Source organism: Plecotus auritus (genome assembly GCF_963455305.1).
Source record: "Plecotus auritus genome assembly, chromosome: 8".
Classification (NCBI taxonomy): Eukaryota; Metazoa; Chordata; class Mammalia; order Chiroptera; family Vespertilionidae; genus Plecotus; species Plecotus auritus.
The window spans coordinates 173622372-173690867 of NC_137782.1; the positions used below are offsets into that span (position 1 = coordinate 173622372).

General features: G+C 57.7%; 2 protein-coding genes across 2 annotated transcripts; both read right to left on the reverse strand.

Moving 5' to 3' along the window:
* Positions 1-3353: 3353 nt before the first annotated feature.
* Positions 3354-10662, reverse strand: KLF11 (KLF transcription factor 11). Its single transcript, XM_080684758.1, has 5 exons — positions 10434-10662; positions 8763-9026; positions 6663-7590; positions 3713-3969; positions 3354-3525 (listed from the first exon to the last, which is right to left on the reverse strand). Exons 1-5 carry the CDS (start codon positions 10473-10475, stop codon positions 3451-3453), a joined length of 1566 nt encoding a protein of 521 aa, XP_080540884.1. The 5' UTR covers positions 10476-10662; the 3' UTR covers positions 3354-3450.
* A 10297-nt stretch (positions 10663-20959) lies between these two features.
* On the reverse strand, positions 20960-59935 carry GRHL1 (grainyhead like transcription factor 1; the record flags this gene model as incomplete). The annotated part of the gene is made up of 16 exons (XM_080683506.1): positions 20960-21074; positions 22113-22177; positions 22864-22949; positions 23242-23333; positions 24935-24972; positions 26251-26390; positions 27514-27565; positions 30510-30668; positions 46697-46791; positions 47774-47885; positions 48054-48210; positions 49679-49755; positions 50795-51185; positions 53541-53611; positions 56614-56800; positions 59916-59935. The coding sequence occupies 16 exons, from the start codon at positions 59933-59935 to the stop codon at positions 20960-20962; spliced, it is 1857 nt and encodes a 618-aa protein (XP_080539632.1).
* Positions 59936-68496: the final 8561 nt, after the last annotated feature.

A 68496-nucleotide genomic window follows, 5' to 3' on the forward strand; every position in this document is an offset into this window, starting at 1 on the left:
CGAACGGAGAGGCAGGTTGAAAGCAGAGGCACGGTGACGTCACGGCTGGGAAACAGGACCTGGGAGACGCAGAGGGGAGGCAGCAGTGCAGCCACAGGGCTGAGCAGCCAACTTGTGGCCGCCACCCAGAGCAGGCATGGAGCTGGAGGCCTCCGGGTGGACTGCTCAGTGCAAAGCCCATTAGGATCTCGCCTCCCCAGCACGCCTGCACACACATGCACACACATGACCAGGACCAGCGTGGCCCACGAATCACTCAATGTGAGGTGAGGGTGACTCCAGCTGCACCCGGCATCCTAATGGGCAGTTGCTTGTTTTGAGTCTATTTTTACTGATCTCAGAGAGGAAGGGAGCAGGAGAGAGAGACACATCCATGATGAGAGAACGATGATCGGCTGCCTCCTGCACCCCACACGGGGATCGAGCCCACAACCTGAGCATGTGCCCTGACCAGGGACCCAACCCTGACCTTCTGGTTCAGAGGTGGACGCTCAACCACTGAGCCACTCCAGCCGGGCTTGCTGTTCTTTTTATTTTTTTTATTTTTATATATTTTTATTGATTTCAGAGAGGAAGAGGGAGAGATAGAAACATCAATGATGAGAGATAATCATTGATTAGCTGTCTCCTGCACAGCCCCCTAATGGGGATCGAGCCCGCAACCCAGGCATGTGCCCTTGACCGGAATCGAACCTGGGACCCTTCAGTCTGCAGGCTGACGCTCTATCCACCGAGCCAAACTGGCTAGGGCTTATTTTTTATTTTAAATATATTGATTTCAGAGAGGAAGAGGGAGAGATTGAAACATCAATGATGAGACTCATTGATCAGCTGCCTTCTGCACACCCCCCACTGGAGATCAAGCCGGCAACCCAGGCATGTGCCCTTGACCGGAATCGAACCCGGGACCCATCAGTCCCTAGGCCGACGCTCTACCCACTGAGCCAAACCAGCCAGGGCTTGCTGTTCTTTTCGAAGACAAGGGAGTCAACTGTGAGGAAATCTAGTGCTGGGGAGATGAGGAGCTTGGTCGTTTTAGACAAACATGAGGAGGACTGAGACCTGAACCCACACGTCCCTGGCAACAGCCACAGCAGCTCCCTCAAGGGGACATGGATGCAAATCCCAGCCTGAATGGGTGCGAGAGAACGAACCCCAGGAGCAGGAGTGAAGACTGGCGCCGTGGCACCTCCAAGCCTGGGCTGAGGGTGGCGGGGACAAGGCTCCCTCCCTCCCACCTCTTGGCACGGGGAGAGCTCAAGGAGGAGGGCCACGGGGCCACCCCCACCCACGGTCCTGCCAGGGCCAGACCCAGCCCCAGAGCGGCCCACACAGCGGCCGTCTCTTCACATAGTTCTTTCAGGAAGAACCCGCCACGGAACCTGGGGGGCCCGGGAGCAGACGGAACCCAGGGAACAGAGAGAGGGCGTAGGCTGGGCCTACATACACGGGGTTTGGTAAACTGTAACGGGGCAGTTAAATGACACGGGACACAAGTCCGGTTTGCAAATCAAAGACGCTTTATCCGATTCAAAGAAAAAGGTTACATCACACATATTCATTTAAATAACAAGTCCAAGTCTGGTGGTACAGGAAACGTAATTCCAAGACATTTCAAATTTTATTACTGAAACCACGTAAAAGGCTCAAAGTCAACAAAGATCAAGCAGAACTGCTCAGGAAGTAAAGTGCACTGCGGGGGGAGGGGGGAGGGGGTCGGCCACACGGGGGAGGGGGGAGGCTTCACGGGGCTCCACGCGGAACCAACCAAGGGTGGCTCTCGGGACAGAATTCTTCAGACGAAACTGTTTCCCAACTTACCGTCCTTCGGGGACAGACAGAAGGCAAAGGAAGCATTTCCAGGAGGCATTTCCACATCAGGAACGGAAGTGCCAATCAAAACCACAGCCGTGCGTCTCCTTAGAAACGACACTCCCCCTGCTGGGATCCACCACCACACGGGCAGGACTAACGTTGTGTATAATGAAGGAGAAGACCCAAGTGTAATGCCGCCTCGGACGTGCACATGGAGGTGTTCAAGCTGATTTAAAGGTCTGAGAGGGAGAAAGGACCCGCGCTGTGTGCATCTAATGGCTGTCCTCTGGCACGAACCTCATTGTATGTATTCAACATCTCACCTTACCATCACTTTAGTAAAGGTAAATGCCAGGCCCCAAGAGGCAAAGACAAACTCCGCACACCGGACCATGGACACCATCCCTCCGTCCCTCCGCGCGTTCTGCTGCCTGGATTCCCGGCGCCGCCAGGGGCAGGCGCTGTGGGGCGAGGGCCTGTGCCCACAGCCTCCACGTCGGTGCCCGCGGTCTACTTCCGATCGGACTGCCAACGGCCCCCCTGCACGGAGTTTTCCGTGTGATCCGCTCCCTTCAAACACCACGAGTGAAAGGGCAGCTGGGTGGCACCACCGCCGTTCAGCGTAAGGTGCATTTCCTCCAGTTCTCCATCGCAGAGGAGCCAGACCCGGGGCTGGGCCGCCCGCACTGCACGCACCCTGCGCCTGGGTGTGCAAAGCACAGAGCTGTACTTGGGGGTGTGCAAAGCACAGAGCTGGACTTGGGGGTGTGCAAAGCACAGAGCTGGACTTGGGGGTGTGCAAAGCACAGAGCTGTACTTGGGGGTGTGCAAAGCACAGAGCTGGACTTGGGGGTGTGCAAAGCACAGAGCTGGACTTGGGGGTGTGCAAAGCACAGAGCTGTACTGGGGGGGAAGCTCCTCCCACCAGTGAGGCCACGCCCCGCTGCTCTAAGGAGGCGCTCTGCCCACAAAGTACTAGGCGGGGCCTCAGGAAGTCCCTGCCGGCTGGCGGGGCAGCTGGGTTGCATTATCTTCTTTTCTTCTTTTTCCCCCGGTGTCTGAGGTACGAACAGGGAACTGCGAATGCTGTGCTCTCCACAGAGCAGAAGGATCCTACCGAGGCCCCCTGGCCACAGGGTGTCTGTCTGTCCGTCCGTCTGTGGAGTGTGTTTAAGTCCTCCTGTGGGTACATCCGGCACAAGTCACACCGCGGACACAGGCGACTAGTTCTATGCAACCACCGCTTGGATCCTGGGGCCACAGCTGCGGAGGAATGGCTGCCTGGGGCGTCCGCGGAGAACGGCATGGGGGAGCTGCCTGCCCCGCGTTCCCCCCCTCTCTCTGAGACCCTGTCAGCCGGTTCCGATGCTAATCAACTCTTTGCTCTAAAAGGCTGATTACAGACTTGTGATTTTTTTTTTTTTCCTGGCTGCATAACGTTTCAAGGTTACTGAAAGAAGGGTTCTTAGAAAGACGTGAACCGTTGAAAGGACTGCAAAAGCATCGATCTAGAAACTGGTGATCGGAGTACCAACAATATAAACCTTTTCATAAAAAACAGTATAAAGTCATACCCTGCCTCATCTCTACAAAAGGGGAATAGAAAGGCTGTAAAAAATCCAGATTTTGTAAAATTTATTGCCGAAATGTTTGGATGCTGGTGACTGAGATGGTCGGATTTTCTTCCGTTTCCTTAAAACACTTCTGGAACTACGAAAGACACGGAACAGGGTCTCAACCAAAAAGAGAACAGGTAACATACGCTCATCAGAACCAGCCTCTGCTCTGCCCAGCCCCCAGGACAGTGGTGCTGGGAGAGACCCCACCAGTCCGTCCCTTGGAAAGTTCCCACGGGCAGCTCCCGGCCGGCCCTTCAGGCCGAGGCCGGCCTGCTCACCAGCGGGCTCCTGGGTTTCTCCGCCGAGGCGATCCTGTTCCGCTTGCCAACCTCTGCCTGCCAGCCAGGTGGCTTCTTGGTGGTCATGTGACGCCGGGCGTGCTTGGTCAGGTGGTCGCTGCGCATGAAGCGCCGGTCACACGCGGGGCACGCGAACTTCTTCTCCCCGGTGTGAGTGCGGCGGTGGCGGGACAGCTCGTCGGAGCGCGCGAACTTCTTACCGCAGCTGGCCCAGCTGCAGCTGAACGGCTTCTCCCCTGTCGGCGAGAAAGCACACATCACAGAAAACTGAGTGTTCAGCACCTACCGCGCCTGTGCTGTTTTTAATTTAATTTAATTTTATTTTTTTTAAATATATTTTTATTGATTTCAGAGAGGAAGGGAGAGGGAGAGAGAGAGAGAGAGAGAGAGAAACATCAATGATGAGAATCACTGATCGGCTGCCTCCTGCACGCCCCCTACTGGGGATCGAGCCTGCAACCCGGACATGTGCCCTTGATCAGAATCGAACCCGGGACCCTTCAGTCCACAGGCCGACGCTCTGTCCACTGAGCCACACCAGCTAGGGCTAACCCGTGTTGTATTTAAATTTGTTCCTCAGAATCTAGGACAACAGTAATACCCAGTTAAACTGGTATCGGGCTACCTAGAAGTCAAGAAATCCTCCAAGATGCATTTCTTCCTGCCGCACCTGAGATGCAACTGGCAGGGCCCAAGGATGTCAAATCTTTCAAAAGCTATCTTTAAGTTAAAATAAATCTTCACCCTGGCCGGTTTGGACGAGTGGATAGAGCATCTGCCTGCGGACTGAAGGGTCCTAGGTTCAACTCTGGTCAAGGGCACATGCCCAGGTTGCGGGCTCGATCCCCAGTAGGGAGCGTGCAGGAGGCAGCCAATCAATGATTCTCTCATCATTGATGTTTCCATCTCTCCCTCTCCCTTCCTCTGTGAAATCAATAAAAATATATTTTAAATAAATAAACAAATAAATCTTCAACTGTTAGCTTGTGGTAAGGGGAAGACTTTTTTCCTTAATGAGTATTCTTTTTTTAAAACACTGATTTTTAGAGCTAGAAACGGTTGCTGTATCTCTAAACCGATTTGTTGTTCCACTCACAGATACATTCACTGGTTGACTGTACGTGCCCTGACCGGGGATCGAACCATGACCTCCTGGCTCATAGGTCGACGTTCAACCACTGAGCCACTCCAGACAGGCAACACCAAGAGTTTATATCCAGTCCTAACCGGTGTGGCTCAGTGGATAGAGCGTCAGCCTGTGGACTCAAGGGTCCCAGGTTCGATTCCCGTCAAGGGCATGTACCTTGGTTGTGGTCACATCCCCAGTGGGGGGTGTGCAGGAGGCAGCTGATTGATCTTTCTCTCCCATCGATGTTTCTAACTCTCTCCCTCTCCCTTCCTCTCTGTAAAAAATCAATAAAATATATTTTTTAAAAAATCGTCATTCTCCCCTTAAAAAAAAAAAAAAGAGTTTATATCCAGTCGGACAGTCAAGTACCTAAGAAACTAAAACACGAAGAAGGAAGCGTGGTGGGAAATACAGTACGCCGCTCGGGTCAAGAAGGAAAGAGATCAGGAAACGCTTGTAAGAACGGCTTTGGGAAGGCCCTTCCAGCGTTTCCAGAGAGGAGAGATGGGCAGAGGGTGGCAGGTGAAGGGCAGGATGTGGAGCTGGGGAGGGAAGGTCAAGGTGGAGCGGCAGGTGCGTGGCGGGCCAGGCTCGGAGCCTGCACCTGAGCCATCAGCCGCCCGCCCCGCGGAGTGGAGGCCTAGAGCTCCCTTTGTAAGGCCCGCCCGCCCACTCCAGGCTGCTCCATGCTCAAGCGGTGTGACGGGGCGGGCCCCCTCCCGCCGCTCCCTCCCGGCCCTGCCCCCTCTGCGCTGCTGTCCCACAGGCCACCAGCAGACACCAGCTGATGGGAGGGATTTCAGGATCAGAGTCTATGGAACAATCTTCGCTGCAGAACCTGAGCCTGTTACTGTGTCTGTGCGTGTGTGTGTGTGTGTGTGCGTGCGTGTGTGTGTGTGTGTGTACCCTGAAAGGCGAGTTTAACATCTGACTGCTCAACCACAGCACCCTTCAGAACAAGACGAGAGAACCCTGGCTCAGAGAGCAGTGTGTCCCGGACCCCCGAGAGCCCGCCCTCGTCGGCCCAGGCAGAAACCCTACCGGGGCCCTCACACCTGGTACACAGCAGGCAGCACCGGCCCCAAGCTACGTAAACACGAACTTAACGGAAACGTCAAGTTCCGTTTCTTAGCCGCTGTCCACATTTCAAGGGCGTGTGGCTCGCGGCTACCCTGATAGACAGAGAAAATTTCCATCTTGCACAAGCTTCTACTGAATGCAGCTAAGACAATTAAGAGACCACTAAGTCGTTATACTTTGTGTGACTTCTGAATGAAAAACTACATATTCCCCAAAGAAAACTCTACTCCTTCACGTTTTAAATATTCCAGGAGTTCCGGCTTTTCCACACACTGGAGAGACCTGCCCCGTCGTAACCCTAAGGCCCACTGATGTTAACTGAATGGGAGTGCAGTTTCCAAAACGCAGAGAGAGAACGGGATGTCCCGGCCACGTGAAGAGAAAGGGGCAACGTCACCCTAAACCAGGGGTGGGCAAACTTTTTGACTCGAGGGCCACCATGGGTTCTTAAACTGGACCGGAGGGCCGGAACAAAAGCATGGATGGAGTGTTTGTGTGAACTAATATAAATTCAAAGTAAAGGAGCGGAGGGGAGAGCAAGAGAACCGGATAGAACAGCCGGATCCGGCCCGCGGGCCGTCGTTTGCCCAAGGCTGCCCTAAACGCTACCCAAGGATCGCAGTCACAGGACGCCTACATGCTGTGTCCGGGGCGCGCCGATGCCGTGTTCTAGGAGAGCCACAGCTTCCCTGACCAGGGATCGGCGCTCCCCACGCCTACCTGTGTGGGTGCGGAGATGGGCCTTGAGGTGGGAACTTTTGAAGTAGGTTTTCCCGCAGCCTGGGAAGTGGCAAACGTAGTTCCTCCTCCGGGAGAAGTCCACGTGAGGGGCTCCGTTGTGACTGGTGGCGATGAACACGGGGGCCGGGGCAAGAGGCAACAGCCTGGTATTGCCCGCAGCCAGGACACCTGCCGGGGAGCCGGAGGCGGGCTGGGGGAGCGCCCCCTGGGGCAGGACCAGCATCACAGCTCCCTGAGGCACAGGTGGGCCCCTGAGCACGGGCGGGGGCCCTGGAGCAGCGTGGGGTAGAATGGGTGTGACGGTCCCGGCCGATACTGGGGGAGGTGCCTTCAAAAACGCCGGCAACATGCCACTTTGTCCAGTCACGGGGATCATTTGGCAAAGGACGGGAGGGCTGGGGGCGGGGACAGAGATCGGAGGCGGGGTGCCCCCTGGCAAGTCATTCTCATCGTTCTGTGGTGAGGAGGGTGCGACTGCAACTGGCCGACCTGCCTGCTGGCCTTGGTCGGGGGGCACCCAGTCGCCAGACTTCTCGGGGCGAGGCGGGCAGGGCCCCGAGTTCAAGGTGAGGGAAGGGTCTCCGAGGTGCGCGTCCCGCCAAGCTCCCGCGTGTCCCCGAAGCGGTGCTGCTCCTTCCCTGTGGTCCGGAGGCTGGCGTTCTGGAGGCCGGGTGGCAGGAATGCGGCCAGGAGCGGGACTCCCCAGGGCGTGGGGGGTGGCACGGGCCACCACGGCCCTGCAGGGGGCGCCAGGGGCCGGCTCCAGCAGCTCTGGCTTCGAACCCGGCAGGCTGCTCTCCTCCCTCCGGCTCAGGGCGCCGGCTGCTCTGGAACCGGGTGCTTGGGAAGGAACCAGGGTTCTCGTCAGCGGCTCCGGGAGGTCAGGGCTCTGAGGAGGAGTCATGCACTTGGGGGGAAGGAAAAGACGGTGTGGGAACGGCTGCTGTGGTCACATTTGAAAAGGCATTTACTTTGATGGGATGCTCGCAACGCCTTTACAGACACCGGCCCACGCCTTTACAGACACCGGCCCACGCCTTTACTTCCTGGTCTCCCCCCTTTGCTGACCTCCCAGACGGATCCCTTTGCTCGGCTCTCATCCGTGCCGCTCCTGGGCCCGCACAGTGACTGAAATGAGCCACGTAAGCATTCGGACTGTGATGAGAAAACAAATTTACGCTCAAGGGAGAGCTTTTCACAGTACTTTCGGGTTCTCAGAAATGTCTTTGAAACCCCAGCGGTACTCACTGGATACACCCTCAGCCAGGGCCCACTAGATGAGGCCAGGTACACCCATCAGAGCGACGATGCCCAGAGGCCACGCTCTAACCAGCGTCTGCCCAAACCAAGCCTCTCTGTACCGCCCCAACAATTCCGCTTTTCAGCCTCCCGGGGAAGAGCCCTTGCCAAGAGCTCCGAGGGGCTCGGCAGCCAGGCCAGCCCTCCGCAGTCCGCTCCACCGCACGCACGCACGGCCCTTCTCATCCCTCTCCAAGCGGTTTCCCACCGTCTCCGTCCAGCGCCAGCTCCCAGCCCAGGACCAGGAGGTTACCACGTTCACTTCTGCTGGCCACAGGCAGCTCTCCCCTCTCCAGGCGGAGGAGCCGCTGCTCCCGCAATGGCACAGCCGCAGTGAGTTAAGGAAACAAAAAACAATGCCTGGTTGCAGCCAACTCACCCAAGGAAGAAGCTGGCGGCCACAGGGAGGCAGGGGCCAGTATTCCCACCGGCCAACGCGGCACAGGCTTTCCCCAGCCGCCACCCACTTACCCTGTTCCTGGACTCGGTCATCGGGGGGACCTGGTCCCCACCCTGCAACTGCCCAGGGAAACGAGGACATTGTACTTTCTCAAATCCATCTGCAGGCTTTGTCCTATGCACATTTTAGCCCTGCACCTGCCTGCAAGCTACGGTCGGTCCATGGAAAGACGAAACAAAGCTTCATCTTAGCTCCTTCGCAGGGAGGCTGTGCGCTTGCTTGCCAGCCTCCCAGGGAACCTGCCCACGCGTTCCTCAGCTCGTGTACGCATTCCAGGTACGCTAGCCACTGCGCAAAACTCCCCTCTCCCCGCCTCTTACCAGCAAGGAGTGGAAGTCCTTCGGCAGCTCGGGTGTGGCTTCGTCCACCAGCAGGGGGGTGGTGACATCCCCAGAGTCAGACACGGGGGTGAGGGGTCTGATCTTCCATAGGTCGCCGGTCTGGGACCTTTGACCCCAGGAGCTCATGCAAACAAGAGCCTCCACAGCTTCGATGTCGTTCAGCTCCAAGAGGCTGCACGCGGACCGTTCGCTGTCACGCCGCTTCCTCTCCAGGATGGACTCACATATGTCCACGATGTCGACCTAAAGGCGGGGGACACAACAGCTTCTCAGTCCCGGGAAACGCAGAGGAAGGCACGTGGACACGCGCACCGGGGGCCTGCACTCACACGTCACACACGCACCGCACGCCCAGCGAGCTCCGCTCCAGGGAGAGATGCCACCAGAACATCCCGACCGCTTTGCCTTCAGGCCCATGTTCTGAGGACTGGGCGTGGCGGGCCAGCCGTTCCCACAGAAAACCCTGGTTCTTAAAAAGGCTCTTGCTATCAAGTTCCTGTTCTTCTTTGGAAACTGATAAGACATTAACTCCAGAGGTGGGAGCCCAAGTGGCCCATCACACCGGGAGGAAGGGACACGGCCTCCATCCATGCTTTCTGGTGGGTTGAGACGAAGGCATGGCTCTTCCCAGTTGGCAAAGCCACTGGCAGAGCGTCCCCTGTGGATGCATTTTGGGCAACGTTCTGGAGCCTTCCCCACGGCCGCCAAGCAGAACTTCGGGGCCGGAGGCTGAACTCCATGGGCCCCAGGAGTGTTAAGCCTGTTCCTGGTCTCGGGGACCTAAGTCCCACCTTCATGCTTCCAGGCTAGTGGCTGGGGGGGGGGGGGGGGACGGCCGGGCAGGGGTGAGAGGAAGCGTCTGATTTCCGCCACAACCCAGGAGGCTGTCTTCCCAGGCGCCACACCCGCTCTTTTTCAGGCGGGAAGTAACTTTAAGGCCACGAAGGTGCACGTTTCTACTTAGCGAGCCCGCATCAAACCCTCTGCTCCCGCTCGGGTTCCCCGCAGGGCACACCGGCAAGCAGGCAGCCTGACAATCGCTCTGGCCCAGCTCTCCCGGGGCCTCGGACAAACTGGGAGGTCACAGGCGTGACTTCATGCGGGGGGCGCGGGGGAGGAGGACGCGCAGAGTTTCCAGACCGTCTCTCCGACCCTCGCGCTCCACGCGTCGCGACGACGCGGTGCCAGGACTAGCCAGCGACCTCCCCGCAGCCCTCGGGGCGCGACTGCAGGAGCCCCAGGATGAGGCGAAAGGCAACCTGCGAGCCCCGCTCCCTGGGCACCGCCCGCCCGCAGCGCGGGTTCCCACAGCCCCGGCCCCGCCCCGCCCCGCCGCCCGCATGCCGCGTTCCCGCCAGCCGCTCCCCGCCCGATGGTCACCACCTCCCAGCCTGGTGACGTCACTGCCTGGAAATAGCCCCGCGCCCACAGCCTGGGCGGCGCCGCTGCGGGGCGCGAGACAAAGCTGCGGTGGGTGCCGCGGGGCACACGCCCCCGCCCAGCCCCAGCGGCCACCGCCCCTCCCGGCGCCGCGACACGTCCGGGCTCCTAAAGGTGCGGCCACAGCGAGGCCCCGCACGCCCCGCCCTCCCTCGCGTCTCGGCCCCGCATCCTCCGCCTCGCCTCTCGCTCCTACCCACGGCCACTCACCGCGCGCGCCTCGCCGGGACCCGTGGAGGTCGGCGTGTGCATGGTGCCGGCAGCCCCGAGGCAACAAAGCGCCGGCAGGGCGGATGCTCCGAGCGCGGCGGCGGCTGCACGTGCGTGGCGAAGGCACCTCCGCGACCCGAGCTCCAGGGGCCGGCACGCGCCTCCGCCCGCCCGCGCCGCTCTGCCCGGCGCGGCCCTGGCGGTGCGGGAGGGGCGGGGCGCCCGCCGAGGGCGCGGCCGCGGGGGCGGGGCGGGAGGCAAACCAAAATACACCGGGGCGGGGCCGGGTGCTCACCAGCCAATGGGCGCGGGCCCCTGCTCCGCCGGCCAATGGGCGCGGCGGGGCGCCGCGTGATCAAAGCCTGGCCGCGGCGTGATGCGAGGGGCGGGGCGCGGCACGTGTCGTGTCGGCGCGAGGGGGCGGGGCCCGGGGCCTGGAAAGTAGGGGAAAGGTCCCGGCGGCGGCGCGGGCGGCGCGGCTGTGGCCGGGGAAGTCCCCGCTCCTGGACAGGGTGACTCGGGAGGGGACCGCGTTTAAAGGGGCCGCCGCCCGCCGCCCCATGAACTGAATCAGTGCCCCTGGAGGCCTCAGCCCGGCCCCGCTGGCTTGTTTTTTCGTGTGGATGAACCTGCTATGGGCCCCGAGGAGGGCATCGCGGACCAGGGAGAGCTTTGGAAGCGGGCTGGCTGGCTCCAGCTGACCTGCCGGCATCTGCTTCTCCCTGCAGCGCCCAGAGCCGGGTCCCAGGCCAGTGTCCGTCCCTGACACCCTCCCCAGGCAACTTTCAGTTTCCACTCTAAGATATTTTCTTAGTGATGTCAGAGAGGAAGGGGGAGGGAGAGAGAGATGGAGACATCAGCGATGAGAGAGGATCATGGATCGGCTGCCTCCTGCACAACCCACACTGGGGATGGAGCCCGCAACCCAGGCCTGTGCCCTGGCTGGGGATTGAACTGTGACCTCCTGGTGTATAGGTCCACGCTCAACCACTGAGCCACACCGGCCGGGCTCAGTTTCCACTCTTAAATGAGGTCCGGAGAAGCCAAGACAGGTAATCCAGGTAATCCGCTGAAAGATGCCTGGTGAAACCCGCCCATTCTTCCCAGACCCAGCGTCAGTATCACCCCCTCTGGGAGGTGTCAGGCCTGCGTGAGAAAGAGACCCCAGCACCTTTCCCCCCTCAAGCGGAGAAGGAAACAAACAGGTGGGGCTCAGGACTCTCACGGGCCTGCTCTGGTTGAGTAGGGTGACGCCATTCCTCAGGTCCTCACCTTTGATGAGCGGTCACGCTGTTTCTTTAGTGATTTGTTCATTGGCTCCGCAATTAACCCTGCAAGGTTAGGGAGCTTGTTTAATTCACTGCAATCCCCCCCGCCCCCCACACCTGGCTCACTGCAGGCGACAGTAACTATTGGTTGAACAAGCGAATGAAGGTGAGCACCTACTGGGCCGCCCAGGTGGCTCTCCTGCAGACACCTCTCATGTTGTATCCAAACCTGGATGTCTCACCTCCAGCTACCCCCAAAATCCCAGGGTCATCTTGGACTCCTCCCTCCCCTGCACCCGCGCCTTCTGCCAATCATTTCACGCCCCTCTTCTTCCTAAATATCTCTCAAACTATTCACTTCTCTCGGTGGCCGCTCCTGCCTTCATCCGGCTACCGTCCTCGCTCACCTGAATTGTCACCATTGCCCCTCCCAACAGGTCTCCCTCCCTCCAGCCTGGCCGCCTACCATTAGCCCCTGGTCTCACTGCCCGAACGGGAAGCAGAGAGGGTAGCCACCCGCCTGCAAGCCCTCAGCTGGAACGCAGGCAGCTCTGGACTGGGGCTGCGCCTGCTGCCTGGGCAGGCCTCCATGACTGGGCAGCGCGTCCCGCATCCTTTCCAGCCAGTTCTCCCAACACAGAACCTTCGCACGTGGCGTTCCTTCCGTGCCAGACGCCCAACCCTGCCGTCCCGCTCTGTGGGCCCCGCGCGACTCCTCGGGGAAGCCTTTCCTCACTCCGCACAGCAGGGCCACTCAGCAGAGCCGCTTGGGAGTCAGACCTGATCCAAACCCCAGTCCTGAGTGTGGCCACGCCCAGGCTGGCAGGGTCTCACGCCTGTAGAACAGGAGGCGGTAGCGGGCGCCCCCCCCCACCCCCCCACCCCCCGCCCCCCCACCCCCCCACCCCCCCGCCCCCCCCCCCCCCCCCCCGCCAGGAGGCTGGCGCCCCAGGAGGCTGGCGCCAAAGCTCTCACTCCGGTTTCTGTTTCTGCTCCCTGGACAGCGGCAATTCCTGGCAACTCAGGCCGCAGGCTGGCTCAGGGCTCTCCAGGCATAAGGCCCTCTTCTTCTCACGTCTAGCCCTTGTTCCAGACAGACAGACAGACAGACAGGTCTTCACTCATGCTGGTCCGTCCTCCGTTCTACCCCACATCTACCCAGATACCCCATTTCCATGAAGCCTTTCTACACGCACACACATGCGCGCGTGCACACAAACACACCCACACACCAGGCTGTGTGGTGGCTGCCACGTCCTGGCTCCTGGGCCTGCCTGTAACAGGGATATTGATGTGTTTTAAACTAAAGACCGTCCCTCAGAGACCCCACTGAGCCCTCGCGGCCAGAGCCAGCAGCGGCAGGCAGACTGGACACGGATAACTGCTGTATAAAGCAGATGCCACCCTCTCTCGTGTGTCCTTTCAGGGAGAGTGTGTGTGTGCAAACATACTGTGACACAGGATAGCCTTGGGTCCCACACGGAGCCAATGCATTGGTGTTTCTCCCAAGTTCCCAGACGTCGCTGACACCGCTGGGCCCGGGACCACGCTGTGAGCACAACTGGGTTCGTCTTAACGCAGGGGTCGGCAAACGGCGGCTCTGTTGACTGATGAGTTTGCAGAGCACTGGTCTCATGCCCTGGTTTTGTGGAAACAGACCCAGAGAACAGAACTACCCCAGCCACCCCGAGCGGGAGCGAGAGATGCCCAAGACCCACGCCTCCCGACGACGCCCGACTCGGCGCCTCCACCAGGTTACAAGGCCACCTGGACGCATGCCCCAGGGCGACTGTCCCCAGGTCAGCCCGGGAGAACCCCTTTGGCGGCCAGGCGGCGCTGGGCCATGGCACGCACTCCCTGTGGGCCCGGGAAGGCGGCCTAAGGGCCCCGTGGCCGCCAGCCCTGCTGTCCAGCCAGCTGCCTGCACCTGGTCAGCCGCCAGCCCGGCTTCCCCAGTGACCCAGTTCGGCTGGAAGCAGCCCAGCCGGGCAGCAGGGCCAGCGGGCAGCAGCTCAAGGCGTTGGTAGCGTGGCCAGTGGTAGTGGGCCCACGCTGGCCAGCCCCTGGCTCGGCACAGAGATGGTTTTAACCCTCGAAGAGGCCGTCCCCACCTCAGAGCTGAGCACAGCAGGACCTGAGGAGCCACCGGCTCCGCCCTGAACAAGGAGTCTAGTGACCAAGTTGGTCACATTAGCCACAGCATCGCCAACAGTGTGCCAGCCTGTTGGCATTTTCCCATGGCCTGGCGTAACGTGTACGTAGACTTTGCGTTCATCAGCGCCCCCTGGTACAGCGGGGGACGTCGAGGCCGGGGAGGGGTGAGGATCCTGCCCAGCCAGGCTCGAGTTGGCTTTGTTGGGTTTTTAGGTCACACGTGTATGCGCTGCTGTCCGCCTCACACTGGTTTGCCGTTCACCCAGGATGTCCTGCCCTGGCCCCCAAGGACAGCCCAGGTGCGTGAGTCTTACAGACCCTCCGGGAGCCCCTCGCCCCGCAGCATCCCGAATCCTCCGTCCTCCGCTCTGAAGTGGGAGGAACACTCCTCCCTGGCCGAGTGGTTCTAGGAACTAGAGGTGGTGTCCACACCACGGGGCACCCACAGGCACCCACGTCCCCGCCCGGGGAGGGCTTTTTTGGCTGGACGGGGCCCAGTCCGCCCCTCGTGTCAGCCTGTGCGTGTGTGGTGTGTATGGTTGTGTGTGTGTGTTGAGTGTATGTGTGGTGTGTGTGGTGTTGTGTGTGTGGTGTGTACGTGCTATGTGTGTGGTACGTATGGTGTGTGTGGTGTATGTGTGTGGTGCTGTGGTACGTGTGTGTTGTATGCTGTGTGTGTGTTGTATGTTGTGTGTGTGGTGTGTGTGTGTTTATACTTATGCTGGGGAAGAGGGAGCAGCAGGGACCTCCCCCCTGCAGAGGGCAGGGCGTGGGGCGGCTCCAGCTGCCCTGAAGATAAGGCTGGGCCAAACCGAAACCGAAACTCGCAAGCAACTGCCCCCAGAGAAAGAATGCCCCCAGCCACGCACGCCCTGCCTGGAGGGCGCACCTTATCTCACAGCCGGCCTTCCTCTCTGCAGGCTGTCAGGAGCCCAGCGGAGGGAGGGGCAGGGGAGGGGGGCTGGGCCCTCAGCGGCTGACTGTGCCTCTCACCCCCATGCACTGATGTCCGTTGTGGCTTGAAGGCAGCCGGGATGGGGATGGGATGCTCACTCCGCAGCGACCAGCAGAGCCTTCGTTTGGGGGTTCGCTTGGAAGGGTCAGGCCTCGCCCTGTCTCTCCTCTGGGGATTCACAGCACAGCAGTGCGGGGTCTGGAGGCCGACTCGGGGGTCGGTCCCCGGTTAGGAGGGGTCTGAGGGCAGGTTCCACCGCCTGGGCCCGTGACACCTCCTTCCTAGGCTCAGCTCTGCTCAGCAAAGGAGCGCAGCAGCATGCGCACACACACATACATGCGTGCGCGCACACATGCACACACGCGCACATGCACAACACATGTGCACACGCAGATGTCCTGCAGTCTTCAGATGGCCATGGCCTGAGTGCTCGTGGATCTGGGTTCAGGGCAGGGCCTGGCGGCCTCTCGCTTCCCAGACTCAGGCGCAGCCTCTGGGGAGTGGCCCAGAGATCCTGGGTTGGGGGCCCTTAGACCCTGTCACGTGCCTCCCTCGGTCCCAGCAGCTGCCGGGGAGGCGAGGTGGACCCTCTCAGGGTGACCACTGCGGACAGGGTCTCATCGCCCCGAGTGGAGGCCCAGGCGCCAGGGGAGACGCCGAGGACCTAGTGGGACACACTGTGGTGGCATCAGCTCTGCATGTGGGGGGGACAGGGAGAGGGGACACAGTCATTTCCAGGAGCAGGTCCAGGTCATCTTAAACAACTTTAAAACAGCTTCATGGAGGCATAATTCATACACCATAGACTGCAGGTCCTTAAAGTCACAGTTTACGTCTGACACATGTGTACCCCCATGAAACTACCGTCACCATCAAGATAACAAACATCTCCATCCCCCAAAGCTCCCTCATGCCCCCTTGGGGCCCCCCTCCCGCCCCTCCCGGTGCCCACCCAGTCCCAGGCAATCACTGTTGGTTATTTGTGTATGTGCGCGTTTAAATAAAAAGGACTTTCTCTGTAATGTCAGCATCACGTTAAAACAACAGAAGCCGCTGACAGCAGCAGGGTTATTGGAACCGGCCCAGTTAATACTTCCCAATTGTGACTGGGAATTTGTGAGTGTTGAACGTGGCCATTTCCCAAGAGTATGGAAATAATGCTGCACCCACGACCTCACGCTCTGTTCACTGAAATCTAAGACTCACTTCCTCCCAGGGCTTTTCTGGATTATTTTGTATTTTCTAGAGTTTTATATGAATGGAGTCATACAGTACATTGTCTTTTTCATCTGGCTTCTTCAACTCGGCACAATTATTTTGTGATTTACCCACGCTTTGGGTGTGTCAAATACAGAAGCTACAGCATTCATCCAGGGAAGTCACCGAGCAAAAACAAACCCGGGAAGGAAAAAGAGTCTGAATTCCAGAACAGCCACATTCCATTGTGTACAATGTTCCGTTTCAACAACAAAAAGAAACAGAGATGCAAAGAGACGGAGAAGTAGGGCCCACAGACAAAGAAAACAAAACCAGTAGCAACTGTCCCAGACACTGGACTTACTAGACAAGGACTTTAAACCAGTTATTTTTAATCTGTTATGAGGTCAGTTCACAGACATAAGGGAACCGTGTCTAGAGAACTAAAGCATGAGAATGATGTTGCCCCACACAGTGGCCCTGGGGTGCTGGGGGCTGGCCCAGGCCTCTGTGCCCTCTAACAGCCTCTCAGAGTTGCGCAGGCATGGCTGCCACTACAAGTCAGGGCTGGGGGAGGGGGGGCGGGCCTAGATGCCCCTCAACCCCAGAGGGAGCTGGAAGGAAGGCAGCAGCCAGCCAGGCCTCTGAGCCAGGGGATGGGCCAGCTGCTACTGAGCGGGGCACTCTGCTTGGAGGAGAGACTGCGCGAGAATGAAAGTGGAGAAAGGGAGTCAGCTATTGGGAGTGGGTGGAACTGGGAGGGACACCTGGTCTTCAGGCAGCCAATGCCCTGCGGCCCTGGGACGGCTTCCAGGCAGCCAGCTCGGCCTCTGCTGCTGTGTGATGTGGGGCAGCCTCTAAGCCTCTCTGAGCATTGGCTTTTTACGAAGGGGAGATAATGACCCCAGCCCTCCCACGAAGGCAGAACCTCCTCCCCCACAGCTTCTCCCCCGGGGTCCTCCTGAAGAGGGGCTACGGCCCCCAGGGCACCTCGCCCTCTGGAGCCACTCAGCCTGCCCCACCCCACCCCCTCCCGTCCTGCCTGGCTTGCGGATGTGTGCTTACTCTTATCACAGCCGACAGGCAACCAGAGCTGAAGGGCTCCGTGTGGCACCCGGTAACGGGCCTGTGTGGCTGCCAGGCTCACCTCACGCTTCCTCTGCAGCCGGGGGACAAGGCGTCCACTGCCCCGCTCTGTTCCGGGACACGGACGGCGGAGGGGGCGACGGGGGAAACCTGGCCTTCCGGAAGTGGGGGGCTGCAGGGAGAGCCCGGCTGGCCTCTGTGCCCACACGGAGGGAGGCCAGGAGCGCCGTGTCCACCTGGACCACCCTTCCTGCACCATGGAGTCCAAGCTCTGGGCAAGCAGGCCCCCACATCGCCCAGCTTGGGAGTAGGGTCACCCCCAGATGCTGCCCCAAGCTGGGGAGCTCTGGGCTTAGATACCCCAGCCAGGCAGGAGTGGAGGGCGGCTGGGCTCCCAGGCCCACAGCCGTTCTCTGGGGCCTCAGGCAGGAGAGCGCGAGTCTGCGCCTTCGTGTGGGAACATTTTTTTTAAAAATATATTTTATTGATTTTTTACAGAGAGGAAGGAAGAGGGAGAGAGAGCTAGAAACATCGATGAGAGAGAAACATCGACCAGCTGCCTCCTGCACACCTCCTACTGGGGATGTGCCCGCAACCAAGTTACGTGCCCTTGACCGGAATCGAACCCGGGACCCTTCAGTCCGCAGGCCGACGCTCCATCCACTGAGCCAAACCGGTTTTGGCAGAACATTTTTATCAGGACTTCGCTTTCCTGGAGTCGTTTTAGGTTCACAGAAAAGCACAGTCTCCACACCCGCTGCCCCCACCCATGCACAGCCTCCCCCGAGCACCCCTCGCCACAGCGGGCGTCTGCCACCACCCCCCCCAAAGCCCGCGTTCACATGAGGGCTCACCTCGCTGTTGCACAGCCTACGGTGTGGGGACCTGGGATGGTCCAGTGACAGTTCAGTAAGTGGCGCGCGGGGGGGGGGGGGGGGGGGGCGGGTCGCCCTGGACTGCGGTGCTTAAGAAACGGGAAATTGGGACAACGAACAGGTGACCTTTCCAAGGACATAAACACAGGCCTCACAGAAAACCAAGCACAAAGGGCCCCGGCTCGCCACGTCTCACTTCCCGTCACTCGGAGCAGCGCCAACCCAGACAGGACGTGGGGCCGGACGCCCGCTCGGTGGTGGGACTGAGTCGGCTCGCTTTGGATGGCCATGTGGCCCCACCTGCAAGAGAGTTACTGAGCGTGCTCTCTGACTCGGCCTTCTCCTCCAGGAGCCCGCCCCGGCCTTCTCCTGGACAGACAGGTAAGGCCAGCGGCCGCGGCCACCAGGCGCCCTCCGCCCCGCGAGCATCCGTGGCAGCGATCGGAAGATGCTATCGACACGATGGTCGCGTTCAAAACAGTCGTTCAAAAGGAAGCCCGTCTGAGGACAGAGATAAGGGGAAACAGCGGCAAGAAAAGAAAGAAATAAAAATAAAAAGCAGCAGGCCCCTATTGCCAAACAGTGTGCCTCGGGGGCCGAGTCTGCAGGAAGGACTGGGTGTCTGTGGAGACCCGTCCCGGGTTCTCCGGGGAGTGAGACTGGGGGTAGGAATCGCTCCCGCTGAGCACTCCTCTGGAGCCCAGCACTCACCCTGAAGGCCATGCTTTTGCCCTCACTCCCGGAAGCCAAGCGCCGAGACAGAAGCAGCGCGGTGACAAGGGGAGGAAGAAACGCTGCAGCACGTGGGGCGGGAGCAGGGGGACCCCGGAGCTCCCTGCAGCGTGGCAGCGGCAGAGCCCAGGCCCCGGAGGTGGAGGACGCCGCCGGTGGCCAGGGCGGACCCGCCCCTAAGGATCCCGACCCGAGGCCCGAGGGGGAGGGTGGAGATGCGCAGTGTTGTGGGACTGTACGGGAGCGTCCGTCATCCATGTGACGGTGCGGCCATCGGAGTGTGTTTCCGTGTGTCACAGCGAGGCCCAGCTACCGGAACATGCGCACAGCAGCTGCTTGACTTAGAAATCCTGATGAACCGAAACATTACTGGTAGGTTTTTAACCCAAACACTTTCTGTGCCGCTTTTAAAAACCAAGAACACTAAGATTTCAGGCCTAAAGTGTTTGCCCGCGGCTCTCACGTTACATTCTGGTTAACAGTGGAAGCTTATGGTTATTATTTAGGGCCCCTCACGGAACCAGTTCTGGGATTGTTCCAGAGCCCTGGAGGGATGTTCATATGGGGCCGAGGGTGAGGCCGAGGGCGAGGGCGAGGGTGAGGCTGAGGCCGAGCAGAAACTGCCAGCAAGTCCCGTCTCGGCTCTGCCTCTTTAAGATCTCAGACCCTGCCGGCCGGCCGGCCTAACAAAAGGGCACATTCAAACGGACAACAGGAAATGACATCTTATGAGATAGGCACATAAATTTAATCCCGTTGGCTTAAAATACATCTTCAATGATACAATTAAAAACAGTAAACAAGACACAATCAATTTCATAAAACACAATAGAAAATATTGTCATATGACCCGTGTCCCATATCTTATTTTAGAAAACCAGCAATTCAGTTCACATACTTCATTAGGATATTTTAACTCAAGAATGCTACTATCCGTTCTATTTCTACCAACTAGTTCCCTGAACCAACAGATACCCGTGATCTTATCTGTTATAAAATGACACTGTGTAGTATTCCTATATACTTAAACGTGTACAAAACGTCCCCCTGCCACGTGCGAGTCTCCTACACCCGTGACCGCTTCTACACGGTGAGTGCACGGATAACCGAGGCGTGAGGTCTGCAACGCAGTAGAACGCCCCCCCTTCTGGCAGGAAGACGGGAAGGACAGAGCTGTGTCGGCTGCATCCCTGTCGCGGCACGAGGGCACAGGGCTGGCGTCCGCACACGCCACGCGCGCCTGCAGCCCCCGCTGGGCGTCTTCCCTTTACTTCATGTGTAAACAGTGCAGATCCAGACGACAGCAGCCCGAGAGCAACGTTCCGCTCGGGGTGACTGCGTGTGCTCTGGGTTCCGCCGAGAGTGTTCGATCTGCTCGGTGGATGTTAATCGTCAAAATCACTCAGCCTCCCGTCTAGGCCAAGTCTCTCAGGTAGTTCTCATCGCATCTCTCCGTGTATGCCCCCGGACGCCGCGTGCATATATTATCTATCTGTATAAGACACGTATGTACACATTTACAGACGCGGGCCTTGGGAACTGTATTGCACTTATGTACACTGTGGACCCCGAAGGTCTGCATGAGAAAGGCAGCGGGTGCTTCCAGAGTCACGACGGGCGGTTTCGGGGACGCGCTCTGCTGGAGTAAACATGTATGGGGGGGGGGGGCGGGGAGCGGCCACGGGAGAGGGGGGACCCTTTGTTCTTGGGATGTGGCTCCCACGGCCCCGAGGCAGGTAGTGACACTGAGCTCAGGCCGGGGCACCGGAGCCTTACGGCCTCACCCACTGCCTTCCGACCTGTACCGGGCAGGCCCGCTAACACTGAAGACACGGGAGAGCCCAATAGTTGTACCGGCTGGCCACGGCTACCAGCATACACCTGGAACTAATACCACGTCATATCGAACTGAACGTGTAATAAAAATATTTTTATAAATAATGTAGCAGATATCCTAAAGGTTCCCAGAGAGTCCAGTAAATCTTGGAACAGAGTTTTCACTTTTAACCCTAAGTATTTATATCAGAAAAGGCAAGCGTAATAACAGCATACGGATTTCTCTCACCGGAGAGGAGCCAATGCAATGTGCTCACGCCATCGCCAAGCCGCGTGCGGCCCCATCTCCAGTGCGAAAGGAGTCCCTCCCACCGACACCGCTCGTGTTTGGGAGGAGGCTGACCAGGGGGCCTGCGGCTTGGCAGACAGCAAGACCTCGGCAGCACCTTCGTTGAACTGTGGGGTCCGTGGGCCAGGGCGCCCTCAGATCTCCGTGAGGGTGAGTCTGTACGACCCCCCCACCTCCTCCATCTGCAGCTGGAAGGTGTCCTCATTGGAGTAGTGCTTCACGATGTTGTCGTCCATGTTCACCAGGATCCTGGGGGGAGGGCGAGACGGGCGCTCAGGCCTGCCCCTGAAATCGGGGCGTCCGAGTGCAGCTGGCTCTGCTGCTCACTAGCTGTGACATGGGAGGCCATGACTTCAACTCCCTGAGCCTCGATCGCCCCAGCTATGGGACGGGATAATAGTGCGCGTCCTAGGGCTCAATGGGGACTTGCAACAGTGCAGGGCGTGCGCTCACAGACACACTCGCTTCCTTCTTGTTATCTCAGCGTGTAGTAACCACGCGATAGACGTAGCTATTGTAAGAACACCGTAAGGCCATGCGGAGGCACTGCATGGGTCCAGCTTTAGAAAGCGTATCAGTAAGATCAACCTATGGCAGTGGTTGGCAAACTGCGGCTCGCGAGTTTGCCGACCACTGGCCTACGGGATCTGAAGCCACAGTCTCCTGACAAAGGATCTTCCCTGGCAAGTTATCCTCAGCGCTGAACGGAACCAGCACCAAGTCCAACCCTTCCCCCCAGGCCCCCCTGCGAAGTTCCCAGGAGGATGTGTGTTAGAATTCTCTGCCCTGCGGACCCTGCTGCTTTCTGCACCAGGACGCCCCGCTCTGTGACTGCAACACGACCCAGGGCGGAGGGAGGGGCAGCAGCAAAGGCGGGGCCTCGGCCAAGACTCACTGGACCCGGGCCCTGGCCTGATCGGGGGCAGGTCTCCCGCTCTGTGCCTCGGCTGCCTGCCCTACACCCTCCAAACCCTGCAGGGGAACACCCAGCGCCGAGGTCACGTGAACAGCGAGTCACGTGGGAAGCGCCCGACCCAGCCTGACCCTGGACGGGGCTCTACAACGGGGCGTGACCCTCCGTGGGCTCTGCTGCCAAGGAGAAGAGCAAGACCCCCGGGGAGGCCGAGCCGGGGAGATGGACGGCGTGTGGGTAACCTCAGAAGAAGCACGTCCCCCCAGGAGCGCGTCAGTACGGCTCTGGACTGGGCCCGAGGGCGCGTGAGCAGCAGTCACGCTGAATAAACCAGTCTTGCTCAGGTGCCGGGAGGCCAGGGAAGGAATGCTCACCCTTTCTTACACTTCTTGAATATCTTCCCAATCTTGTCGTGGGGAACATCGTATTTGTCTGAGATCTGAAAGAGAAGAGCGATGGAAAAGAACGATAGATGGCGTTTCACTGGCTTTAACGAACAGCTATGTGTACGAATACAGTGGGACAGCCAGCTCAACTCTGATTTTCCAAATGCTTATGTCTTTCCAGGCTGGGCGGGGACAGCCTCCCTGTGGAGGGAGCTGGGAGGGAGCTCTAGATCCCGCGTGCACAGATGCCCGTAGTGTATTGTGTGTCAGCTGTTTTATTACGTAAGGCTTTGATTGCGGGCAGGTCAGTGTTTAAAGGGCGTTTCAGAGAGCAGTTTTAAGCCCGTAGAAAGGCTGGGCAGAAGCACAGAGCTGCTGCCCCCGTTACCGGCTATCATCAACCTCTCACATCAGTGCCCTGCCCTGGCTATAGGCGACGAGCTACAACGTTACGAGTTGAAGTCCACCATGTTCACTGCGTCCCCTCTGTGCTGGACACTCACGGGTTTTGACAAATGCTCCGAGACACACATCCACACAGTCACACGCATTCCGAGCAAGTGTACCAAGGCCTTGCTTTGGGGTCAGACGATGCGCATCAGCTGCGCGCCCCACGCTGGGGATCGAGCCTGGGAACCGAACCGTGACGCCTGGTTCCTCAGTCGATGCCCAGCCCCCGAGCCAGGCCGCCCGGCAGCCTCCACTGTTAAGGAGCATTACTGCAAAGCACGCTACTCACGGCCTCCATCAAGCCCTTCAAGGACGGAGTCTTGAGCATCAGGGCGTCGAAGACTTCCTCTGCCTCCTTCCGCACGTAGAGCAGCACTAATCCCCACGGGAGCGCGGAGGGGAGAGGGAAAAAGGACACGGTTCAGCACAGAGCAAAATGGGAAAGCACCGGTTAAAATGAAAAGAGGCGTCCACACCACGAACGCCACATGACCCGTCTACCACGTCCGAGGGCTCAGCTCCGGCTCTTTAGCCCTGCCGTTCGTTTACGCTCTCGCCAGGACAAGGACGTCAAACCGGACAAGGCCGGTTTGAGCGCCTGTGCTTTTGGCAGGCTGAGACCTCACTTCCAAAGTAAAAGTCCCACTGAGACATGAGGCCAACGCACCTCTCTTCGGCTCTTCGATCCGGGTCAGCTTAGCAGGCGGGGGGACCACAAAATCGTCCTCGGACCCGTACGGCCCCCTCTTCAAGTTCGAGCTGCGGAGACGAAGGCGCAGTGCGTGACTTCCAAGGCACCTGCGAGACCGGACGGGCCTGGGGCAGGGCCGAGCTCAGACTTCGGGTGACCTCCCTCTTCACCTGCTCCGCCCCCTTACTGTGTGGACACACTGGAGGCCCCGAGAGAGAGACCGACTGACCAGGGCGTGTGTGGGAGGCAGCCAATCTCTGTCTCTCTCTCTCTCACATCGATGTTTCTCTCTGTCCCCCCTTCCTCCCACTCTCTCTAAAAACCAGTGGAAAACTATCCTTAGGTGAGATTAACAACAACAATAAAAAATACAGCTGTCAGTGGAAAGGAAGCGGGGAGGCTGGAGAACGGAGTGAGAAGACTGGGGGACTGGCTGTCAAAGCGGGCTGTGGGTGCTGACGTTGTGAGGTTCCCAGTGGGCGAGCAAACAACCAGTCAAGTGACTGAAAATGAGGAAAGGAGTGCTTGGCTTCGAGCAGGATCCGCGCTTCAAGAACAGGGGTTGGGTTTTAAAAGCCTCTGTCCCGGCTTCTGGAACCTACGAGGCCTCCGACGACGGCACAGGTAGCGCCTAGGTCTGAGCACAGCGGGGGTGGCGAGGCCACCGCAGGCACCACGGAGGGTGGGCTAGGACGTGGCCCGGAGAGGGGCCCTCACCACGGGCAGCACCGCGGGGGAGGCTGCCAGGGGACAGTCGGGGCCCAGAGGCTCGGAGGTGCCCACTCGCGGGTGGGGGGGGGTTACACCTCGACAGCTGCGCGCACACCCAGCACCCAGCGGGTCTGAGCCGTTCACGCGGAGCAGGGTCCGGGGAGGAGGGAAGCACCGTGCCCGGAACAGCTGCCCGAGGTGGGGGAGCGCCAGGCCCCAGGGGTGGGGGTGGGAGGTCATGTCGGAGGATCTGGGAGCAACTGGAGGCCTTCGCCGGCCTCGGGGACAAGCTGAGCAGACAAGTGACAGTGCTGGGCCACAGTTCACTGAGCAAAATTGGAAACCGTGAGCCCACGCTGATGTAAATAAGGGGTAAGGTGAAAGTGTGATGAGGGAGGAGGGATTTACAAAGCGCCTTCCCCACAAGCACTTCTTACGGAAGGAGAGCAGAGGCTGGTGACACCCCCTGCACCGGGCAGCAGTGGGCAGTGTGCCGCCGACAGGCCTCCGGGGAAGGCAGCAGGGTCGGCCTTCCTGCCCAGGTGCACGATCTAGTCTAACCAGGAGGCGACACGGGGGGGCAGTCCACAGAACAACTGGAACCTTCCAAGGTGTTAGCTCAGGGACGGAAGGAGAGATGGGCTCCGGACTGTGGGCGGGAGGACTGACAGCCAAGTGCACCGAGTGGGTCCGCACTGGCCCCTTTCCAGGCTGCAACAACCGGCGAGACTGAGTGGGTGAGTGCCGACTGGTGCCGTGTCTCAGTGCCACTGTCCTGTCCGGGGGAGCGCGTCCTCGTCCCCGGAAGCAGGGGACATACACCAAGTTCTGAGGAATGACGGTCACCGGGTCAGACGGCTCAGGAAAACACGAGCTCTATCAGAGGTGCAATTTTCTCCCGGTTTGGGGTTGTTTCAAAATAAAAAGAACTTAGAACAAAACAAAGCGTGACTCTTACCCTTCGCCCTCCAGCTCCTCGGCGGCAATGGGCAGGACCTACAAACAGAACAATGGGCTGCTTTTCCAGTCCCTGCTCACAACAGCTCAGACCACAAGTAGTTATTCCTCGAGCGAACGCCGTCTTGAACCTGACCCAGCGAACACACCACCCTTCGCCTTGTTTTTCATCGACCAGATTCTTGGAGACGTGCTGGGCTCCTCCACGCAGGGGCGGCAGCGAGCCGGGCCCCGCCGGGGCGAGGAGAGAAGGCGCTTGCTGGCCCGTGGCCAGCGCCGCCCCTGCCGGGCTGGTATGCCTGCTTGGGCACTGCAAGCCCCGGGTGACGTAGTGCCAGCACAGGCTGTATGGCCACGAGCAACTACCGTGTTTGTTGCCTGACCCTTTCCAGAAAACGTTTGCCAAAGCTTCTCGCTAGAACTGCACAGGAGGCAGCCAGGGGGTGGGAGGTCACGTGGGAGGACCTGGGAGCAACTGGGGGCCTTGGCCGGACTCGGGGACAAGCTGGCAATGACTTGCTTCCCCCGAGACTCTGAAAACCGTGAGCCCACACAGACCTGCATCTGTCTACTGCGTGCGCGCAGACGCCTTTCCCGTGTCCACCGGCGCTCGGCGCGGAAAGCACCCTGCACTCCGCTCTCGCTCTCCCACCAGCCTCTGGTCGCCCATGTCTGTGCGCAATGGCGACCCAGCGCCCGAAACCTTGCTCTTCGCGCCAGGAGGCTGCCTGGCCCCACGGACCCCTCTGGCTCTTCCCTCCCGTCCAGACCCACGGAAGTTAAATCCACGAGATCAAAGCCTCCAACTCCAACTTCTGTGACTATTCTAGCACCTTGTAAATGAGCTAAAATCGAAATAAGCACGAACCTGGCCCTGGCCGGCCTGGCTCTGTGTACAGAGTGTCGGCTCACGGACAGAAGAATCCTGGGTTTGATTCTGATCGAGGATACGTACCTGAGATGCAGGCTCGATCCCGGCCCTGGTCTGGGCGTGTGGTAGGCAACCAATTGATGTTTCTCTCTCTCTGTCTCTCCCTGTCCCTTCCACTCTCTCTAAAAAATCAATGGAAAAGTATCCTCGGGTGAAGGTCACCAACCACCACCACCACCACCAAGCGGATTTAGGTGACGGGTCTGGCACCGCATCTCCAACGGCGCTCACACCCCCTGCACTGCGAGGACATCTCGTCACCCACGGACACTCCCAGAGCCGACGGGGCGCTGGCTCGCCTCCCCCAGTCTTGGCTTCTGTTTACAAAGCCTTCCCTTTGGTTAAGCCTCGCGTCCCTGTGGCCGCCCTGGGACCCTGCTACGTACGTGAGTGCCCCTCTGCAGGTTGGCGAAGTGCACGTCGGGAATGAAGAGGACAGGCTGCGTGTCCAGATCCACAAAGGGCTTGAAGACCGTGATATCCATGCGTTTGTGAGTGGGGAGCAGCGGCACTTTAACATCAGAAACTGGAAAAGTGAGGACACCACCGTCAGCAGCTGGTACGTACAGACCGGAGCGGCGAACAGGCTCCTCAGTGGCCAGGAGCTTCAGCCGTGGCGCCGGGAGAGGCAGGCCCCATCCCGGGACTCGGAGGAAGCGGAATGTGAAGGAACGGGCTGTTGGCGTTTCGCACACTGGAAGAACGTCTTATCAAAATCAGAGGGGAAAAGGCATCTTTAAACACACACACACACACACACACACACACACACACACACGCCCCGATCAGGAATAGACGGGAAGTGTATGGACAGAACTCGGATTCACCGTGGCTGCCCGCATCCAGGAATTCACATTCTAACACAAGGCCTCTGCCAGCTCCGACACCCCTTCCTGCTCCTTCCCTTCAGCGAGGCTGAGGGCACCGCGGTCTGACTTCTCCTTTATGAGACTGCAGGGTCCCCCCTCCCCGCCCCGGCGTCCTCGGCCACGGCTTTCCCAGTAGCCGCTCCCGGGAGTGGCGTTGGGGCGCCCCGATGCCGCAGGGGCACCTGACTAGCGGGCCAAGGGGCAAATGTCTGCTGAGCCAGCGGACGCTCGCTCGGAGAACAGATGCGCTGCGCCACGCCCTGCGGAGGGAACGGCTGGCAAAGAGCAGCGTTTTCCCTTGCGGCGAGAGAGGGTTTTGTGAATGTGAATATTGGTCACATGAAGAAGAAAAGGCTTTCCTGGCGAGATGTCCAAACTGAGGCTCTGCAGGTTCTGCAAATGTTAGAATACGAGACAGAGGGAAGCTGCTCATCTGGAATGAAGACACCCTGAGCTCTCCCAGGTGTTACTTTATCCTTAAAAATCCAGGCAAGTCCCAAGTGTGCATTCAGCTATTCACCGGCGACTGCCACCAGCGACTGCCTGCGGGGACTGACAGCTGAAACGCGGGCAGAGTCAGGAGCCCTCCTGCGCCCCAGGAGACCGCCCCTGGGCCACCCTCAGCCTCGACTGGTGGCGGAAGCCAGGCTTCCAGCCACAGCAGGGAAGCAGCCAGCGAGGCTCCCGCGGAGAGCTCAGGCGGCTCTGACAGGAAAGGGGCTGAGCCCCCGGGGCCGGGCCTGCTCACAGCATTCCCCGGGAGCGGGTCAGGGCACTTGCCTTTTCTTTTGCTCTGTTTTCGCTCTTCGTCCCTGATTTTCCGTTCGGCTCCCTGTAGGTCAAGGCAAGACAAGAGAAAACATGCTTCTGTTTATCTGACCCTCTTTGGAGTATGTGACTCTGACCCGCAGAGGTGGGGTGGGGTGGGGTGGGGACAGCTCCCCTTGGAAATGGACCCACTGCCTATTACGTTCCTGGAGCTTATCACCGCAGTTTCCTTTAAAAAGCCTATTTTTAAAAAACATTTTTTTTTTTTATCGATTTCAGAGAGGAAGGGAGAGGGATAGGAACACCAGTGATGAGAGAGAGTCATGGATCGGCTGCCTCCTGCCCAGCCCACACTGGGGATCGAGCCCACAACCCGGGCATGTGCCCTGAGTGGGAATCGAACCGTGACCTCCTGGCTCACAGGTTGATGCTCAACCCCTGAGCCACACGCACCGGGCTAAAAAGCCTGTTCTTAAAACCGTTTTTAACTCTATGGAAGCACAGGGACACAGCAGCCATCCCCTCCACAGTGGCTGTGGCCACGCTGCATGCACAGCTGGGACGCTTGCTGGCGTGTCACTGCCTTCAAAGAGCAGGGAGCCCAGTCACAGCCGCAGGGACCGGGACTCGGAAGAGGGAGCAAGCTGCCGTGGCAAACCGTGTCAGTGACCGCTTCTCTCCTAGGACAGAGGGGCTCAGAGAGAGAGACAGGAGCTCACAGAGAGGAGCTGCCGGACTCCACTCCTCAGCCACCCCACCTCTGTCCCCATTTTCTCTGAGAAAGCGCTACGTTGTCGCCGTTTCTGAAATAAGAGGAAGTTCTATTTGTCACACTAACTGAGCAACGCATAGCCAAGTACTGGTAACACTGCTTGGGAGACCAACAACGGAAGTGCCCCTGACGGGTACCCGAAGGCGCCTCGCTTTCGTGTCTGACTAAAGGCGGACCAGACTCGTAAGACGTGAGAGCTGAAGAGCTGGCAGCGGGAAGCGAGCGGCCGGCACCAGGGACACGGGACGCAAACCTCGGAGAGCAGAGCACCAGGCGGGCGGGAGGGCTGCCCGGAGAGGAGCAGAGGAAGAACCTAGACGAGAAGCAGCGACCTCAGCCGTAAGCAAGGACAGACCCGGGACCCGGGTGGGGGTGAGGTCACAGGAGGCTGCATGTGGCTAAAAGGTCCCAAGACTGAAAGTTAGTGACACAAAACACATACATAATATTCTCTCCTCGGGCAGGATTTTTATAGGATCCATCATAGCCCTGGGATTAAAAACTGGGGGTGATAAAAAAAAAAAAAACCCCAACAGAACTGGGGATGAGAACAGTGTGTACCGCCACCTCCCAGGTCCCTGGGCACCGGCTACAACGCTTATGCCCACTCCTGTGTGCCCCTCGCGCCTCCACGCAGGCCTCTGCTCCAGCAAGCAGGCAGCCGGAGGGGTGTCTTCAGGGATTTACAGAGGCGGCCACCGCCACGAAGGCCGCGGGATCCGGCAGAGCCTGCTTCTCACCGCGCTGGGTGCCTTTCACACCGCACAGCGCCTACAGCCAAGGCATGGAACAGCACGGCCTCAGCCGCGCACCTGACACGCTACCCGGGGCCCGGGCCAGCACGCTGCCTTACGTGTGACCGACACGCACACGCACAGGCAGCAGCGACGCCACAAGATGCACTTGGGTGTTGTCTCAAGCCACGCCCAGTGCGCAGCCTTGAGAAAAGGCACCTGCTGCACAGAGTCCGCCAGCACACACCCAGGCAGCAGAGGAAGCACGCACTTCATGCAGCACCGAGACAACTCGTGAACGGCCCGCGTCTCGGTTTCTAGGCCGGCGCCCGACACGGCAGCTTCCCCCGAGGAGCCCGATGTGGAAGCCAGCGTGTTCAGGAGCGGGAGTCAGCCCTTCCTTCTCCTGGCAGCTGCCTGCAGTTCCCACCGCCTGACACGGAAACTTCAGTTCGTGCTAACTTGTGCCAACGCCTCTAATACAGCCAAATTCCAAGTGTGATCGTGGTCCTGACCGGTTTAGCTCAGTGGATGGAGCGTCGGCCTGCGGACTGAAAGGTCCCGGGTTCGATTCCGGTCAAGGGCATGTACCTTGGTTGCGGGCACATCCCCAGTGGGGAGTGTGCAGGAGGCAGCTGATGTTTCTCTCTCATCGATGTTTCTGACTCTCTATCCCTCTCCCTTTCTCTCTGTAAAAAATCAATAAAATATATTAAAAAAAACAAAGTGTGACCGTGGACAGCCTGCTGTGGTCTGAGTAAAAACACACCAAAATTGAGAAGGCATTTGGGAAGCAATTAGATAGAATACTTCTAAGTCTGCTGAGTCAGTAACTAAAAATGGGGCTTGCAGCTTGTCTAACTTTGTTTCACTTTCCCAGCAATTCATCTGAATCGTTCTTGTCATTTACAGAAGAATAAGCTCATGCGGATTAGAAATAAACGTCATGGTCCGTCACCAAAGGTGACTTGAGACACGGCTCTAAGAGAGCGGCACTGCCTGCAAACCAGCAGGCTGAGGGGCCACCAAGGACGGAGCGCAGCCGGCGTGGCCCTGGCGTACCCCTGACTCTACCAGAGGTACCCAACAAAACGCCATTTCCACCGGCCGGCGTGCCTCTGTGGTTTAGCTTTGACCCAGGAACCAGGAGGTCACCGTGCGATTCCCCGTCAGGGCACATGCCCGGGGTTGCCAGTTAGATCCCCAGTAGGGGCGTGCAGGAGGCAGCCCATCGATGATTCTCTCTCACTGATGTTTCTCTCTCTCTCCCCCCTCCCTTCCTCTCTCTGAAATAAAAACTTGTTTTTAGAAAAGTAATTTTCCATAAAAACGAGATTCTTCTCTTCCCTCTGCAATGTGTCCCTGCACGGCTGGAACAGTGACTCCCCCCCCCCCCCCCCCCCCCCCGCTTTCCAGTACCAGCATAGCAGTGCGTGGCACTGAGCTTGGGCCCGGGGCAGGCCCTGCCCTCTCCCGAGGCGGCTCCCGCCCGCGCGGCCCACCTTGTCACAGAAGACCTTGATCTGGCAGAAGGCGCGGTGCACCGGCTTGTTGCTGCGGTTGTTGTAGCTGTAAGTGTCGATCTGGATGTTGAGCGGCAAGCCCTTCACGCCCTTCTGGGAGGAGAAGTCCGTGCTCAGGCAGTTCACCGAGATGAACACCTGCAAGGGGAGGCCCGTGAGCCGCGGCCCGATGGCCACCGCGGCTCAGCCCGCGAGACGCCCACGTCCTGGAAACGGCCAGGCGGTTCCAAATGAGAGCGCAGCTTCTCACCCAAAAGGAGTTTTTAAAAAGGGGGTGATTTCAGAACCACCTTGGCCAGCGCAACGGCAGACTCTAACGGGCAAGGCAGCCGGGAGCTCTGACCTGCTGTCGGACACGTATGTAACGTCGCGCAGGGCGGGCTGTCGTCTGGGGGTCACTGTAGAAGTCACCCATAGCCCAGGCTCCCTCTGGAGCTGCCTGACCGCTTCATACACACGCGCTGGGACCCTGCCTGCGTGTCTGTCCCCTGAGGACAGCCCGCGGTACCCGACGCCCGGACGGTCTGGAACTTGTGAAATCAGGTGACATTCTGAGAGTGGTTCTTAGCAAGTCCCAGGCAAAGCGCCTTCGGCAAATGAACATGCTCCCATTTCCTCCTATGTTTGTGACTCTGGATTTTAGCCTCCCACCCGCGGTCACCATGTCTTCTGAGCTCCCTTTCAACGAGGCTTAGGATTCATTTCTGATGCGGGAGCACCACGCAGTGGATATTACTGGGACGACAGTTTTTAAGAACCAGGCACATCTCACAGACCGAAGACCCTGGGCTGTGCTCCTTCCGGTCCACGGCGACAGCCCCTCAGCCCAACAACCAAGACCAGATCTACCCGGGCTGTGGGCGCCCCGGCTGCACCCAGGCCAGACAGGGATACGTGTGAGCTAGCAAGGGGAAAACCTTCCAGAACGGGAGCTGAGAGAAGGCAGTGGGGAGAGGGCAGAGAGAAAGGGAAATCACAGCCCCCGTGACTGAGAGTGCCCTCCGGAAAGTGCACAAACTGCTTTTATAAAAGACGGCGCTTTCATTCCCCCTCTAGTCTGTACACGGTCCCCAAGGAGGACAAGACCGACACAGCCTAAAAGACAGAGCTTGTCCGAGCACCAGGTTTAAAGTCACCTCCCACCCTGTCCCTCCACCAGCCTCCACTCACACCGGTCTCCTCGCCGTTCCGAGCACCTTGGGGAGCTGGCTCTGGCCTCACCTCCCTGTGCCCGTCCTTCTCCTCCGTCCTGTTCCCCTCGGGGCCCCCACGGGGCTCTGCCTCCCCACACGTCAATCCCACCTGCACCCGGGCCTGCGCCACGGGCCACAGCAGGGACACCGCTCACTGAGCACTGACGCTTCAGACCGGGGCTAGCACGTCACACACGGGGTCTCCTTCCTTCTTCCCCACAGCCCAGAGGGGCAGGCCTACCCTCTTGTTTACAAGGAAAGGGAGAGATTTTTATTTTTATTTTTTTTAAAATATATTTTATTGATGTTTTACAGAGAGGAAGGGAGAGGGACAGAGAGTTAGAAACATCGATGAGAGAGAAACATCGATCAGCTGCCTCCTGCACACCTCCCACTGGGGATGTGCCCGCAACCAAGGTACATGTCCTTGACTGGAATCGAACCCGGGACCCTTAAGTCCGCAGGCCGACGCTCTATCCACTGAGCCACACCGGTTAGGGCAAAAGGGAGAGATTTTTACATTGTCCCCCAGGTACAGGGCATGGGGCTGGGGCTCATATTCAGGACGTCCCCCTCTACACCCTGCCTCTGTCCCAAACCAACTGAGTGTGTGTGTGTGTGTGTGTGTGTGTGTGTGTGTGTGTGTGGGTGTGTGTGTGTGAATCCTCACCAGAGGGTATTTTTCCCATTGCTTTTCAGAGGGAGTGGAAGGGAGGGAGGAGAAGAGGGAGAGAGAGAGAAACACTGATGTGAGAGACACATCGACTGGTTGCCTCCTGCATGCGCCCCAACCGGGGCCGGGGATCGAACCTGCAGCCCTTTGGTGTGCGGGCCAGCACACTGGCCAGGGCCCAAACCAACTTTTTATCCCAACCCCCCCGGCTTTTCTTCACCACCTGACACATCTGCCATTCCCCCAGGTCACGTCATAGGTCCCTGGCTGACTGTACATACGTGGTGGGCCGGGTCCACATTCCCTGCCGCGTGCCCTCTGAGCACAGTGCCTGAGCTAGGACGGCCCTGGCTCGCCCACTGTGACTTTCCTTTCCATTCAACCCGTTTTTAGAAAACAAGCAAACCGATGTAATTTGTAAATACCCAAATCCAGATACAGAGGCAAGAAGTGGTCCACATGCATTTCCAACCCATTACAGAAACTCTGCTCTGGCTGTATTTTTGGAAAACACTTCATACACGATCCGTAGATTCAAGTTAAGGAGGAAGTCTATGGAACAGATGAGAGAAAACAGCGCAGACAGAACAGCAGTCAGAACGGCAGTCAGAACGGCAGACAGAACGGCAGACAGACAGGCTATGAACCAATGGGGCACAGAGAGGAACCACCCTCTGTATTCTTCACCTCACAACCAGGGGAAACCCTGCCTTTTCCCTGTCATCCCAGACCCCAGGGCTCACTTCCCAACGCCAAAGCTGCCGCCGTAACGATCCTTACGGCGCCACCACGGGGCGAACAGGCTAACGTGTTCCTCCCCTGTGTTCAGGATCCCCCCCTTCCACAAGGGACCTCCTGAGAAGACACCGGTGTGGCTTCTTGCCAGCCTGTCATGCACCCCTCGGGGGACCAGGGTCCGTTCCAGGGAGACGCTCAGCGTGCAGGAGCCTTGATTTAGGAAGGGGACGAGCCCCGGTCAGCAGCACCCAAAACAGATGAAAGCGAGCGTGGGAACGCAGGCCCGCCTGTCCTTTGGTCCTGGGGCGGCAGCAGCAGCAGACTGTGTGCTGTTCCCAGGCGTCACCCCTGCGCACCAGCTCTGCCCAGGGCAGCCCCGAATGAGCAGGGCAACAGGCCACGCCACCAAGTCTGGGTAAAACCAACCTCCGGACCACTCTCACCACGTAGAGAGATGCTTTCTATAATGGGATTCCGGAAACCCCAGGGTCTCCTACAGAGGGTGGCAAAGAGGCAGAGCCCTGGCCGGGGTGGGGTGGGGGGGCGGCTCAGCTGGTAGGAGCGTCGTCCCGATGCACCAAGGTTGCCGGTTTGATCTCTGGAGAGGGCACATGCAAGAAGCAACCAGTGAATGCGTAAGTGGAACAACAAATTGACGTCCCTCTCTCGCCCCTTCCTCTCTAAAAATCAATCAATAAAAACTTTTAAAAAAGGCATTATGACACATTCAACTCCTTGTCTATAAAATACACGTGTATGCCTTCTCTCTCTCCCTCCCTCCCTCCCTCCCCCCTCTGAAGTCTGAGGGTGGCTGAATGACACACAGCGTCTCCTCTCCAGAATGATGCAAAGACCTTTAAGACCTCAAAGGTGATGCCCTTTTCTGTTTGATCCTTCCTCGCCATTGACTTTGAGGAAAAGTCTGGCTTTATTAAAATAATCGTAAAGTAAGATGAGTGACTCCCGCTCCCGCCCCCACCACCTGAGGCACAGAAGTGACGGCTCGGCAGGTGGGGGACGCTACGCAGGTTCCTGCTCCGTGTCGCCCGTGAGCCTAAGACGGTCCTCGGTCCTCATTCCTGACCGAGAGTTCCTGCCCTTACAGCTTTCCAAAGGAATTCATTTCTTTTCAAATCGCAGCTGGCAAATGAGAGAAAAACCACCAAATAAAGGTTTACAGGATCAAAGGATTCAGTTGTACGGATTTCTTTAGTCCCAGTGCTCACAAGTACAGAACCGGCAAGAACGAAGACCCAATGCTCTTTCCAGGAGGCGCACGGCAGCCACACACGCTGTTCACCAGCGGGCTGCTCTGCACACGCCACTCCTCCACGGGGAACAAGGAGGGGGAGAAGGACACGAGGGAACAGTGTGTTCCAAACACAGGTCGCCAGCCTGGCGAAAGCAACAGAGCCAGCGTGATCCCCGCTCAGCGCCCCGCTCACAGACCGAGGCTAAACCCCGTACCGTGTGCGGACCGCCGCCGCCAACAGCGGCAGTCAGATCCGGGGCTTTAGCCGGTCCACTCCACTTGTGGGGAGATCACGGAAGTGCTGTTCACCACCTCATCCACGGAAAGAGAGCGTGAACAAAGCACGTGGAGCCCTGGCTGGCTGCTCAGTGGTTAGAGCGTCGGCCTGTGGACGGAGGAGTCTCGGGTTCGATTCCTGGTCAAGGGCGTGTAACCTCAGCTGCAATTTCCCCAGCCCTGGTAAGGGTGCATGCGGGAGGCAACTAACTGAGGTGTCTTTCTCACATCAATGTTTCTCTCTGTCTCCCTCTCTCCCCCTCCCTCCCTCCCTTCCACTCCCTGGAAATCATTGGGGAAAATATCCTCAGGTGAGGATTAAAAACAAACAAAAACAAAGCGCTTGGAATTTGTCAGTCAAGTTACCAAAATTACAAGGAGCTGAGTCAGAAGCTAAATGATGCCTGACTAACTCCTGTACACAATACGAGGTTCTCTTTCGTGAGCTGACTGAAAGGCTGTTCCTTCTAAAAACTTACCCGGACAGTAACAGCCGTGCTTATCCGTGTACCAGAGAGGAACCCAACCCCCAAACAACACCGTCCTAATCTGTTTCCCCACTGCGAGAGTTAGGTAGAATTTTGCGTGTTTTTGTAACACTGCTACTATAATACTGAAATGACTTCTTGTGACTTTCATAATATGGTTTTGTTCAATGAGCAGAATAAAATTATTTCAAAATGCGAACCTTTAGCGTAGCTGGTGTGGCTCAGTGATTGAGCATCGACCTATGAACCAGGAGGTCACAGTTCGATTCCCGGTCAGAGCACAAGCCCAGGTTCCCCAGTGGGGGGCGTGCAGGAGGCAGCCGATCCATGATTCTCTCTCATCATGGATGTTTCTGTCTCTCTCTCCCTCTCCCTTGCTCTCTGAAATCAGTAAAATATATTTTTTAAAAATGTGAACCACTCCTGTTCTTTCCAGGCTACTTTGTAGCAACTTGAGATTTTTGAGCATCGCCTTCAGCTTGAACTCTGCCCTCGGGTTCTAGGAGGAACGCCAGCCTGTGACTGCACTAGCAATGGATTCACCCACAGAGCTTAACGGCCCCTCCACGGGGCCGTTTTCTCCGCTGTCCGATGAAGAAGATTCAGGAAAACTTTCACCCCAACAGGACAGAGAAGAATACGTACTGACGCTGAGTTACGGCCTGGTTTACAGGAGGAGACGTGGAGTGAGGGCAATGGCAAGTCTCAGAAGAGACCTCAAAGAACTGCTTCCAACATGGCTGAGGAGAAGGAACGAGGCTATTCAAAACCGCAAGAAGAACAAGAAGGAACCAGCACTTCAGTGTGGCTGTGGTCACTGCCCATCACATCCAGGTCCTTCTGGTATTGTTAAGGATTACGACATGGTTTTGGCTGGCTTGCCTCAGTGGATAGAGCGTCAGCCTGCGGACTGATGGGTCCAGGGTTCAATTCCAGGCAAGGGCACATGCTCAAGTGGGGGATTCTCACTCATCATTGATGTGTCTATCTCTCTCTCCCTCTCCCTCTCCCTGCCTCTCTGAAATCAATTATATATAACAAAACTCACACCTTAAGAAAAGAATTATGACATGGCATACACTGTATTCTTGTACTCATTTGAGTTGTAACACATTTTTTGATGTACTCTTTCAATTTTTAGTAGCAAATGTGTGTATAGGGCATCTTTAATAAACTTGAGGCATATCTGAAAAAAAAATAAAAATAAAAATGTGAACCTTTAGACCCTCTAAGAATATGAACCACACTTATGACAGTTTGGATAAATTTTCTTTTTAGTTGAGTTTTTTATTAAGGGACGAAGTGTTCTTCTTAAGGGATCTGTTTTTTAACCTAAAATAGAGTGATAAAGTGATTCGCTTCTAAGAGTGGCAGCCTCTGAGCTTCTACTGCAGGTGAAGGGCCACACTCCACCCACGTCGCCGCGGTCGGGGGAAGGAACCAATGAGTGCCCGGACCTGCCACCTGTGCGTCACCTGTCACCGTCACCCTGCCGTCCCTTGGTGGCAGCGGTTATGTGTTACTTTACTTCTTACATTTCTTCCGGTGTTGAGTCCATTTTCCCCCAGTGCCGAGGACTAAATGGTCCTGAATTATGGAAAGATGGCGGTGCCCGTGGGCATTGCTGCGGAGCACCATGGGGGCGGCCATCTTTTTTTTTTTTTTTTTAAATATATTTTATTGATATTTTACAGAGAGGAAGGGAGAGGCAGAGAGAGTCAGAAACATCGATGAGAGAGAAACATCGATCAGCTGCCTCCTGCACACCTCCTACTGGGGATGTGCCCGCAACCAAGGTACATGCCCTTGACCGGAATCGAACCTGGGACCCTTCAGTCCGCAGGCCGACGCTCTATCCACTGAGCCAAACCGGTTTCGGCATAAATGGTGCTGAATTACATGCTGGTAATAAGAGACAGGAAAAGGATGGCTATAAAAATCTACATATTATCCCCAAGTATTTTTAAATATGTTTTCACTGATTTTTAGAGCGAGAAGGAGGGAGAGGGATAGAGAGAAACACCCATCGATGAAAGAGAAACATCACTACTCGGCTGCACGCCCCCTACTGGGGGATCGAGCCAGTAACCCGGGCATGTGCCCAGACTGGGGATCAAACCAGCACCTCGTCAGAGCATTGGTGATGGCCTGCATCCTGACACAGAGAGTGAAATCTCGTTTGAGGACAGGCTTTATGTCTGAATCATTGTTTTATTCTCACAGTGAGGAGTGCAGTGACTAATTTGCCGAACGAATGTATAGTTAAGGAAGTCATCTCCTTGCAACATGACTTCTTCAGCCAGTCCTTCCACATAGTTGCAAGAGATTAATTTCCTTGCATAGTTTCCTATAAAGATGTTAGAAATGAGTCAAATTGATCAATAACGACAAAGACACATACACCGACGACGGAGACAAAGCCAGGCCCCGTGTCGCCCGCTCTAAGCTCCACGCTCTCGAACCCACACAAAAGCAGCAGGGGCTGGAGAAGCAGCGAAGCGACAAGCTGTCAGTGAGGCAGGAAGACGGGAAGGAGCCCCGCCCCACAGCTGTGAGCGGGAGGGTGTGCCGACCACGAGGCATGAAGGGAAAGGCCCTGTACTTCCAACGGGGGAGGGAGTGTATGTCACGTTCCTGTCTAACTTCACTGAAGTCACGGGCTCGGGTGGCGGTGAGACCTCACAGGGAGGGTGGAGGCCTGGCAGTCCTCAGCATTTAACCATTTGGCATTAAATTCGACTTCGTGACATGCAGATATATATAATAGCCATAATCTCACTCCTAGGATGTAACTGATCCACATTGGAAGTAGAAACCCTAGAGCGAATTTTAATTTCTCTCTCTTCTGCCTCAGTCAGAAAGGCCACCTAACCACTTCTAAGTAGCTCTTCTTAGTCAGAAACCTCCTGAGGAATGAGAAACATGAGGTCAGTAACACAGCTTCTTCTCCCCCACATCCACCACCATGAGGCAGACAGAAGGAAACCACCAGTTTCCAATGTTATATGAAGTGATAAAAGTCACAGCAGCAATTGGGAAAGAGCTTTTTTAATGTTATTGTTATTATTATTATTGGTGTCAGAGAGGCAGGGAGAGGGAGAGAGAGATAGAAACATCAATGATGAGAGAGAATCACTGAGTGGCGGCCTCCTGCACGCCCCCCAATGGAGATGGAGCCCACAACCCGGGCATGTGCCCTGACCGGGAATCGAACCGTGATCTCTTGGTTCATAGGTCGACGCTCCACCACTGAGCCATGCCAGCCGGGTGGTGGGAAACAGTTTAAGAACTCAAGATCCAACCCTTGGCTGATGTCTACCGGGACAGGAACAGTGAATGCGCACTGCACAGCAGACACCAAATCCTAGTCAGTATTCCTCCCCGCCCCCATCAGAAAGTCACCCCCGGTCCCACCGGTTCTGTAGGGGCCGTGTGCTTACTCCGTATCATGGGCCTGATTCATGATTAAGCCCATCAGATCCCAGAGGCTGAGTCAGACACTCAGAAGGAAGATTCAGTTCCACACTAACCCATCGGACAATCCGAGGGGTCACACCTCCAGCAGCTCAGATGGCGGGAGGTGATTAAGAACCCCACCACACCCCTGGCTGGTTTGGCTCAGTGGATAGAGCGTCGGCCTGCGGACCGAAGGGGCTCGATTCCAATCAAGGGCACTGGGTTCAATTCCTGTCAAGGGCACATGCCCGGCTGTGGGCTCAATCCCCAGTAGGGGGCGTGCAGGAGGCAGCCAGTGATTCTCTCTCATCATCGATGTGTCTCTCTCTCTCTCTCTCTCTCTCTCTCTCTCTCTCTCTCTCTCCCTCTCTGAAATCAGTAAAAATATATCCGAAAGAAAAAAGCAGCCCCACCCCAGAGAGATGTCAGCATGGACTGAAAGCCTTCATATGTGCAACTAGTACTTGTGTCATTTCTCCCATGATCCAATGAGTGGCCACAAAGGGAAGATAAGGAACTGGCGGGCGGGGGGGGGGGGGGGGGGAGCGGAGAGGGTGTGGGAAAGGTAAAGCACTAACTCGAAATCTTCTCACGTCGCCGTGGGCGTTTCCCTGAAGAAGAAACAAGGACGGAGTCATGGCCCTCGCTATTGCCACAGTGCCGCCCGCCCACACGGCCCCCCGCCCGCGCCCCGGTTTCTGCACAGGTTGCAGAGCCAGGGAGAGGCACAGCGAGAGGGCGGCGAGGAGCGGGCAGACACTGACTGGCTGGCGCTGGAGGCCCTGCGGCGGCCTTCCCTGGCACACCCAGTGAGCAGGCCTGGTGAACTTAAGGACACTTGGCAGATGCAGGGATCTGGCACCTGTTGGCCCCAATAAGTATAATGTTTGCTCTGAAATATGCAGAACTGGGTGCAGGTGTGACACAGACCAGCACAGACCACATTCCAGCATCCCAGGCCCAGAAGCGACAGGGGAGCACCTGGGTCACGGGGGACTTGGCAGGCACGCCGACTTCCAATCAAAACGTCCAAGTACGAGAGCTTTTCCACTCCAAAAAAGCTAAAGGAAAGCCCCTGAATGGGGGGTTAAGGGAGCGAGTTCGCTTACATTTTTACCGAAGGATCTGCGGTCGTGCAAACAGGAGGCATGCCACATGCAAGAACCCTGCCCGTCGGGCCGCACAGCCCTGGCACCTCCGTGCCAGGGAAACGCAGTTTTCACGGGAACTGTCAGGCCGGAGGCAAAGCTCTGGGGTTAGCTCACAAGCAGCAAAACTGGTTGAAATGACAGATTCAGAAAGCCACTCGGAGGGCACTTCCAGGAAGGAGGAGGAGGAGGGTAACGTGAGGAGCTGTCGAGGACGGCGCTCCACAGAGGAGCTATTGTTTGACAGTGGCGGGTGGAGGAAGGAGAAAAATTCCACACAAAAGAAGAATGAAAAGAGAACTCAAGTGACAGCGCAGCTCTGGCTAAATGGACAGGGCGCCTCAAACCCGTTTCACAAGGCGGTTTCACTCCCCGCCCAGGCCCAGGGTTCTTCCTGCCCAGCCTCGTCCCACCAGCCGGCCCGCACCCTCGGGCTGAGCGCAGGAAAATGGGCGCTATTGTCGCCTCGAGCCTGAGGCTCCCGGATCCTGCGCGTTTATTTTACATCCATTTATTTTACACCTGGACGAGCCTCCTGTGTAGGCAGGCGAGTGTATTCTCTGTGAAGGGCTTTAACACCGACGTCTAACAAATCTGCTAAGAGAGTTTCAAGGAGAAACTTTCTCGCAATCAGAACTGGAAGAGATTTTTCAACTTCCAAGCAGAGCACATATTCCATCCCCGCCGGCCAGAGGCCTCCTCCACAAATTTCCATCAAGAAAAATGCCTCGCCCTTTCCAGTCCGGACCTCACTTATTCCTAGAAGGAACGTGACTATCGTTGGGGCACCAAGTTAGGGTCTTATTCTTCACTTGGATAAATATGTTTCTTCACACTGCACGAAGGGAAACGCAGGAGCGGAATGGATGTCATTCCGGAAGCCTCCAGCGCCACCCTGAGCGCCCGTCCCGAGGGGTCAAGGACGGGACCCAGGTCGCCCAGCTCATCCAGGGAGCCGCGCCTGCCTCGCCGTGACCCGTCTCTCCTCCTGGGTTTTAAAGGAACGAAGCTCCTGCCGTCTCTTCCACTTGGGCAGGGAGCACACGCTGTTGTTTTAAGTCTCCTGCCCACACTGACTGCAATGACAAGATGCCTGACTCACCGCTCCCCCCTCCCTCCTGGGAGACCAACCAGACCTGCCCCTGCCTCATGCGCCCGACAGGCCACGCCCGCGTCCACGGGGCGCTTGGCTGATGCCTCCCGCACGGAATCCTGTAAAGGCAAGCGATGCGCTCACAACGAACTCCAGACAGTACGCTAGACAAGACAGCAAGCTGCTCTTCCGCTCGCGACCTGCAGCCCACACGCACACCCAGGACGTCACGCACACACAGGAAGGACGTCTTCCGTTCCAGTGGCCAGAGCCGCAGCGCCCCGACCGAATGAGCCCGGAGCCCCTCAGCGGCCCACCCCTCAGCGGCCCGTCCTGCGCTTCCCAAGACAAGGAGGCAAAGGCTCCATCCAGACCCCGCCCGCCTGCCAGTGGCGAAGCTTCTGGGCCCAAGAGGCTCCGCACCCTGTTCTGATCCCTTTTCTCTGAAACAAGCACCTAAGCCCTGGGCTCAGGGACCAGCCTTCAGAGTGGCGGGCGGGCGGGGTCCATCCTAGAGCTGACAGAGCAGAGTAAAGGGCAGGGGTGGGCAAACTTTTTGACTCGAGGGCCACAATGGGTTCTTACACTGGACCGGAGGGCCGGAACAAAAGCATGGATGGAGTGTTTGTGTGAACTAATATAAATTCAAAGTAAAGGAGCGGAGGGGAGAGCAAGAGAACCGGATAGAAGAGCCGGATCCGGCCCGCGGGCCATAGTTTGCCCACGGCTGGTAAAGGGGGAGGTGAGTGCTCTCTGACGGGCTGGCCCTTTGGGACAGAGGCTCTGGTTGTGTCACGTCTCTGCCTGCCCCTCCCCCTCGCCAGGGCCAAGCACCCGCTGAGGGCAAAGAGCTGGAGGAGCCGCGAAGACACAGAGTGGGGACTGGCTGTCGGGCCCCCCCCCACTCAGGAAGAGGCGCAGGGCCGCCTGTCTGCAGCAAAGGCCAGCACCATGGGCAGGGCGCGCCCTGCTGAGGGATGGGGGGGGGCAGAAAGGGCTCCTCTGGGGCGCGGAGAACCCGCCGGCCTCGCAGGTCCTCTCAGCCTGGAGGCAGCGCACAGGGACCGGAATGAGACCCCCATCTAGGACGGAGGGAGGGACGGATGGCGATGGCGGACAGGCTCCGTTCATGGCAGCTGGGCCGGGGTCTGGCTGAGGACTGAGCCGGCTCTAAGGGAAACCACGGGGTGGGGCAGTTCACGGCCCGGGTCAGCACCGCTGTGAAAGGCCTGCTTCACCCTCGCGGAGGCCACGCGGCACGCGGGTCAGACTGAGCCTCGCTGCGAGCTGCGGCGGCTTCCCTGGCGGCCACTCGGCGGGTGGGCTGTGATGGAGCATGTCTGCACCCCACCGCCAACGCCGCCCGGGGGGTGGGGGGGACAGGGCTCCCTCCCACGTGGCTGCCCCGTTCTCACTCGAGTCCATACAGCTGTGCTTTGGTGTCTACCTCCCACCCCTCTGTAGTTCCACGCCACCCCTCCAACCTCCACGCAGAGTGCCCTCTCGGGAGCAGGGTGCTCTCCCCGGCGGTTTGCCTGTGCCCCTCGGCGCTGCCCCACCGGTGAGAGGCTGCGCTGTAAATACCCTCCCCTCACACCAGTCCCTCCATTCGGGCCCAGGTCCCGCCTCCCCGGGTGGCCGCGTTCCGATGACCACGCAGCACACACGCTCCCACCTGGAGACCCAGCGCTTCTGTGGGCGCAGAGGGGGGACTGCCCCTGAGTGTGAGCACAGATGAGGCGCCGTCCACAGCGCCCGCACAGCCCGCCAAAGGAGTTCGTGCCCTCTGGGTGACTGGGTTCCCTCTAGTTAGCTTAAATTCTTCTAATATTTTATTGAGGTCAGAGAGAAGGGAGAGGGAGAGAGAGAGAAACATCAGTGATGAGAGAGAATCATGGATCGGCTGCCTCCTGCACGCCCCGCACTGGGGATCGAGCCTGCAGCCCGGGCCTGTGCCCTGAGCGGGAATCGAACCCTGACCTCCTGGTTCCTAGGTCGATGCTCACCCACTGAGCCACGCCGCCGGGCCCCTCTCTTTATTTCGGATCTCGAGGCTTTGGGGGGGCCCTACTTCATGTGGCCAACCAGATCCCCACCCCGCTGTGAGCGCTTCGATGCAAACCCCCGGCCCGGCGTGCGGCCCAGCCTGAATTTCTCACTTGGTTTTGGGACGACCGCGATGAGCAGAACAAACAATCCCGATACATAAATCACGCGTGTCTTTGAAGTGCATCTGTGAGGCGGTACAGAAGCACACTTTTCCTTAGAAATCAGGATGTTGCATTTAGGGCAGTGGTCGGCAAACTCATTAGTCAACAGAGCCAAATAGCAACAGGACAACGACTGAAATTTCTTTTGAGAGCCAAATTTTTTAAACCTAAACTTCTTCTAACGCCACTTCTTCAAAATAGACTTGCCCAGGCCGTGGTATTTTGTGGAAGAGCCACACTCAAGGGGCCAAAGAGCCGCATGTGGCTCGTGAGCCGGTTTGCCGACCACGGATTTAGGGTCTCAGGCCAGCCCACAAAGCCATTTACCCACACACACCTGAACACAGCACCAGTGTTTCAGCCGGGACCTCGCACGATGCCTGGGACAGAGCAGGACTGATACCTGCTGGACGAGGCTGTGCATCCCTGCCACGGGGCAGGTGCACAGCGGGCTCTGGGGAGATCCCTCCCGGAGTCCCCCGGAGGCTCAGCTTCCTCCCGCCCTCCTTTATGCAGCCCCTCCTCCCACAGGGGCCCACGCCCTCCTGCCTTACAGACTCTGAGTGTTGGCACCGGGGCGCCACCTTTTACTGCTTCAAAGGGAACTGCTTCTTCCTGCCCGACTCACCCCAAGCAGCTGGTCTCGGCTGCACACGTCAGGAGGGCCGCCATGCGATTAAGGTGTCGCACAGTGAAATGTGAGCATCTGATCACCGTTAACTCGTCCAGAGGTGTCTGACTCTAGGACAGGGGTGGGCAAACTTTTTGACTCGAGGGCCACAATGGGTTCTTAAACTGGACCGGAGGGCCGGAACAAAAGCATGGATGGAATGTTTGTGTGAACTAATATAAATTCAAAGTAAAGGAGCGGAGGGGAGAGCAAGAGAACCGGGTAGAACAGCCGGATCCGGCCCGCGGGCCGTAGTTTGCCCACGGCTGCTCTAGGAGATGCCTGACGACCCAAACCAACCCAGCTGTGTGTGGAGCTCAGAAGAAGGGAGAAGCAGACAGCAGGTCTGCCCAGTGCAGTCAACGCTCCTGGGGGACCGTTCCCAAAATGTCCTGCCGTCTCAGCCTCGTCCTCCCCACCAGCACTCTGAAAGCGAACGAGGCTGGACAGGTCCCAGTTGTGCTTCAGGTTGCCGTGTGACGGCAGGTCTGAGGACGCTGACGGAGGCGCACAGGGGCAGCAGGAGTCTAGCCTGATAGCACTTTCCCCAAATCACACGGAAGCCGAGGGTTCAAGACTCAAACCTCTTGTGAGCAGGAGCGGCAGGGAGGACCGTGTCATCCCGGGCCGGAATTCTGGCCTTACTCCTCCTCAGTTCCCTTTAAACGGAAGGGGGAGGGGGAGGGGAACGCCACCCATCTCCAAAAACCCTCGTGGGTGCGGGGGGAGAATAAACTGGAGCAGAGCCTCAACAAACGGGTCCTAAATTAGAACAAGAAAGCGGATGCTTTCAGAAAAAGAAGCAAAAGCCCTACAAGATTCTGCACGCCCAGGTGCTCCCTCGAGGTGCCTAAGGCACCAATTACTTTAAGTGTAAAACGGCGAACATCAGCCCGGCCGGGGGAGACGGGAGCCCGCAGCCTCCCTGACAGCACGCCTGACACCAGCTTCAAAAGGCAGCGGCCTCATTAACCACAGAGGCAGCGCTGGCGGTCTGGGCGGGAAATGGAACCAATTAACAACGCAATGAAGGCCGCTTAGGGCACGCCCCCAACGCGGTTTCTCTTCCACACAAACACGGAGGCCTTCCCAATACCAGGAGCCACCATCCCCACCCGTGGTCACCGGCTTCAGGCCTCCTCCCTGAGCGACACAGCAAGCAAACAGCCCCCGCCCAGCCCGTCGCTGGCCGCTCTGCCAGGACCTCCCGCACCTGACAGGTGGGTCAGTCCCGACCACACGCCCGCAGGACGGGAGCCGCCCGGAGCCTCTTTACTTTCCTGGGCGGCCGAAGGGGAGACGCGGGGAACCAGAGGACTAACTCAAGGTCACAAGTAAGTCCGACCTGTGAAACCGGGACGGGCGGGCTTCCTCAGCTCCTCCAGCTTCTCAGTTGGTCCCTACGTGCCGATCTCTCCGGTTTTCGGTAAGAACCGAAGTACCCAGAGGGCACTGGGCCAACCCTCTTAAAAGGCTGGTAGGAGCCAGCACAGAGCCTATTATATTTAATTTCAAAATGACTGCAACAATTACAGACGATGGAGAGTTTACTTTTCCTCCTCGAGCTCCTCTGCAGTGAATCCATGGCCTCTCCACGCACCGGCTCCGCACTGAGCAGCTTGGGGACGCGTGTGTAGGATCGAGGTGGTCCCAGCAGCACCTCAGCGCTTCCTGACAGACAGCAACCCCGGTCGCATCCACAGCCTTAAAGACACACCTCTGCCTTCCACACGACGCCACAGGCAGGAAGGCAGGCGATTATATACAGCTTCACGAGGTTCTCGAGCATCCCGCTGTGCAGGGGTCCCCAAATTTTTTAAACAGGGGGCCAGTTCACTGTCCCTCAGACCGTGGGAGGGCCGGACTATAGTTTAAAGAAAAAACTATGAACAAATTCCTATGCACACTGCGGGCCCGGGACGCGTCGGCTGCTAAGCAGGACAGGCAGCGGCACCCGGCGGGCCGGATCCATGTCCTCGGCGGGCCGCATGTGGCCCGCGGGCCGTCGTTTGAGGACCCCTGGTTTGGAAGCAACCCAAGCGGTGAAAAGTAAGACCCTGCAGTAGTTCAGCATCCACTGCAGTGTCCTGACACGAACGAAAAGGAACAAACCCCAGAACCTAATCGTTTGGCGAAGAGAGGAATTCCTGCCGCAAGGGGAAGGCAGGAGTGACCTGAGAACACGCTGACGTTTTCTTAAAAGGCACTGAAAATTCCAATCACCCACATGGCCCTCTGAACTGGGGCACTTCTTCACTTGTGATCACGCCTGTGATCACGCCTAAGCGACTCTTAAACGACTGTCTTCACAGGTGACAACGTGAAACACCACTGCCACCGAGACTTGTATTAGGGCCTCCTGAAGACCGCCACCAGCTTCAGAGCCGCACCCTCCAGCCCTGAAGGAGGGAGGAGACGCATGCCGTCTGCTGGCAGACGAGGGAGCGAAGCACAGTGAAGGGGAGGGAGGCGGTCGCAGGCCGCCCCGCAGGTGGCAACCTCCCCCCCGAATCTGCGCGCTGGCCCACTCCGGTGGCTCACACACCCAGGGAAGCAAGCACAGGGCTGGCGAGACAACAGCTGTTCTTCTTCTCCCCAAGTCCCCCCCCCTCCCCACACCCCGACCCGTTTCCATGCACATCACGACTGACAGCTCTAGCTATCTTCCTAGCTATCTCCCTATTCCTCAGCAAAGACATGAAAAGGTGCGGCCCCGGTTGGAGCGTCGTCCCGATAGGCCAAGGCTGCAGGTTCGATCCCTGGTCAGGGCACTTAAAGAATCAACCCGTAAATGCGTAAATAAACGGAACAACAAATCGATGTTTCCCTCTCTTCCTCTAAAAGTCAATATATTTTTAAAAAAGAAATGAAAACACGCAGAACTGTAAAAACGTCCGTTGTCAAATCATTAAGCCCCTCCCACCGCCACCGTCAGGCGGCGGCACTGGGGTCCCGGCGGCATGGCCTACCTTCGCCTCGTCGTTGATGTCCCAGGTGAAGGAAATGGCATTGTACGCGATCTCCTCGATGTTGCTGATGGTGTTGAAGCTTTCTTTGTAGTCGGCTACGAGTGACAAACAGAAACGGCACTTGTGATCTCTCAGTCCAACAGCCATGCTCGCAGGCCACGGTGAGATCCAATGTTTCATGTGATCACCTCGGGTCACTGACATTAACGCTTTGTGGAGCTGAGAGCAGTTTAGAACACGAAGGAAGGCAGTTCTGTAACAGAGGCGGGCTGAGATGCCTTTGACTTTCTCTCATTAGAGGGAAGTTTAGAACATGAAGGAAGGCAGTTCTGTAACAGAGGCGGGCTGAGATGCCTTTAACCTTCTCTCATTATGTAAAAGGAGCTCCGTGGCCTAAGAATGGGTAAACCACTGTCCCCGGGTCACAAAACCACTCCGAGAGCCACGAGGAGGCCTCGGTTCTTTTCATTCCTCGGAGAGAGACCGTGAGCATCCCCAGAGGCCAAGGACAGGAGTCGCACTAAGGTGAGGGGCCGTCTCCCTATTAGACAGACGAGGGCTCTACATGAAAACGTGGCACACGGCAGGAACGGGGTTTCGCAAAGCGACTGCACTGCGGACGTGGCGCCGCTGCCCTGCCCGGCGAGGCTCTCCGGGTCTGAGTGCGGACAGGCCAGGCCGCGGCGCAGCCGGGGAGCCTGCAGGGAGCCGCACGCCAGCACTGCTGCCCTCCCCTTGGGGACTGCCTCCCCTCTCCCTCACTATCACCTCCAGGTGGTCCGATGCCCGCAAGGCCGTGCCCTCCCGGAAACCTGCAGACCGGAAAGCGGGCACCGTGTGAGCTGCTCTGCAGCGCCTGGCCCGGCGCCACACGGAGAGCTGCAGGGGCACAGGCCCCCAAGAAGGAAGCAACGAGAAGAGCACGGGTGCCAGGAGGCCGAGGACAGTTCTGCGCCAGGTCGGTGGCTGGCACACACATTCACACGCTGTCGGCAGGAAGCTGGTCGCCGCCAACAATAACTGCTGGGGGAGCTGGCCGCTGCACCGGGGGAACAGGCGCGGCTCCGAGCTACGTACCGATGTCAATGCACCTTTGTTTGGCTGTGTGCTGCCGGGAGTGCCAGTACTTCCAGTGCCTCAGCTGATCCTCCCTGCTCTTGTCCTCGGCAAACACCACCATGATCACGCTCTAGGAGAGAGAACTCGTTTCAGCGGGAGGGCGATGCCGGGGGAGCATCGCGGGGACAGCGCCTTCGGCGTTAGGTTCCACTGGAGAGGCTCCGCGCTGCTGTTGGAGATCTGGACCCGCCCCAGACCTGGCAACGGTAAGCGCCGAGAGCCTGCCCCGGGGACTCACCCGCACTTTGCTGATGGGGTGGTGGATCCCCTCGTTGCTGCTCACTTCCTTCAGGGTGACGGGGTAGAACTGGCCTTTGTTCAGGTAGGTCATGGTGCTGTCTCCCGGCTTCTGGCGAAGCGATTTGGAGGCTTCCAGCGTGTACTCGAAGTTGTTCCTGAAGAAGAGAAAGTCGCGGGTCTGGGACCGCTCCCTCGGAAGCGTCCTCCATGCTCTAGCTCAGTCTCGAAGCGCGGCGGTGTGGATGTAGGAGACAGCAGGCCCCGGACATGTCCTATGACCACGTCCTATGACCCAGAGCAGGGGCCGCTTTCCCCATGATAAACCTGATCTGAGCCACACAGAAGCCTCACGTTTCACCCACGTGGGACTACAGAGGCCTGTGGAAATTCCACGGAGTGATGCTAACAGGGAGAAGCTGGGAGGCTGAGAATATTCCAGATGCTCATACGTGGAAAGGTCTCTGGAAGGAAGCCTCACGAGACGGGCCGTCAGGCTGACGCTGGCCAGCAGAGGCCCCGCAGTGGCCGGCAGCGCCCCGGCCGCGTTCGCTTTGCTCTGCACAGCGCTCCCTGGCTGCTCCTGCTGTGGCTGGAAGGTCCCTGACGGGCACTCCTCGCTGCTCTGCATTTCCTGTTACCTTCGAGCCACAGCCCGAGGGCCCCCTGCAGTTGTCCCATCACCCGCCTAGGCCTGCGGTTGGCAAATAACACCGTTTCTATGAATAAAGTAAATCTGTTTTTGTGAGAAAGATGTAAAACGTGTGGAAGACAGCCACGCCCTCGGGTCCGAGTCACAGGCAGTGGCTTTTGCGCTGCGGCAGCAGAGCCGGGCCTTGGACACGGCCGCACGGAAGGCCCGGAGCGCTCACTGTCTGACCCCGGGTCAGCCCTCCCCTGGCCCAGGCCCCAGGGCCCTGGGAGTCTGTGCCTCCGGCCCGGGGGCAGGCCTTTCCGGGAAGTCTCAATTCCCATCAAACCCTAGACTTTATCTTATTATTCTTTAAAAATCCCAGACTTTTAAATACGAAATCTTTAACGACAAAATACACACACGGAAAAAATACATAAAGCAAAATTATAAAATGAAATCTTAAACTCTTTCAGAAAAACCTGGAGGTGTTGCTATATGTTCACACTAACTTGGGAAATAAATACTCATATTCCGAGGGTGAGGTACCCTGTGGGGAGGTTTAAAAGCGGTCATCAGGTCAGAAAAAGGCTGACTTGTTCGAGTTATCCCGAGGGAGGCTAATGGAGAAGAGGAAGCCTTTAGCCCCTGGTGCTATTCCCACATGCTCAGGAACGGTGCCTCTGGAACAGACTCTGGCACCTCGGCTCTAACGGAAGCCCTCCCTCTCCTCGCAGCTCCATCGACCCCCGACCAGAGGAAACCCAGCGGGGAGAAGCACGACACCGAGAAGGGGGGGCATGGCCGCAGCTCGGGGCGCCCACGGAAAGCGCGCAGCACCGTCCACGGCAGAGAAAGGCGTTGTTGCCCCGGGAACTGCAGCGAGGCCCAGGAGAAAGCCCGCGAAAGCCACCTCTGATTTTCCAAGATGAAATGATCGAAAAAGGAACGTCACCAAAGCCGGAAGTTAAATCAAATGAAAAGACAACTATTACCCAGAAACACTGTCAAAAACATAGTCCTCTGAGTTCATGCCGGGCATCCGCAGACTGAGGTCCGAGGGGAAGAAAACCTGCAACATCAAGGGGATGAGCGCAGCTGCTCCTCGGTCCCAGGCTGCCCGAGGCCAGCGTCTGGGCCAGCGTAAGAGCCTGGGGCTTACAGCAGCCCACTACTCGTTCAACATTGGTTTGAAAATCAAGTTTTAGCTCTATGAAAACTTAAAAAAGAAAGTTAAAAAGGAAAATATCCATTGTATATGCCACCCAATTACATGAAAACCATCTAAGTAGGTAACCCACAAAGTGCTTCGCTGGTTCCCTCCCCGCCTTTCCCACACACCCTAATTCTGTTCAAGTTCAAGGGCCTGCAACCAACGTCTCGTGACGCTTAGGAGTCAGCGCCATCGTGGGACCACGTTCAGACAGGGTGTCAAGTTCGCACAGGGCTGGGTGGACTTTCTCAGCAGCCTTACTCCTCCACTCCTATCTCCATGAGCAGAGACACCCCACTCCCACGCCCTGCCCCACCATGAAATACAGTTTCAAACCCCTTCAGTGCCTAACGTTTACCTGAGCGCCACGTTCCTCACCCTCAAGCCTCAGAAGTATGTGCAGTTCGTTTGTAAACTTCACACCCCACGCCTGCCATCGGGATCCACCTGCCTCCCTGACAATACTGCCAACCCCGCAACACCACACGAACCACTCCACGATAAACCGTTTTCCACGGAGACCAGCTGCAGGGAGCTGGTTTTGGTCTCGGACAGAAGCCGAAAACACCCTAGGGATCTATCTGTTGTTGATGAAAAACTGCGTGTGGGGCTTCTCTTTCTCCTGCTCCAGCAAATCACGGAGCTGGAATCGTAATCGTTAACTCAGCTGCTGGTAAGATTAGCCATGTGCCCCTGATGATAATGTCTGGTTTTACAGGGTTCGTTTACAAATTACTGCCAGGGGCCTCTTCTCTTAAAAAAAAAAAAAAAGAAAAAACAACGCCAAACACTTCTGTTCCTAATCCACGCACTTCCGGCTGAGTTTCAGGCTTACAGAACAAGGAAGGGGTGGAACCCGATACTTAGGCACCGCGCGGCCCCCAGGAAGATGCGGTACCTCCTGCACGCCTTCTTTGAAGGTCTCCGAGAAAGTCGAGTCTGGCGTTCGCCTCTGAGCATTTGGGGGCTGAGCCGCAGAGCTGAACTGGTCCGCGTTGAGGTTCCGGTCGAAAACCACCACCCGCTCAGCGGGCTCGGGATGGTACACTGCTGGGGGGATCCCCACAGCAAAGCCGTGCGGCTGGGCTTCCGTCTTGATGGAGTGGGTCGGCATCGTTGCTATGGAGACGGTGACGGTTGTATCTGGAACCGTTAGGTGGCCTCTCTTATCGATGCCCAGTTGGCTGCCGTGGGGAAGGACGATGTTGAACGGCACGTTCTTCAGGACCTGCACTCTGTTTTCTCCGGCCGAGACGAGGGGCTGCTCGCTCCCGCTTGGCATGCCGTTTCTGTAAGAGACGGAGCCTGCGTCGCTGCTAACGGCACTTCGACAGCTTTTCCTACTTATTTCCTTACTCATTCATTCACTCATTCATTCATTCACTCATTCATTCATTCACTCATTCATTCATTCACTCATTTAAAAGCCTCACCCGAGGATATGTCTGCTGTTGTTGTTTGTTTTGTTTTTAAATATACTTTTATTGACGTCAGAGAAAAAGGGAGAGGACTAGAGAGAGAGAAATATCAGTGATGAGAGAGTCATTGATTGGCTGCCTCCTGCACCCTCCTACTGGGGATCTAGCCTGCGACCCAGGCAGGTGCCCTGACCAGGAATCAAACCCTGACCTCCTGGTTCTTGGGTCAACGCTCAATCACTGAGCCACAATGGCCAGGTAGGTATGTTTTTATTGATTTTAGAGACAGAGAGGAAGGGAGGGAGAGAAAAAACAACACATTGATGTAAGAGAGAAACATCGATTGGTTGCCTCGCATACACCACTGATGTCTCTCTTCCTCTCTCTGATATAAAAAATGTCCTTTAAAAAAAGTTGAAGAAGATAAGAGTAGATTAAACAAGAGGAATTATGTTGTGACTGTTCCAACATAATGGTACGTGTGGGTTTATAGTATTTCTCTACTTTTGCTGTTTGAAAAGTCCCATGATAAAAAGTAAAAATAAAAGCCATAAGCCCTTTGCCAAGGGGTAATTATGAAGATTAAACAGCAACATAGGAAATACTAGTAGAAGAACGCTTACTACCAAACCCTATCTGTGACTACAACCCCGACCACATAAAATATACGTGCAGACCCAAAGAGTAAAAACACAGACGCCGTCAGCACAGTGGGGTTCTGAGTGGCCATTCTTCCTCTAAAAATGTTCTATTGCTTTATTACTAACTAGAGGCCCGGTGCACAAAAATTCGTGCACGTGGGGGGGTCCCTCAGCCTGGCCTGCACCCTCTCGCAGTCCAGGAGCCCTCAGGGGATGTCTGACTGACAGCTTAGGCCCGCTCTCCATGGGGAGCAGGCCTAAGCCACAGTCTAGCCTCCCTTTGTGGGAGGCAACCGGGCGGGCCAATTAGGGGACGGCACTGGCCAGCGAGCGTCTGGCCCCGTCCCCATCACCCTGCCACTGCCTCTGCCACCGGCCTCCCTCTGCGGGAGGTGACCGGGTGGGCCAATCAGGGGATGGCGTCAGCCGGTGAGTGGCCGGCCCTGCCCCACCCTCCATAACCCCACCGCTGCCGCTGGTCACCGCCTCCCCTCAACGCCCCCTCCCCCCATCACCGTCTCCTCCCTCTGCCTGCTGGCACATGCCTTGGCTGGCCTGGCCCCACCTGCTTGCCAGCCCTGCCCCCCACTGACCGGTTGTTCCACCATTCGGTCGATTTGCATATTACACAGACTAGAACACAGGGCAATTTTTAATGTTTTAAAAATTTTAACCTTCACCTGAGGATATTTTTCTATTGATTTTAAGAGAGAGTGGAAGGGAGAGACAGACAGACAGAGAGAAACATTGATGTGAGAGAGACACATCAATTGGTTGCCTCCCACACATACCCCAGCCAGGGCTGGGGATGGAGCCTGCAACCGGGGTACATGCCTTTGACCAGAATTGAACCAGGGACCCTTCAGTCCACAGGCCAACCCTCTACCCACTGAGCCACACGGGCTAGGGCAAACACAGGGCAATTTTAAAGGTACACTTAAAAATTTTTTATGGCTATAACACCAAGCCTTTAGTTTTCTGCAAGTTTTAACCTGAAATATATATTTTTTAATATCTTCAACAGGAGTTTGGAATACAGTCGAATTTACTTTATTAAGTTTTGCTTACCAGGGGTGGGCAAACTTTTTGACTCGAGGGCCACAATGGGTTCTTAAACTGGACCGGAGGGCCGGAACCAAAGCAAGGATGGAGTGTTTGTGTGAACTAATATAAATTCAAAGTAAAGGAGCGGAGGGGAGAGCAAGAGAACCGGACAGAACAGCCGGATCCGGCCCGCGGGCCGTAGTTTGCCCACAGCTGGCTTAGGCAGTTGTTCAAGATCGTTGGTGCTCCGTTTTCTTAATGGACGCCTCCCCCCCTTGCTGCTGTAAGCCACATCCTTCCCAGAGAACATCCAAGACAAACAAGCAAACACTTATGCTAGCACTAAAAACACGCCTTTGGAGGCGGAGAAAGGCCACCCCCTCCACGGGAACTGGTCACTTCCAGAGCGACGGAATCACACCTGGTGAGAGGCCAGCCGTCATGAACCCTGAATTCAGACGGTCTCTTCCACTGGCACCTGTTCACGTGAACAGACGCTCCTCGCTGTCACCGACACCGGCATTTCTCCAGCAGACATTACCTTTTGCTGTGATCGGCCTCGGGGTGCTCGACGTCGGCCTTGGCTGTGGATGACCGTCTCTCTCTCGGCACCTGAGGTAGTGACACACGTGACAACAGTTCAATCCTTACTCCGCGAAATGCAGGCACAGCCTCCCGAACCCCAGGCTCCGGGGACAGGAGGAGCGAGCGGCATCTGCCCCCCAGAGCTTCCAGCCGCTCACCGGGTGGATATGCAAAAGCCCACGCTTAGTTGCCGAACAAACTCAGGGGTCACACACCGACTGCCCCGAGGGTGGGTTTCACCTCGTAGGAGGAATACCGCTGGCCTGGTTTGAGCCACTGACGGACGTAACGTAATGGACAGGAAGCTACTGAAACACACGGGGCTCTTTCAGCGTTCTCGCTGCTACTCTTCCTTTTGGATCGGAGGTCAGTCAAAGGGATCAGTCACCTAGCAGTGCCTCCCAAGAGCCAAAGGCTGGCTTCGAGTGACCGGTTTCTTTAGATACTTTGCGATTATCACGGTCCGTTACCCAAAGGACAAATCGAACCCAGTTTGCTCTATTCCTTTTGTTGTTGCTGCTAATCCTCACCCGAGGATCTTTTCCCACTGATTTGTAGGGAGAGTGGAAGAGAGAGGGAAAGACAGAGAGAAACGTTGATGTGAGAGAAACACATCGATGGGTTGCCTCCTGCGTGCGCCCTGACCAGGGCCTGGGCCGGGGAGGAGCCCGCAACCGAGGTCCTTGACCGGAATCAGACCCGGGACCCTTTGGTCTGCAGGCTGACGCTCTACCTACTGAGCCACACCGGCCAGGGCTGTTCTTTTTTTGATTCTGCTCTTCTTTGCACAGGCGGTGGAAGCAGGCAAACATTACTGGGAGTCAGTACTGCAGGCATCACCCCACTGAGACTTCCTCCCAATGTGCACTCCCAAACGGCTAAGATGTTTGAAACTTACTTTAGCCTTGAAGGGAAAAACTGTATTGTTTCCTGTGTTAATAATGTGCTTTTAAAGCTTTACCAGAGTTGTTACGTAAGAATGACTGATGGTAAGTCAGTTCATTGAAAAACAAACAAACAGCCCTGGCTGGTGTGGCTCAGTGGCTAGAGCGTCGGCCTGCGGACTGAAGGGTCCCGGGTTCGATTCCGGTCAAGGAGATGTACCTTGGTTGCGGGCACATCCCCAGTAGGGGGCGTGCAGGAGGCAGCTGATCGATGTTTCTCTCTCACTGATGTTTCTAACTCTCAACAAAGAGCCCTCCACCTGTCACAAGCAGCGTGACGTAGAGCACTACGAAGATGGTCTCCCTGAATGCACAGACACGAAAGCTTATCTCCTCCTCAGATGTAAAATACGCTTAGGGCCCTTTATTTAACACACACACACACACACACACACACACACACACGACCTCTGCCACTGGGATCATGGCATCAGTCTTCCCGGCACTCAGTTATAAACGTGTAACTTCAAACTTCCTAATTAGCACTCAGGAGCTTACGGCTTTTCCACTGATTGAGTCAATAAAACCGCCATCAAAAGAACAGATTACATAGTAAGTTCCACTTGGAGGGAACCTTCAGTGGCTACGCTGCCCAGACAGGCTTTCTCCCAGCACCATTAGTTACTCCCCACGCCTCCATTCTCAGGCAAAGAAAAAGATGCTACCTCACCCCTGAAGCACAACACGTCGCCCACGTGACCTCCTACCAAAAAAATAATTACATCTTTGTGCAGGTCCCACCCGAATTTTGACAACCACACCATCTTCTTGGCTCTCCCTCTGCATCTCTTGTGTCCGGGAAAGGAAAGAGGGCCAGAATGGACCAGAAGGCAGGCCACTGGTCAATCCAGGCGAAAGCATTAAAGAGCGACTGCCCGTTTTGTTTTTTTTTTAAGCTTTCTATGGGTTTGGAAGTTTTCAAGACAAAACGATGGCCAAAATGAAGCGTCCTAGGTAGCCGCCCCGCGTGTCTGCTATGGGTCAGAACTGCCACGTGGACCGCAGGCACAGCGCAGCCCCCGGGAGACGGCGCGGCACACCGAAGAGGATCGCTTTGGCACACACCAGCCCCGGCCTGGAATCCTGGCTACAGCACACGCGAGGGTGTGACCCGAGAGCAGCAGTGTTCTCCTCTGGGAACTGGGGGGAATGCCACGTACGCTGTCGGGATTCTGGAGGCATCGGAGCCGCGCACACAGTGTGAACACCCGGGCAGAGTCCCGGTGATCAGTGAGTGGCAGCGAGAACTGCGCGGACAGGAGGGCGATACAAAGCAGGGGTGTCGCCCGGGAGGCGAGGCTCAGGGGTTGAACATCAGCCTATGAACCAGGCGGCTGTGGTTCGCACAGGGCACAGGCCCGGGTGGCGGGCTCGATCCCCGGTGTGGAGCGTGCAGGAGGCAGCTGATCCATGATTCCCTCTCATCATGGATGCTTCTATCTCTCTCTCCCCCTCTCCCTTCCTGTCTGAAATCAATACACACATATTTAAAGAATAATAATAAGTAAATAAAATAAAACAGAACAGCGGTGTCATGTATGTGAACACGGTGTGAAACTCCTGCCAGAGGACAGACTGTTTAATGAAGACTCATCCGAATCTCTAGAAACAGGAAACAAAACCTATCCTGACCTGGGAACTGGGAAGTCCACGACCAGAAAACGCAGTTTGTTTCTCCTGAGGCCTACAACCAAACGCAACCCAAGCAAAGGCTTATCCTACAGCCTCGTTTCGGGAAAAGGAAATCGCCCCGGTTATGTCGGAACGGACCCTGCCGCTCTGACAGCACCGAGAAACGCCTCCAGTCAACGTTCGTCTCAGCGAGACACCCACCGTCTTCCTTCCCGCGGCCTCCCCGTCAGAGAGGGCAGGACGGCTGGCCACCTCTCACGACTGGAAAACAGCCCTTTGATTCTAGGATCGGAGATGCTCAGCTTTGAACCGTAGTCATTCAAAGCCCTCATTAAACTGTTTATAGTCACTGCAGAAGCAACGTGCAGGACACCCTCCCAGCAAATTACTGTTTTAGAGGCCGCTGAGCCAGGCGCACGGGCGGGCGTCGGGGCGCAGGGCGGGCGCACCGACCTTGTAGTAGTCATAGAGCAGGCCGAGCGCGGCCGCGCTGTCCTCGTCCCCGTTGATGCTCATCATCGCCTTGGTGGCTGCCGTGAGAGGGTTTTCCAGGAAGGACTTCCAGGCCTCATCCTCGCTGGTGTAGGAGCGCCGCGGGGGGTACAGTGCTTCATTCTGAAGAACCAACACTGGCCGTTTGCTTCAGGGAAAGTAAGAAAACAAACACATGTACGTATTTCTACTGCAAGGCAGCCTACGCTGATTTTTAAAGAACCACACAACCAATCCATTGATGTCCTCCCAATAAAAGAGGCCATTGTTTCGTCAATAACCCAATCAAGTAAATTAAGACCAGAAGCCTGGCCTGGGCGTGGCTCAGTCGTTGAGAGCTGACCTGTGAACCAGGGGGTCCCGGTTCACTTCCGGTCAGGGCACATGCCTGGGTTGTGGGCTCGATTCCCAGTGTGGGAGGTGCAGGAGGCAGCCGATCAATGACTCTCTCTCACTGATGTTTCTCTATCTCTCTCTCCCTCTCCCTTCCTCTCTGAAACCAATAATATATATATATGACAAGACCAGAAGACGGCCCACTTAGTTGTAGGCCGATGGGTCACCCAGGAAGATAGAAGGCATTTTGGCAGCCAGGGAAGCTGCAGCGAGCCCACACGTGGAACCAGGACCTACATCTATTTGGCAGGGAAAAAAGATACTCCAAGAAAATCCAGGCTATTCCCACACTCCACATAGGCCAACACCCAGGACACCAGGCAAGGCAAAACAGGGTTGATTCTGTTCAGCAGCGCCATCAGGCCGTACCCTCTTCAAGAGAACATGTGCGGCGCAGGCCTCATGCTGCTACACGTTACTCCGCTCTCTCCTGCTGATGCCATGCCTCAGAAACTCTCCCGCCGCCAGGGAGAGGAGGAGGGGCGGGAAGAAGAAGGGATACTCCGCTCAGTCCTCCGGGGGATAGGAGAAAGAATATTCTACTGATTGCCGGCAGATTGAGCATGGAATGTGGCCAAAGGGGGCTGTAAATCAATAAGCAGGCACAACGTTCTGGCCTGGGAGTTAACTGTTTATCTTGGAGATAAACGCTTAAGAATCTACAACAATAAACGGAGCCACTGAACAGAAAGATTTTTAAGAGAACAGGAGGGGAAATCTGGCTTTTAAAATCTCTACCCGTTTTCCACACGGGGCCAGACCTGTTTCATCTTAACACGGTAGTTTGGTGGGAAAATAATCCAGAGAAAACCAACGTGGGTCTTAGTAAACTCTTACAGAAGATCTGATTTAAGAGATTAAAGCAAACAAGACTGATTTAAAAAACTTGAAATGCAAACAGTCTCCGTTTGGCACTATTTATTTAATAAGTCAATAAAGAGAAAAAGTAGAACGCTCACTCCAGCCAAATGAAGTGCGTTGTTTTGTTTAAGGGGGAAAAAAAAAAAAAGTTAAATGTTCAGAACGACTCTGAAATGATCACTATTCTAACAAGCAAACCTGGGTTCTCATTGCGACAGACAAACGAAATACGTAAATTGCCTAAAGGTGACCTACCTCCTCTAAAAGTGAATGCAGAAAGACTCATTATCTTTTCAAGTCATCAACAAAGGTTAGGGCTTGGCAACCACCCAGGCCCTTTAAAAACAGATACAGGTTTTTAACACAGGAAAAGGGGGTGCGGGGGGAGGGGAATCCGACAACTTAATTTATCCTCAGTCAAAAGTAAGTCTTATTTCAAAGCCAATGTTTCTCCTCGTGGCTGGGCATCAAGTCCTGGGCGCTTACACTTGGTAGGAAAAGAAGTCTCGAGGTGGGGTACTATTTTAACACGGAACTAACACCAGGGGCTGTTTAGAAAAGAGAGGAAAAGCTAGAAGCACAGGAAGGGGCCATTCCTTCCCCGGGCCACCAGGGACCCAGTATGCCGGCCGCGGAACCAGGGGCGCCTGGGATGACTTGCCGGTGTTCCTGCTAAGCTATTATTAATAGCGCTAATAGCCACTTGCAACAGATTATGACAGCCCTTGGCTCATCCCATTCCCATAAAGCTAGTTTTTCAGCTTCCCTTCTCCCACGCCTAGCCCACATGTGTGAATCGTCTTGTGTGTGACCACCCTGACCGTGTCTCACGTTCCCAAAATGTGCCCACGGCCGAAAATTTGGAAATTTGCCTTATTAAACGTGTACATTAAGCAATAACTAGGAACCCGGCTGCCTCTGTCCACTTTCTCACAGGACACGCCATTGCTAGTCCTCAGGGCTCGTCCCTGCCTTGGGGGAGTCCTCTCATCGCTCATCTCGCAAAGACTTCCGATACGTTACTTCAAGGGGTAATTCAGAAAAATCAGAATATCCAAATGCACGTTCTACAACAAACGATTAAGATATATTCCACACTTAAATATCGAACCTGCTCATCCAGAAAAACAGCACACTTAAATACACTGATTTGGTTTGGTGCGGTTCTTTTAAATATATATATTTTTAATTTTGGAACAATGTTACGTTTACAGAAGAGCTGCCAAGAAAACACAGAACTATCCCTCACCCAGTGTCCCCTAAACGCAACGGCTTATGTCACCACCTTACATTGTCAAAATACGTCTTTCATCACACACTCCGAAAGGCGCGTTCGTCCGGTCCTTGCAAGCGCACCCCCCTGATGTCCAAGGTTCTGAGCGCGCGGAATCGGAGCCTGTGATGACCACCAACCGTGCGGGGGTCCCCGCGCATCTCCCAGCTCCACGTTCTCACTCACGGGAGGGAGAGACAGCGCGGGACCCGCGGCGGCACTGCCCCCGGCATCTCCCGGTGGCAAGTCTCCCTGGCCGGCGCCCTGACCCGGAGCGGCGGGGTCACCTGGAGACTCCACCTGTGCAGCCGCCGGCGCGTCGCCAGAGCTCCACGGGCTCCCACGGGGCAGAAGCAACCGAGGGCGAGCCGGTGGGGACGCGGGGCGGGCGTTAGGGCCGCAGCCCTCGAGGCCGGGCGCCCGGAGTCTCCTCCGCGCACCGGGCCACCGGGGAGCAGAGAGGGGGGCGCACCAGTGGGTGCCCCCCCGCCACGAGGACGCTGAAGGCGGGGGAGGGGAGGGGACTCCACGGAGTCCAGTCTCCAAGGCCAGGGTCCCCCAGGGGGCTTCGGTGGAACAATGGCGCCGAGGGGCTGAGAAGAACGGACGCGCGCCCCCTGTTCGCCCCGCGCCGCGCCCGCCCGTCCCCGCGCCCGCCGGCCTCGCTCCGCCGGGCCTCGCGGCAGGTGCGGCGGGCGGCGGGCGGCGGGCGGCCCGCGCGGCGCTCACTCACTTGTCGTACTCCTGTGTCATCGCGCTCGCTCGCCGCTGCCGGGCCGCAGAACTGGACTTTCGGGTTGGGACAGTACACCCGATCCGGGGGGAGGCGGCGGCGGCGGGTCCGGAGCGGCAGCCCCGACGGGTTGGGTTCGCTTTTCTCGCTCTGAGCGGGTCCGCGCGGGCTGCGCGCACTGGGAGCCCGGGCCCGGCCGCCCATTGGCTGGCGCCGGCGGCTCGGGGCGGGGCCTCGGGGCCGGGGCGGCCGGCGGCGCCTCCTGATTGGCCGGCGCGCGGGGCGCCCGGACGGGGGCGACGGGGCCAAGTCCCGAGGGGGTGACGCGCCGGTGCCTCCCGCCCGTGCCGACTCGCGCGCACCTGCCGCCCCTCGTTGGCCTCCGCGCGCCCACCCCGGGCTGCCGGGCGCTGTGTCGCCGCTCGGCCCCGCCGTCGCGCCCTCGACCGCCCACCTGGGGGCCGGGCCGGGCCTTGGCGCCGCCTTCCCGAGCGCGAGGTGCTCTGCCTTTGCCGCCCGGCCACCCACGCCCTCCGCCGCCGGGCGCTGGAGCCTCGCCGCCGGCTGCCGCACCCACCCCGGCGCCCCGCAGCCCGCCGCTCGGCTGCCTCGGCACCTTCCCGCCAGGAGTCCCTGAAGCGCCGCGACCTCCTCCTGCCCTTCACCTCTCGGTTGGCGTCCACTCGCTCAGGAGGCCTCTGGCTCGGCGCCCGGGGGAGCGCCCACGTCGCCCTCCTCGCCTGCCCCCCGCACGTGCCCGGCTTCCCAGCCCCCTTGCTCACCCATCGCACCTGTCCACCACGTGACAGCCCCTGGACACTGCGACGGCCTCCTAACCGGGTTCCCCTCGGGTGGAGGCCCGGTGGGTCCCTGCGGTGTGGCCTCCCTGAGCCGCCCGGTCCTGTGCCTGCCCTTCCCCTCTCCCGGACCCCTCTCACTGCTGGACCCCGCCAGTCTCCCACTTCCAACCTCTGCCTACCTCCCCCTGAGCCCTCGGGGCCCCCGGGCCTCAGCTCCCCATGCCTGCACGCCCCTCCCTCCAGTGCTCCTTCCTCTGGCTCCGTCCGTCCATCCGTCCATCCATCCATCAGTCCTGCCCTCTCGCCTCCAGCAGCCCTGGCAGTCTCACCCTCACCACCTGTTCCATTCGTTCCTTCCTACCCCAGGCCCAGCTGTCCTTCCTGAGGGTGAGGCCTGCCCATTCGTCCAGCAGACATTCCCTGTGAGGCCCGATGCCGGGCACGGAGCTAGATGCTGGGGTGAGAGCGAGTGGACAAGACCGTGCCTTCTTCCAGCACCCTCCCCGGGAAACAGACCCTAAGTAACACTAATGAGCCGGTCATATGGTGTGTGGCAAGTGGCCGTTCATACAGCAGAGCGGAAAGCTGAGGGGCAGGGGTGGAGTGCGGGTTAGGCTTGAGGGAGAGAGGCCTTCAAGGAGGTGAGGGAGGAGGGTCCAGGGAGAGGAGGGTCCAGGGGGAGGCACAGCTCTGCAGAAGGTGGGGGCACGAACAGCAGGGGACCAGCATGGCTGCAGGGGGCAGAGCAGCAGAACAAAGGGCCCCCAGGCCTCTGTATGGACTTGGCTTTTTGCTGAGAGGTGGGGGCACATTGGAGGGTTTGGATTCAGGCAGGGGTGTGGTCTCACTTGTGTCTTTTTTTTTTTTTAAATATATTTTATTGACTTTTTTACAGAGAGGAAAGGAGAGGGATAGAGAGTTAGAAATAACGATGAGAGAGAAACATCGATCAGCTGCCTCCTGCACACCTCCCACTGGGGATGTGCCTGCAACCAAGGTACATGCCCTTGATCAGAATCGAACCTGGGACCCTTGAGTCCGCAGGCTGACGCTCTATCCACTGAGCCAAACCGGTTAGGGCACTCGTGTCTTTTTATATATTTTTATTGACCAGAGAGGAAGGAAGAGGGAGAGAGAGAGAAACATCAGTGATGAGAGAGAAGCATGGATCGGCTGCCTCCCGCACGCCCCATATTGGGGATCGAGCCCGCCACCTGGGCACGTGCTCCTGACTGGAATGATCCCAGGACCCTTCAGTCCGCAGGCCGAGGCTCTATCCACTGAGCCCAACCGGCTGGGGCCCACTCATCTCTTTAAATAACGGGGCTGCTGGGTGGTGGGGCACAAAGGTGGGGACAGGAAACCACCCAGCCCTGTGTGAAGGGGGCGGTGAGAGAGGTCAGATTCCGGTCTACGCTGAAGGCAGCACCAGCAGACATCCTGAAATTGGGTGGGGGGTGTGAGGAAGACAAGGGAGTCCGGGACCACGACGAGGGGTTCTGCTGGAAGCAGGGGTGGGGGTGCTTGGCCATCGGAGAGATGGGGAAGGCTGCAGGCGTGGGTCTCGGGAGGTCGGGGTTCCATGTGTGTATAAGCTCAAGGTTTCTTATTAGAAACCCAAGGGCTGCATCAGCAGACAGTTGACTGTGATCTGGAGGCCAGGGAAGAGGTCTGGGTTGCGTGGTCACCGGGAGGCGTCAGGCAGAGACGGTGCGGGAAGCCTGCGGTGGGAAGAGTCTCCACAGCGGCGGGAGAAAGCAGGACCAACACCTCCAGCGCAGGCTGGAGGGGCCCGGCGGGGGAGGTGGAGGGGGGACCCGGTGGAGGAGGCGGAGGGGGGACCTGGCGGAAGAGGTGGAGGGGGGACCTGGCGGAGGAGGAGGAGAAGGGGGGACCCGGCGGAGGAGGTGGAGGGAGGACCCGGCTGAGGAGGAGGAGGGGGGACCCGGCTGAGGAGGAGGACTAGGTGGAGAGGGACCCGGCGGAGGAGGTGGAGGGGGGACCCGGCGGAGGAGGAGGAGGAGGGGGGACCCGGCTGAGGAGGAGGACTAGGTGGAGAGGGACCCGGCGGAGGAGGTGGAGGGGGGACCCGGCGGAGGAGGAGGAGGAGGGGGGACCCGGCTGAGGAGGAGGACTAGGTGGAGAGGGACCCGGCGGAGGAGGAGGAGGGGGGACCCGGCGGAGGAGGTGGAGGGGGGACCCGGCGGAGGAGGTGGAGGAAGAGAGGGGACCCGGCGGAGGAGGTGGAGGAGGTGGAGAGGGACCCGGCGGAGGAGGTGGAGGAAGAGAGGGGACCCGGCGGAGGAGGTGGAGGAGGAGAGGGGACCCAGCAGAGGAGGAAAATGGGAGCTGAGAGAGGAAATGAGACAGGAGGGCGGTGTGGCCGGCGGGTCACATGCTGCCAGGGGTCAAGGAAGACGAGGATGTAGCAACACGGAGGCCACGGGCCTTTATTCAGCTCCAGCCGCCGCTCATCTGCTCCCGGCAGCTCCCTGTCCCGGTGCTCGGGCCCCTTGGGACCACAGACACCTCTGACTGTCCCCTCCTGCCGTGTGCAGTTTCTGTCCCGCAGCCTGGACATGTCACCGGAGCATGGAGCCTGTTCTTTCTTATTCACTGTTTTTGGTTTAAATAAATTATATTTTAAATGATCTACTTTAAGAAAGACATTAGGTAAATTTCCTTCTCCATCTGACCGCAACATGTATTTCTAAATGTACGTCCCAGTCAAAAGCCCCCAGTGCCCTGGGCCCCGACACTGTGCTCCCCGGAACACATCCGGCGATCTCAGGGCCCGGCTGCCCGGCCATTTCTTCTGTCCCCTCCCACCCACTCCCGCGTCTTCCCACCAGGCCCACCTCCACGCCATCTCCTCCGGAACCCTGGCCGTCCCCTAGGAGTGGCCCCCCAGTGCCCAGCCCGCGTTCCTCAGCCACTCTTGCCCAGGCGTCTGCCTTTTCCTAACTCAGCACTGCCTGAGTTTGACACGGTGACTTCCAGTCCATCAGACCTGGATTCGAACCTCAGACCCGCCTGCTTTTACACTGAGCCGGCTGCCTCTCTGCCAGTCCCGGGTGCTCACCTGCACAACGAGGAAACCAGTGCCACACTTCGTGGCGCTGACTAAGAGAATGCGGTGGCGGGCACAGTGCCATGCACCACGACCCTCCACCGTGGGCCAGTCCCTCCGAGTGCCTGTGGGGTGGCCATGTGACCGAACCCTAACCTGACCAGCCACTTGCACGCAGGGGCCTCGCCCCGATGAAACAGCGGCCGTGGAAGTGGCTGTCGCACAAAGGCGTCCGACCGTCTGTCCCACCCAGCTCACCAGAGCCGGCGTGTCTCGGGCTGTCTGTCAGCGCCCGCCGGGAGCCGAAAGCCTTCCACTCGGGAGAAACGGGTGTGGAGGGGAGAGGGTGGCAGCCCCACCCGCCTCGCAGCTCTGTGACTCAAGAAGCCACTTAACGTCTGAGCCCGTCTCCTCCACTGGGGACATGGGTCGTGACTCCTCTCGCCCACAGTGTTGTTCGTTCTGTTTTGTTTCGTGAAGTGTCTCAAACAAGGCCAGGCCCACTGGGACTCAATACATAGGAAATGTTCCCCGCCCTGTGTTTTCTTACAGAGGGACAGAAACTGCGTCTCCGACCAGAAAAGGCGCTCCCATCGGCCACAGGCATGAGCGCGTTCCGGAGGCCCGATCGTTGTCATTCAGGGAGGGATGACACTAGTCTTCCTTCGGCAGAGTTCAGCGTGCAGGGCGCTCGCCTGTCTGAGCTCACTGGATTCTTAACACAACCCTTTGAGCCCAGCCGGGTGGCCCAGGGGTTGAGCGTCGCCCTAGGAACCAGGAGGTCACGGTTTGATTCTGAGTCAGGGCACAGGCCCGGGTTGTGGGTTCCGATCCCCATTGTGGGGCGGGCAGGAGGCAGCCGATCCATGATTCTCTCTCATCACGGATGTTTCTTTCTCTCTCCTTCTCCCTTCCTCTCTGACATCAATAAAAAGTATTTTTTAAAAATAAAATAACATCCATTTAAAATGGCTGAGTTGTTGCCCCCACTTTGTAGGTGGGAAACCAGTGAAGAGGGCTCAGTCCCCCCCAAACCTACATTTCATTGTAGCGACCCTCCGCCAGCCGGCTTTCCTTTGCTTGAAATTCACGTGCTTTTGGACTCACTTAGCATGTTCGGAGTGACTCCTGTGGTGACCACTGTTAAGAGAAAAGCTGGGCCCTAACCGGTTTGGCTCAGTGGATAGAGCATCGGCCTGCGGACTCAAGGGTCCCAGGTTCGATTCCGGTCAAGGGCACGTACCTTGGTTGCAGGCACATCCTCAGTGGGGGGTGTGCAGGAGGCAGCTGATCGATGTTTCTCTCTCATGGATGTTTCTAACTCTCCTCCCTTCCTCTCTGTTAAAAAATCAATAAAATATATTTAAAAAAAAAAAAGAGAGAGAAAAGCTGGCAGTTAGGCACGAGGCAGGGACAAATCCGGAGAATTCTGCAGCAGAGAAAGCAGGGGAAGCAGCTTTTCCGCGTGGGCTTGCTCTCCGTGAAGGGCGGGGACTGGTCGTGTCTGGTCTGGAACGCTCGTGGGCACGGGTACAGCTGGGCTCCTCTGGAACTGGGAGGCAGGCGAGCATCCTTCTGTCCTTTTACTGAAAACTCCTCAAGGCATCCCCACACCCCAAGTGACTACTCCGGGGCCACACGGTGGATCCGCTAACCCTGAGACTGGAAATCATACATATATATATTATTGACTTCAGAGAGGAAGGGAGAGGGAGAGAGTTCACAGGTCGATGCTCAACCACGGAGCCACGCTGGCCAGGCTGGAACTCTGTTAACCTGTAGATAGAGGACCAGGCAAAGCACACAGAAAGTGCGTGCCCGATCCTTCCAAAGCAGAGCGAACGTACAGGCCCTCCCTGACGATGCACAGGCTGTCCTGCACACTTGCCCATGAGCTGCGGGTGGACGTGGACGTGAACAAGCCCCGTTGTTGGAGGCCGGTGGGGGAGTTGCCTATACTGTTTATCTTGGTGAATTCTATTTCTCGCCTAAGGTCTCCCGTTTCTTAGCCTCCCGACCTCCCGCCCAGCCCTCGGGGGTACATACACACGACTGAATCGCGGGGCCCAGCACTCACGCTGTCTGACCTGGAGGCCAAGGACAGCGGCACCCACATGGCCAAGGCCCCAGGGGCGGAGGCGCTCTGGTGCTTTGGGATGAGGGTTTCTGCCCGGGGCCGAGGTGGGGAGGGAGGAGATGGCGCTCCAGCAGGGTCCCGGGAGGGAGGATATGGGCTCTCCCGAGAAGGGGGAGGCCATCTCCAACAGAGAACACCGCACGGGCCAAGGCCTTGAGGTTGAGACATCCCGCTTGTTCAGGAGCCCCTTGCCTGAGATTGAGGGAGCAGGGCAAGGGAGGCGACGCTCTAATGGACCCCCCCACCTCCATCCCACCCCACCCCACCCCACCCCACCCCCATCTGCCAAGCCATTGGCTGTAGGCAGCCAGGAGCCACAGGAGGGAGGACTTGGGGCCTCACCGTGTTAGCAGATCGACTTGGGGAACCACCTGGGAGAGGACTGACAGGGTCTTAGGAGGAGAGGGCTCTTGCAGCGCACAGGAGCGGCATGCTGGGGGCCTGAGCTGGGCAGTGACGTCTGGAACCATCAGGGGAGTGATGGGTGAGCTGCTGGGGTGACAGGGAGGGAGGGGCTGGCAGTGGGTGATTAGGCCGCGGTGCTGTGATGAGAGACGGGGTGCGTAGAGGACAAACAGGTTTGGGGTGGAGGTTTGCGGCGGGGGGGGGGGGGGGGGGGGCGGTGAGGATATACTCCAGCCATAGGTGCTAATGTTTCCTCCTTTGGAGTGAGTGGCACTGGGGTCCTTACATTCGAGCCTGGCATGGCCGGGGCTAAGGTCTCCGAGGCTGGGAACCAGGTGCTGGAGCGGGCTGCCGGGACAGACCCGCTGCTCCGTGTCTGAAATGACAGAGACCACGTCATAGGGTCCCTCGGGGGAAAAAGAGGCGAGGTGTCCGCTGCTCAGAACAGTGCTGACATAGCACTGCACGGATGTGTGGGGAGCCCGAGGGGATGCCGGGGCAACGTTCTGCCCATTTCCCCCTTCAGTTTGAGAGCACCCCAGTTCGATCCACAACCGACATGTGGAAGGCAGACAACTGCGTTCCTTCGTGTTAGCTCATCACTGCCCAGCAGTAACACAGTGGGAAGCCTGGGTGATCCCCTTTATCGGCATCGCTGTCATCGAAGACCTTGGTTGAACGCCCGTTGGATGGCGGCCCGTCTCAAAGGCCTGCTGTGGCTGGGAAAACAGGACGCAAACGTAGGCCGTCCGCAGGAGGTGGGAGGCGGGTGCTGAGGAATGGGAAGGCTGCGGGGAGAAGCCGGCAGCCCCTCCCTGTGCCTGGGGCTGGGAGCAGGGTGCTTGGTCTGAGGCCACCACACCCACTCTGACCGTCAAGCCTGGGTGACGAGGGGGCCCGGCAAGGTGTTACAGAGCACCCCGACTCGGACGCAGGGCCTGGAGAAACTGGGAGAGGCGAGGAGTGGACGGGTGGGCGCCTCTGGCCGGACTGACAGCCCAGGGCAGTGGGAGGGGGACTGCCCGGGGACAGGGGCTAAGCAGAGGACTTTCCCGGGAGCCTTTCCTTCCGGAGTGAATTTCTAAGGAGGCAAAGGTAAACAGAAATAAACATGGTTTATAGTATTTTCTGAACCTCTAACATGGTGAAAAAACATTTTTTTTTCTACTTTTCACCTTGAGAGTTTTAAAATGTAGCCCTAATCGGTGTGGCTCAGTGGATAGAGCGTCGGCCTGCGGACTAAAGGGTCCCAGGTTCGATTCCGGTCAAGGTCATGGACCTTGGTTGCGGGCACATCCCCAGTAGGGGGTGTGCAGGAGGCAGCTGATCGATGTTTCTCTCTCATCGATGTTTCTCACTCTCCCTCTCCCTCTCCCTCTCCCTTCCTCTCTGTAAAAAATCAGTAAGATATATATTAAAAAAATAAAATGAAATTCAGAGACCACCTTTCCCACTGTAGGTAATGTTTACCTTAGTCTGGATTAACGTGGATGGCAATGGTGACAAAAGGTAATTACATTTAGGTGATAGTTTAACGTAAACATTCCTTAGGGAATATCTGGGAGTCACCCAGTCAATACAAACACCCGCCAAACACGGTGCTGCGAGGGCAGAGGCCGTGGGCGGGCGCCGCAAGACCCGGTCCCTGGTCCATGAAGGACTCTCCGCGGCTCCTCGGTCCCGCGCGTGGTCGGCAGCCTGGCACTGGCCTCGCTGTACCCTGCACCCTCCGCAGGGCCCAACACGGGCACGGACGCTGACCTCTTGGAAAACCCCAGCTCTCGGGCACGCAGGGGCCTCCCAAACGGAGGAAGTGGCCGCTGCGGCCCAGGGCACAGCCCTCTGCTGCCTGCCGCTCTGGGGCCTCCACTCAGGGCTCCCGGGGCCCGGGGAGGGTGCTCCTTCTCGTCCTGAGCAAAGCATCCTTCCGGGGGAAGATGCGCGGGGCGGGTTAACACCGATCCTTTTTTCCTTCTTAGGTGGCTTTGTGCCAACGGGAGAAAGAGAACACCCCAAGATAACAAAGCCCTGCAGACACCCCCCGCCCTGGGCTCGCCTCCTTTCTGTGGACGGTGAAGGCCCCACTTCTGTGTGGCAATGGCAGGCCTGCCGCCCCCTCCACTGAGATAAGGCGCCCTGGCTCACTGCCATCATTACGTCCCAGCAATC

Bases quoted from the DNA above. Each gene is read 5' to 3' on its own strand.
- KLF11 (XM_080684758.1), bottom strand. From the start codon at position 10,475: ATGCACACGCCGACCTCCACGGGTCCCGGCGAGGCGCGCGCG. The intron at 7,591-8,762 runs GTAAGAGGCGGG...CTTCCCCCCAAG, and splicing joins AGGACTTCCACTCCTTGCTG to TGCATGACTCCTCCTCAGAG. The intron at 3,970-6,662 runs GTAGGCGTGGGG...TCTCGCCGACAG, and splicing joins CCATCTCCGCACCCACACAG to GGGAGAAGCCGTTCAGCTGC.